The sequence below is a fragment of the Vanessa cardui genome, chromosome Z (genome assembly GCF_905220365.1).
Source record: "Vanessa cardui chromosome Z, ilVanCard2.1, whole genome shotgun sequence".
NCBI lineage: Eukaryota > Metazoa > Arthropoda > Insecta > Lepidoptera > Nymphalidae > Vanessa > Vanessa cardui.
In genome coordinates, this window is record NC_061154.1 from 4,227,679 (window position 1) to 4,299,767 (window position 72,089).

Genomic DNA, 72,089 nt, shown 5'->3' on the forward strand with positions numbered 1-72,089 from the left:
TTGAAGTCGGTTAAAAAAAGATCGGGCGTATGACCGACGGCATAAGTGCTTTCCGAGGCATGGTACTTTACAAACCTTCAAGATTAGCCAGAAGTATTTAGGAGAGATAATGATTAGGTATCTTTTACAAATGTCGTCTGGTAACATTGTAGTCCAAAACTGATAATGGATAAGTTCAAACGACGCCAACAACCAAAACACTTTGACGCCTCAATCAAGAGGCACATTGAGAAATGGGATATTAAAGTTGTTATTAGTAAAACAGTTTAATTCACCACAATACTATTATATTTCAAATTGACAAGTGAATTAACCCTCGGTTACAGTTACCTTAAATTATAACAACATTCACTACATCAACTGTGGGGTTTTACATTTGGAAACTGGTAACAACCATCAGTAATTAGTAGATCATCAAGAATACGTTTTGTCAGTTCCGTGGTACACTTACTGCGCGCGCTGAGTGAGGGAGCATCGCGCACGTAATTACTCCAATTGTTTGAACTGAGTCTAGTGCGTGCACGCTCGCACTCAGGATGTGTTCAAGCGTACTGAGTATTTCTTACGTTCGGGGCGGATTCAACGTGCGTGGTGCTCCGTTACTCAGAACACACTGAGTCACGCTTAAAAATGATCCCATATACATTCAATGAAACCGAACTTAAACCGTAACGATATTTAACAACAAATCCATTTATTAAAAATAATTAACCTTAATCAAGAATATTATGCACTTAAATTTTTAATATAATGAAAATTTCTGGTTACATTTAATATATAGTTCTTATATAATATATAGTCTAAATTATAGCTCAATCTGTGCGTTAATGTGACGAATATGTTTAAAAACCTTTTCTTAAATTACGAAAGTAATATGTCATATAAACGTTTTTGTATACATAAAATACGCTATAAAAACTAAACTAAAATCTACCCGAGTTCGATTGAGTTCAAACAATTATATACAAATATCAACGTCTCCAAAAATCGACATAATAAATCACTAATGTTCTATTATTTCAGATTGAAAAAAAATTATATAGTTGTTTTTTTTTTCAAATATTATTAATGCTTATGCACAAAAGGATGCACGTCAATATCTAACGGGGTTTTTTTTGGTAAATTGCTATTAAAATTTTGTAGGCGTAATAAAAAATCATCTAATATACCGAAATTGGTAATTTGATTTAGGTCATTATCTATTGTTTTGTATTTCAGTCATTGTTATAAATATAGCAACACTGGTGAGTGCCTCAAAAACAATCACTAATTCTATTAGTGAAACCACATAACTAGTGTACTTATCTGTAGTTTCCAAATAAATGATTTTTTTGGAATTAGTGAAATTTGCGGTTTGACCTCGAAGTTTAACAAAAGGCAACAACAAAAAGAAACAAGAATATAATCTTACTTAAATCAGTTCTGACATTTCATAAATGTTACATATTAAAAATTTACAATATTATATAACTTATCAGATAAGTTAGATACATACATATATAATTATTATATATTAACGTATAAATACATTAAATATATTTAAATATTTGAGCACCAAATTTTAATAATTAATGCTATTATTATGAATATTATATTTGAATTAATTTAAAAAATTAATATAAACTAACTTAAAATAAAGTTCTAACATAAATTGTTATAACATTAAAACATATTTTTAAATAACATTTAATTATTATTATACTTAATTAAAAATTATACATCAATATTACATATTGATAAAATAGTAGTTAAATTGTAAGATACGCTTTGGAATAAAAATAAGTATTGCCATTGGTAAAAAAAACAATCATTATTAAATTGAGTTTTTTTTGTATGGGAACATTTCTAGTAAAATTGTTTTTTTTTTTATCTTTTAAAATGTAGACGGAACCAAATTCTTATTCCTAAATTACCATTTATATTCGGGTCTTGTTCACCTTGACACACGGACAGCGTATACTTATTAGTAGTACTTGTTTTAGACTGTGCGCGTAAATGACTTATATTTTAATAAGATCGAGAAAAATTTACATTAAACAGGACTATCAAAGGCAATGTTAGACAGACGGACATGAAATACTAAAAATTTTCTTATCATAATTAATAATGTATACGTTAAATTTAAAGGTGTAAAGATATACTCTATACCTAAAATTTCTCTTGAACAGAGACAAGTTCCAATAAATTTGAGTATATATCTATTATTATTATATATTGAAGGATTGAAAAACAGTGTCCTCCGTTTTTATTAGTTAAAGTTATATTTGGCCGATTTAAACATATATATTTTCGGCATGAGGAGGCTTCGCCTTTGTAGTTTCGATCGAGACAAATCAGTTAGTGCCTTTTTAAGATAGCTAACGACAAGGGTCGTATCATTTTTGCTAGTGAATATAAAATCCCTCTCGAGATAGCTGTTGGCTAAGGATACGGTTATCAGGTTATACGCCGACTCGAGTTGACTACTCGAAGGCTTCACTACAGTATAATTACCTAAAACAAAAAAAAAATATTACCTTGAGTCATTGTCTTAGTCCCAGCTTCACCAAATGGAGTATTCCATCAGAATCGTTACGGAACATATTCATAGTACACCATCGGTTTAATAAAACATAATTAGATTTTTTTAGTTTTAGAGGTAACCCGAGTTACCTGTAGAATTAAGATATTGTCAATGCAAATACCATGCAAACATAAATCCTTAATTATACCCCCTTAGGTAATTAATTTTCAAAATAGTGTTACATCTGTTTTTATTCGTAAGTAAACAAAATACCAAATGCCAATTTTATAAAATCAAATATCTCTAAGCTGTCTCTAATTTTACCCCTTCAGGGGACGAATTTACAAAAACGACGTCACAAACATCTTAGGCTATTAAGAAGAAGCAAATACCGACTTCTATATTTCTAAAATCTAAACAAATTAGCCTCTAAACAAACTATCTTCTTAAAATTACCCCCTATGGTGATGAAGTTGGAAAAAAATATTTGATATTCTTTTTATTAAATCCTTTGCACGTAGTCTGTATGTTCCGGCTAATCTATGGAACGATTGATCTGACTTTTATAATACTTTCACTAGCACATAGATAATGTAAAGTAATATCGGGGACACAGGCAGTCCGTACTAATATGATAAATGCACAAGTAACTCTGTCAAACCACTGAACCGAGATTCATTACATTTAGTTTAAGCGAGCTTAAAGGTGGACGACCATTTATTCTTCGATACGAGTATGACATACATATCATATTTACCTATAAACGCAATGACTAGACCATAGAGCTCAGGATACAGAGGCGACGGCTGTTCCCATCCGAGACATTCGTATATAAATCCATCCGTTGAAATCGCAAAGTTATACGGGAGCGTTTTGTTATCGTCCATGTTCGCCTGAAAATAAAAATAGCATTACAGTATCATATCACGCAACAACATATGAATTAACGCAATGAAACATATGACATTTAATAATAATAATTAGTTTTTTAATGTTAATTCGCACCCTATATACATTCGCTATGACATTTGCAGAGTATAACTAACTTTCTTAAAAAAACAAAACCGACTTAAATAACACAAAAAAAAACTAATAATCGTTCAAATTAGTTTATAATCGGCGGAGATATTGCGTATAAAAAAGTTCATCCCCAATTTTCCACACTTGGGGGTTGTTTTTTTATTATTAAATTTAAATGACCACCCTTGAGGTATTATGTATAGCATATACGCCGAAAAAAGATTTGCTCAAATCGGTTCACAATTGGCGGAGTTATCGCGTAACAAACATACGGGTCGAATTGAGAACATCCTCCTTTTTTGAAGTTGATTGAAAATAACAGACAATGAATGACCCACAGGATGGGTTTATCAATCCTCTACTTTTCAAAACAACATTTACTAATTTCCTCACGATGTTTTCTTACATCACCGAGCATAAGATGAACAAACATAAAATACGCACGCAATTCCCTTGTATATCCTCAAACTATGGTTAAGATTCTATTGTTTTAGCAATTGGTCGAGCTCGACTCGGTTGCTTTGATTACGATTAATAAAGCCGATTGTATTTTGCATAGACACACAGACAATACTCTCTAAATGAAGCTCAGTTTAAAATTAAATAAGATCATAAGTAACACTAAAGTTTGATATGTTTAGCAATTTTAAGACATTTTATAATTGGCTCTTTAAATCGCTACAGATTGTATGACAAATATATTTTAAAAAGTCGCTTTTTTTTCGCAAAAAAATTAGTGTATTTTTTATTTTAAGTTCGCAATGCTTTTCAAAATATCCTTTACTGTCATTAAAAATTAAATAATATTTTGTCACTTGTGCATGTAGTTACACTGGCTCAATCGTCGTACATCGAGTATTATTTATCTCGGTAGAATACGTGGCTGGAAGTGCTTGCATAAAGTCCTACCACCGAAATCGTTCTTCAGATTGTAAATATCACATTAGCATATAAATAAAACGTGTCAATAATTCGCATAAACTAAGTACTTTCATTTTTCAGTTCGCAAAATTTCAGCTATCTCGAATAACTTATATGAAAATTTTTACTATGCAACAAATGAAACTATTTTCAATAGATATGTAGTGTTATCTCTTGCTTCATTAAAAGTGACAACCGTAAACATAATCAGCCAATGGGATTGATCAAATCAATCACTACTTAAAACACTGTTCAGTTCATTTCATTTGAAGAAATTCGGTATTTTAGGACAATCACTCAAATATTAAAGAAAATTGCATTGCGTAACATTCGACTATTTATATAAATATATAAAGGCTGATCTCTAATCCAACTCTATCAAGATAAGCCATTTGTATAATTTCTTTTTTAAGAATTAACAATAACACTATATAAAAATTAAGAGGAACAAAGGAGATTCGTCACAGACGTGGTAACGCATGGAGTTGACTACCCCACAATTATTAATGGCGGCGTTCAACATTACCGCCAATTTCACCAGATCAACTAGCTGTCAAATCTTGTTCCCTCGTAATTTGAAAGATGGCGCTAGCATGCGTCGTCATTTATACATACATATAATAAAATTGGAGTGTCTGTTTGTAATATTAAAATAGCCCATTTTTACAATTTTTGTCGGTCTCTCTGTCTGTCTGTTTGTTCCAGCTAATCTCTGGAACGGCTGGGCCGATTTTGACAGGACTTTCACTGGTAGATAACTGATATAGTGAGGAATAACTTAGGCTACAATAATATTTTTTTTTTGTTTAATTCAAACAAGTACAAGGTCGCGGGCACAGCTAGTACACAATAAACAATTAAAATGAATTAATGAATGGATTTAAATGTTTTATTTATATACCTGCATTGATTTCATGAGTTGTATGCAAGCATTCTTCCCCTGACACTGGCCAGTGTCCGTCTGTTCGATCACAACGGATTTCGCTTTGAATGTTATTGGTTCCTCAGATGGCGTGGGACTTGATTCGTCCCATTGGGATCGAGCCACGAATAGTGGCATCTCGATCGGCGGCAACATATTATCTGAAAATAAAATATAGACTTGTATATGTATTCTGAAATAGGTATGTGACTTTTATCTGCAAAACTTTCAAATTATTTCAATAATACGGTATTTTGCATCAACTATTAAAGAACCCTTGAAATAAAAATAAAATAATGGAATCGTTTATATCACTACATAGTATAAAACATCTGTCCCTACATCCCCGTGTATGCTCAAATCTTTAAAACTACGCAACAGATTTTTATGCGGTTCTTTTAATAGATACAGTGATTCGAGAGCAAGGTTTTTGTATATTATACATAGACAATATCGTAAAAAATACACTGATAATTTTATAAGTTTCTAATGTGATGTCGTTAATAAACTAATTGTGTAGTATATTTAGTATCAGCTTTGCACCCTAGCGAAGCCGGGGCGGGTCGCTAGTATAGAATAATTTCGTAATAATTTAATATAGTCTATATTAATATTAACAATGTGAAAGTAAATTTGTCTGTCTGTCACTTTTTCACGACTAAACCATTGAACCGAATTTGATGAAATTTGGTATGAAGCAAACTTGAATTCCATGAAAGGACATAGGCTACTTTTTTTGTCTAACACATGACAACCAACGCCCTTAAAGGCGAGCGAAGCCGCGGGCAACTGCTAGTTTAAAAATAAGTATATGAATAGAATTATTTACCTGCATCGCTTTGCAAGACGAGGAGGTAAACGCCAATCGCAAATCCACTTAGCAACACCAGAATCATCATGCTGACGATCAGCGCCGTGATCACGTTAGTAGTGTCGTTCACACGCGGGAAACGACGCAGGAGCGGGGTGTCCTCCGACGGGTTCTGGAGTTCATCGTCAGCGTGGTATGAACTGTGTCGAGATTCATGATCTGTGCAGACAATGTAGAGATTATTGTACATCAATACCTCAAAGTGTATTAAAATGAATTCCCACTGCTAGGCTATGGCCTCCTCTCCCCTTGAGGAGAAGGTTTGGAACATATTCCACTACGCTGTTCCAATGCGGCTTGGTGAACTACTCATGTGACAGATTATCTATGAAATTAGACACATGCACGATGTTTTCCTTCACCGCCGAGCAGGAGATGAATTTTATCACAAATATGCACATGAATGTTCAGCTGTGCTTGCCGGGATTTGTACCCTCAATCATCGGTTAAGATGCGCGCGTTCTAACTACTGGGATATCTCGGCTCTTATTTAATTTCATCGTAACTGTTAATTAATTATTATAACAACTTCAATGGTATCGTTAGTGGAAAGTGTAATTTTGGCTATAACAAAATATCTTGTCTCATTGTCCAGAAGTGTAATTTTGGCTATAACAAAATGTAGTAACAGTCTGTAGATTTCCAAATGTCTAAAGCGCTTTAAGTTAGATAAGATATTTTCGAACTTATTTTCTATACCATAGTGTTCTAGATAGATTTGATAGATGATTTCAATTAAGACATTTTTATACTTTGAAAAGAAATACATTCGGTATTTCTTATGTGTTCAATATTTCTGCAAAAAGAAAAAATCTAATCAGTATTTAATGTAACTCTGCCTGGGGATCACTACAGAACCGAATTATAACAGGTTTGAAGCATGTGTGAATCTCTATAATAATGTCTCTTATGCGAAAAAGAAAAAAATTAACTCTTCAATTAATTTGTTACTATAAGCGTTTATTTAAATTTTAATGTCACCTGTCCGTTCAGTTCACCGATTAACTCCTTGATGTTTAATTAACATAGACAAGAAATTTAGTATAGGTAAGCTTGTTTTTATTTTTTATTACTTAATAATAAATATATACATATCTGATATTATTATTGAAAAAAACTATGACGTCTAGCACGTGGTTGCATTTTGTAAATTAATATTTCTATCGAGTTTCATTAATTAATTTGAGAAACAACAATAGCTGTTTAGATAAATGGAAGAAAAGTAATTTATTACTTTTGTATGTATCGTTTTAGTTTCAAAATTTAAAGAGTCAGTGCAATTATAGGCACAAGGGGCATAATGTCTTACGTACCATAGCTAACGGTGGTTTAAGGGCGAAAGAACAGTTTGTAGGTGACACCATCAATTACGCTTACTATATTAACTACTCATAATAGGCCTAAATACAACTATTAATTACGAAATAAGCATCCTAATATATTTCATTATATAAATAAAGATATATGTAATAAATGTACCCAAAGTCTAAACGGAAATTTAAATAAGATATAATCAATTTAAAAATTAAATTTGATACGTAACTGTTTAAGTGATAAAGTGTAAACTCGATCATATTTCATTTTATATTATACAAAATTACATATCACACAAATTCACACATAACACAGGGCTTGTTAACGTTCGGACTAATAAACGATGTGATAAACGCATGCCTACAGAATTGTATCGTTTGACATAACGTAAGCATCATTCATATTATTATCTAGGGACTTTACATAAATAATTAAAAAAATAATAATATGAATCACACGATTAAGTATAACCCTTAAATAAAACCTTATTCCTCCTTAACTTTTTGGAACTGTATTTACGTTATTTTTTTATACGAAATTTATCTTTATATAGATAGAGATAGATAGACAAGGCCAGATTATAAAAATATATCAAGATATATAACTTAATACGATCGTAATTCATTTTATTTACCTATAATGTACACTGTTGAAATATCCAACAATGTTATTATTAACCAAAACTTAATCTCTTGTAAAAAGTATTTTATATATTATTTTATCATAAAAGAGTCGCCTACTGGCCAGTAATACTAACTTCAGTGGATTGTCAATTCATTATTTTTGCGACAGTCTCAAAATATATTCCTTCAGTAAAATAAATTCAAATCGAACCGAGCCTCTCCTTTATTTTTACCCAAACCTCCAATGTATACTAAGGCCCTTCAATCTAAGTTATACTAAATCATTATTCTACACAGAAGCACGTAGCTAGAGGTTAGTCAAACATAGGATTCCTTATTTTCAACCGACTTCCAAAAGGAGGAGGTTATCGATTCGTCTGTATTTTTTTTTTTTTATGTTCGTTACCTCATAACTTTTCACTGGGTGGACCGATTTTGATAATTTTTTTTTTGTTTGAAAGGTAGTACTTCCCGTGGGGTCCCATTTTTTTTTTATCTATCATTGTCTTGACTTCCGAAAGAACACAATGCACAGTTCAACTTGTCACTATTTAAATAATATGTAGAGCTGTCAAATATTACATCGGAACTTATCGTTTACGCGATAATATTTATAAATACCTGACATTGATGACAGGGCTTGTGTTAAACAAATTTTTGCACGATTTTTACTTTTACTATTTATATATAATAATAACTCTTACTATTTTTAACACTACTTCTTTATAGAATATAACGAAATGATACTAAGCTTCCCCTCGTTAAGTAAGACAATTTAATGTGTTGTTATTTAAATATATAATTATTCTATACAAACAAAGATATAACGATCGTAATAAATAAACATGCTAGACAATACTTATCTGTATATAATGACGACAATGTCAACAGTATATGCAAATTGGTAATAGTAGAGTTTAGAATTGAGAACTAAAACTAAAGTGGCTAACTAATCATTTTAAATATAGTGAATAGATTGAATTTTAAAGTTGATGTGATATTGCTTCATTCAATATAATTGAGAAACGTCAAACATTTGATATATTCAATGATTATTGCCAAGTGTAGTGAGGAAACTGATATATATAACAGTGTGTAATATTCTGTGTATTTATATATAATTTTTATACCCTTCCATATTTTATCGTTTTAGAGTCAATTTAATAGTTCGTAATTTAGAATCAAGTGTGCATACAGTTTTGATGAAGTTAAATGTTCTTTATTTGATTAAATTTTGAGTATATTTTTATTAAATATTTTTATATAATATTATCAATCAAATTAATGATATCATCATATTCTAGAATTCAAGATGGCAAGACTTAAGATTTATTGGACTTTATTAGAACAATCCTCTTATCATAAGTGCAAAAGTTATAAGGTCACAAAAAGATAACTTGATGCAAATGTTATAATCATAAAAATTAAAGGTAAATATAACGGTAAAATCAACTATTACCAGATAATAATTGTTTGGGGTTTCATTACGACCACGGTAATTGTTATCAAGAGTTTCCAAGAAGTATATACGATGAAATTGTTATTAAACTGTAGAAATCTAACTCATAAGCATTTTATGGCATCGGCAAGCTGACATGCAAATTTACCTGTTGGTAAGTGGCTACCACTGCCAATGAATTAACATTGGGAACTATGGGGAAAATATGGATGACGTCTTTCATAATTTCCTCAATTTCATAAAACAGTATAAGAATCAGAAAATGTATGAGGAGTATGAGACGATTTGCATGCTAACAGAAGCATGGGTAAGTAGTGCACACAATCACACTCAAAACTATGGGTTGCTAAAGATAACATATCAAAAGAAAATTCCAATAGAGGTCGACCAAGGCCCATCAAGATGATAGAACTTATCACATTTTAGCCCAAGATCAGCTATACATGCTTATTTAGCAAGGGAAAGCTCAATGGTACTTGTCTAGCTCAATATTTCCTTAATACATAATATATCCTGATGATAATATTGTCCTGGGCTTATTTTGTTACTCATTTAATATTGATCTTACTGCTTTAGAACAATGAATGACAAACTTAAATCTTGTGTAGTATATTATGTTAAAAAAATAAACATAGACAATAAAATATTTTAATAATATGATGTTCAATTATGATGTTTAATAATATGAAGTGCACACACTTAGCTCATTATTCTTGTATTGATATAATTATTTAAAAAAAAAAACGAACGAAAGAATGAGAATGTCAATTTTCATTCGGACCATGAATTTGCTAATTTTGAAAATAATATTTGCTATAGTCATTATCACTAATTGACATTGCATTGTTTGTAAATCTCGTAACTCGTATGTAATTTTATTAAATTGTATCGAAGCAATAGCTTACCGACGGGTGATATAAGTGGCTGCATTTTAAAATATTACTGATATCATCCTTAAATTCACTTTTACTTAATATTCTATTGAATAATTATTGTAATAACTCAAATACTTATTTTAAAGTTTTATAAACTACATTTTTATGTCAGTTTTGACATGTTGCCAAGACTCGAGACAGAAGACAATGTAAATTGAAGAATGATGACAGTATTGCCAGCTCTTTTTTTGTTAAATGACAATCAGTGTTTACATTTCTCTAACTTGAAACTCCTCCATTTAAATCAGCGGTCGGCAACACGCGGCCCGCGAACTTGTTTGTTGCGACCCGTGACTGTTTTGTAAAACAGTTGACAAATATGACAGATAGCACACAAGAAATAGCGTCTCAAATGCAACCTCAGACATCACACTAAAAGTTGTAAATAATCTCTTTCCTATTTAGGTCGTTTGTAGTTTTTATTTCTTATTTTTCTAGCTATAAAGACCAAACATATAAACATACGAGGTGTGTTCAAAATATTCCGATTTTGTGTTTTTTTCAAAAAAAAATTATTTATTCATGAATACTTATTTTGTCCCCTTCAAATTAATCCCCATGAGATACTATACACTTGTGCCAACGGATTTTCCAATCTTCGAAGCACTTCAAAAAATCTTTTTTTTTTTAATCTTTTTCATCTCCTCCTTCGATGCCGTCTTTATCACGTCAAGCGTAGCGTAACATCGTCCTTCTATGGGCTTCTTCAGTTTAGGAAACAAGAAAAAGTCAAAGGGGGGACAGTTCTGGGGAATATGGTGGCTGCGGCATCTTTAGTGTGTTGTTTTTGGCCAAAAAGTGTCGCACAAGCAACGATGTGTGAGTAGGGGCGTTATCGTGGTGCAAAAGTCAATTTTTGTTCTTCTACAAATCCGGGCTTTTCTGGCGGTAACTTGCAGGTAATACTCTTTATTGACCGTTCTACCTTATGGCAAGAACTCATGATGTACCACGCCCCTGCAATCGAAGAAAACTGACAGCAAAACTTTCACATTCGACCGAACTTGGAGCGCTTTCAGTTTTGGTTCGTGCGGCAGCTTCCATTGAGATGATTGAGCTTTAGTTTCACGTCAAAACCATAAAACCACGATTTATCACCAGTTATGACCCTCTGGAGCAAATTTGGGTCGTCACGGACAGAGTCCATCATCTCATTAGCAATGTTCATGTGATGCTGTTTTTGGTAGCAATTGAGCAATTTTGGGACGAATTTCGCGGCGACCCGTCTCATGCCCAAATAATTGATAAAAATCGAATGGCACGAGCCAATCGATATGTTTAGATCCTCAGTAACTTCTCTAGGGTGATTTAACGATTGGCCAATATTACTTTCTCCACTGCATTAATTTTTTCGTCTGTTGTTGAAGTGCTCGGGCGTCCAGCACTCTCTTCGTCGTTGACATCTTCTCTACCTTCTGAGAATATTTTGTACCACCGATAAACGTTGCTTCGGTCCAAGGTAGCTTCTCCGTATGCCATAGTCAACATTCGGAATGCATCCGCGCTATTAATTTCGTTTTTCACACAAAACTTGAACCAGGTTCTTTGATTATTTTTTTTAATAGGTAAAAATGGAAGACGATCCAAAACACGTGCAAGCAAAGTCAACAATTAAGTGAACATTCAAAATGGCCGACCTTGTCGGCATAAGTGAGAGGCATGAGTACCAATATAAAGCCACAAAAAGATCAAAATTCAAATATACGTAACCCGCGAAAATTCAAAATTCGCGATTCTCTTTGAACACACCTCGTAATGTAAGTATTACGTGTATGAAGTAAAATCTGTATCTTTTTAAAAAAAATTTATAACAGAGTTAGAAATTTACGGGTTTCGGTTGGAAGCTAGGATGGGCGGCGATCGTCCGAAGTCAGTAGAGATGGGGATAGACAGGACTGTAACAGTGATTTGCAGGTAATAAGAGGACCTGGGGTCCTCAAAAAAGACGGCTTCGTAACGTTAAGGCAGACAAGTCCTGAACGGTCATGAATGCCTTGGATGTGCTGATGCAATGTACTAATTGGGGGACCTAGAGCTTTACCATAATGGCAATTATCGGCACCCAAACTGCTGGTTTTTTAATGGTATACATAATGGGAGTACATAGTTACCATCAATCCGTCCCAGGTATATATTCTCCACAGGATGGTAAGAAATTTGTAAATACATTATTCCAGCAAAAACAATTGTACTCTATCTTCTAGTTGCGTATCAATATTTCTAGGAAGCGTACAAAGTGCATACTGCACATGCGTAAAATGTATCGATTAACAGATTTGTTTTTAATATTCATTTCAATAAGCTAATTAATTTTATCGCGTTTATGATATATCTACGGACATATACTGTATAATTGAAGTATGATGATAATAAGATTTTTGAAAACAAAATCTGATTACATTTGTTCGTTATTGGTTTGTTAGAGGTTTGAAATACAATGAAGGTAACCAAAATTTAAGACAAGCGAAATTTGTTTCAATATAATTAAGTTTCAAGAAAAATATCTAAAAGGACGTAAATCTAAATCATAAATTTAAAAATCTCCTACAATGAGAAATATGCGCACGTACAGGATGTATTGATATTTTTGGGACGACATTTGAGAAATATCTTTCTACGTAATTGCATATAGGTATTTTACTAAGTCTAACTAATCATGTATGACCTACACCTACCAACAAACAATAATTCTTCAAATTATTGTTTTCTGATTTGTACAATGACCTATGTGATTAAAAACTCGACGGACTTTAAGTCTTAAATCTCCGCATCGATAGTGTTACTATTTAAAATTATAAACCTAGACCTCATTATTTTTTTCTGTTTTTCTGTTATAGGTAAACAGCATACCATGTTAAAATAGTACTATATCTATTGTAATAAGAAATTATGCAAATCTTTGTCTACATATACTGCTATGTATATAACAAAATATATCTTAATTAAAAAAAAAAATATCTTACTTGCTTAAAAATATGTAACTTACCAATACGCGTCAGTAATTGATGCATTGCAGCGCTGTATTATTATCGAGCTGCACTGTTTTTGTTTTGAAATTAAATAAACAAGCAATAATTTTTAAATAATCACCAAGAACCTGTTAGTACTTGAATACAATTTCTGCCAAAGAGAACGAAGCATGCGCCGATTTATTGATTATTATATTGAAAATTGTATTGCCATCATAAATAATCGTTCATTTACGTTACTTGGGATGAAGGTTTTCATCTGCTACAAAACAGTGTTACTGCACGAAACGAATACCAATTGAACAAATTTTTTTCTGTACCGGTACACTGTGTAAGCGGCAATTAATTATCTAATATTTATATATTAGTAGTCGTATTCCTCATGTGTTATTAAAAAAAAAACCTGTGTGTCATTTTTATTACTCGTCCAAATATCTAGTGCATTGCTATGTTGAGTTCAAGTTAAGTTGACTGCTCCAGGTATAAATTAAATACTATTACTATACTTATTCCGTGTTGAAATCTTCGTCCACACTAATTTTTGTGATAATCTACGTCACATAATATACGAAAGCCATACCATAAAATATGAGACTAAGCTAATATCACACTATACTAAACTTATCAAATGTTTTATTTTTATATTTTCTACCTACCTGGTGTAATAAATTACATATGACTTCAGCCGTATTTAAGAAGTTATGTCGTAAGTACCCGCACATCACTGCATATGCTTTATATGCTTACTTACTACATTTCATAAAATGTTGTGCGTCAGTTTTTTGGATAGGAATTTAAAATAATAAATATAGTATTACTTATCTGTGGCAACGGTTATCATAGCATGACAGTTGACAAGATGTCGACTTGACATAATTATAATTAATTCCAATTTTTACCACATGCCAAATATCCTCGTCCGATTGTAGTATAATTTTAGTATTATTTTTTTTATAGGTTTGGTTATATCAATGAGTTTATATTAATTTATTAAGTTATGTTGAGTTATAATAATGCAATTGAAATATAAAAAATACTGCCATCTATGTTTTTCGTAACGGACTATTATTTAGGTAATGAAAATAGTTTATTAGATGAAAAAATAGATGGTGCTACTATAAAATTGTTATAAATGTTGTATTATATTATACATATTAATATAAACCGATGATTTTATAATTATATCATGGAGTTTAAAATATTTTATACAACTGCAATAAATAAGGTTCAAAAATATTTTGTTATTTTTGAATTTGAATGAAGGGTGTTAAAACGCATCCATATAAAACATTTTATTTAACTTTATTTTCGATGCAGATACATATATATTGTGTTCTATGATTATAATTATTTTTATAAATCCTTTTATAAAATAGGATGCTTGTCCCAATAATCGTAATTAAATATTTAGGTGTTTTACTTTTTCGTAGGACCGACATAATTTTATTTTTTCATGATTAAGTAAGAGTGATTATCATTCTATCATGATATCATTATCTGTTCTAATTTTATTTTGATATTTCATCTTCGTATTTCAATTTATGGGTAACTTAGACCTTTGTGTGTTAATAGGTGGCGCTGAATGCTGTAATTGTACTAGAGTAGTTCGGAAGCTTATTCAGTCATGCCTTAGATTTTGTTGATGGGTAAGCAAACACACACGTTTTTTCCCCGTTACACGCGACTGGAGATGACTTTTGTATATAAAATAACACGAACACTTAATGTTTACATTTAATCGTTGTAAAGAATTACGTGTGTTGGACAGAATCTCAAGTTCTTGACTATTTTTTAGTATGATTCGTCTTGTATATATTACCGGCATTCTGTATAAAATATCTGAAACGTGTAGTTATTGTACGAAATATTATTTTTAATACTTTGTTTGTGTCATCAGTAGCCCATACTCGTCCACTGCTGGACATAGTCATCTCTAATTGGATGTCACTGTGATCTCTCTTCGGCTACTCGTATCCAGCTCCTGCCAGCCATTTTTCGCAAATCATCACTCCACCTTATCTGAGGAAGTCCTACACTACGTTTGCCGATATGCGGTTTCCACTCTAAAACACGTTTTGCCCGACGGTTATTGGTTCAACGACAAATATGGCCGGCCCACTGCCACTTCAGCTTAGTAATTTGATTGTGTACTTTGTATGATACCAAATACGCAGCGTAATTCGTGTAAATGCCGAGAGCTGGAAGGGTGTCATGCGGGCAGGCATGCAAATTGCGTTTAGTTGGATTGTTTACCATCAATGTCGAAACTTAGAGGCCTTTGGTGCAATGGAATGTACAGCTTTAGCAAACATTTTGCGCACTCTGTTTCTTAAAATGACAGATGATATAGTCAGAGTAGGTATTAACTACTAAAGTCATATTGACAAATACTGGGTTAAATTTATTTATTTTATACACGTTACTGGTGGACTAGCAGGTACTCTATAGAAAGCATTACAGTTAGTATAATCTCTAGGAATTAGATTAAGTATTTCATAGACAATACTATACATGATTTTTAATACATTATCTATGTTTGGTATGTACAGTTTTCGTATTCTAAACGGTACCGGTAACTTGTATACATGAATTTTATAGATTGCAGACATCTGTAATCTGGCTTACAAAGCCACATTTTTAAGGACGATTTAAGACTCACTATTACGTTACTCGTACTTTGTTTTGATACATCAAAACCTAAGGTTTAGCTTGCATTAGCCATTTAAGCCTCCAATTAATTTGTTTTCTGACAAAACACCATCGTAGTTCCGTCATTTTGTGCAAAATATTTACGTAATATTTATATTTCTACAAATATTCATTGTTTATTGCTTTCTATTAACAAAATCCGTTTAGGAACTGTTGACGAAAAAAAGGAAGTTTCAACCAAAATAGCAAGCGACATATTTTTATATAATTTAATATAGGTATAGTATAAGAATATCTTAAAGTATTATTTAGAGAATAGCTTTCTGTATTTTGTAAAAGACCAGATTCACTAGATCATGTATTGTTTTTAAGGTCTTTATTACAAGGCTCCTGGTACGAAGCTTCACATAGTGCTTTACGATTTAATAAATAATTTCAATTATTTTCGCCTTATTAGGTACGTCATTCGCTTTTTATTAAAGATATACTTGTGATTTTATAAATATTGAAAATAGATTGAATACTGGTGTGATGATAATGGAAATCAATATTGTACCTTTCAACGTGATAGAAACGTAAAAAAATAAATATAAATCATAACCAATAACTATTCTCGCCAATCAACCGTGAAACGCGAAAACAGAAACTTAAATGAAATACTAATTGAGTATAGAGTAGTTGAGTAACTTTTTTTACTAAATTATTTTTAGTACTTTTGGAATATACTTAATTCTTACTCAGTTTCATTAATTAAGATAATTCGTTAAAATAGTAGTAGTTTTAAGATATGGCAACTTTTTTTTTCCTATAATATGTTCCAAACCTTCTCCTCAAAGGGAGAGGAGGCCTTTAGCCCAGCCGTGGGGATTTACAGGCTGTTACTACTTACGACTACTTTTTTTCCTATAATCTATTCAATTATCAATGAGTAATGTAATTTTTATTTTCCAATATTTTTTTTATTCAGGGGAGATAATGTGATCAATTGAATTAAAGTGGGACAACAATGTACACAACTGGAAAAACAAATTACCATCTCGATATTTAAGATTTCAAGTCATGTAGATCGGTATCCATTTGTAATGATAAATTCGCACACAGGTGCGATTTACACACGCTTTTTTCTCGTTTCGCACCCTTAAAGCGTAATTTTTTCTGGAATCCATAAAGAATATTATAGTTTACTGACATTTAGAGCAATTGTGTCGCGTGAAATCAATGTCAAAGTTGTCCCAATTTGCCGTACTTCCCGTTACTGGAATAAACTACATCGATGATATAATAGCATCTAGCGGATTTGATGACGATGGAAATGAAATAGCGGCTACTGGAAAAGTTTTATTTTATCTCAGTATTCAGTTCTGTTAATAATAATTGGTTTACATTAATAACTTAAATGAATCTATCAAAATCAAATCTTAAAAACGCTTTTTTTAATTTTTATAAATTACAATTGCGTGAATCCTTTGTTGTATATGATTTTTCTATAATTTGTAATCAGAGACGTATACTTATGACATTGGCTTGTTTTAGCGTTATCAAAATATTTTTTATCCTTAGTTGGTTACCTATTGAAAAATATCTTGAAAAATGGGCCACTACTGTGTGTTTAAAAATAACCGATTTTCACAGCCAATAGGTCCCTATTGACAAAAGAAAACGCGTGTTAAAAGTGTTCCAATATTTTTAGATTGAATCAAACACAACTTGTGATTTGACTGTTTATTTGATAAAGCTAAAAGAGCCGAACTTTATACCTCAAAGTCACAAAAATTTCAGTTTACATAAACATTTTTCGTCTCTCAAGTCATATTTTTCGTTTGGTAACTTCCTTAGCGATATATCGTTTTCCCGGACACTTAACCTTCCAGTTTTTACATCCTTGAATCGATTTTGAATTTGAGTTAACATTTGTGAATAAAAGCCTATAATGTACAGACGCGTGAGAGGCCGGAAAGGCAACACTCGAAATTTCCCTTACGCACACTCTGCCCTATCGAATGAATATTGTGAATTTTCTGTACAGAATATTTTAAAGTGTCATCGAAATTTCATGTAAGGAAACTGATTTTTACGAAGCTGAAATTTAGCTAAATATTTCTCTATAAACTTGAGGTCATAATACAAAAAAGATAAAAGATTCCCAGTATTTTTGTAAATCATTTCTTAATTTTTGGTACTGTTTTGGTACCATTTGATACCTACCACATGTGTATAAGAGCTATTTTGGTAATTACATAATAGTAACTTAAACAACCCAAAAAATATCTTGACGTAGAAATCATGTAAGCGCATTCCTCTCATTTGTTTCCACTAATTTTTAATTGAATCAAATGTAAAAGGCTTTTTGCATTAGCAGACACATTAGGGATTGATAGCGGTTGTATTCAACCAAAATTAGGATATTTCCTATCATGACGAGTAGAATGTCAACAACATTTCATTTGACAACGATTACAATGAATTTTTAATCCTATTAGGCTTCTAAATGGAAGCCCATTAGCATATCGGGGATTATTACGGCGTTTTCGTAGCACTAGTGCAATATGACGGCATATCGACTAGCTCTGCTTGGCACCTCACGGGCGGTAATATTATTTCTGCAAAAAGCATTAACAGTGGAAATAAAGTTTGAATTAATTTTACTTCATCCTAAATTTTCAACCTTCAATAATGAATAGAACGAAAAATCTTTTATGGTAATAAAATTGTTGTTATGTTTAATTCATCGTGTCTGAATTCATTTTTTTTATTGTTTATCTTATTAATGTGTGTTTATGAAAGAAGTTTATTTAACTTCTAATCATTTTTCTTTACTTTAAACTTAATACACATTAAGACCAAGACATGTGGTCCGGAGCATTCTTCTTTTCTAGTGAAAAGAAGGTAAGACCAAACATTTACGCTAAAATATATCTATCAACGAATTCCCATCTTTATCGAATACCAAATGCATTTAGCTTTGAAACTGAACGCTAAATACTCGAGGAATAGGAATTTCGAGTGTAATCAGGATACTTGTTCTGAATAAAAGCTGCTAAATTTCAGCGCTAAGTCGCGCGGTTAAAAGTATCAGCTTTGGTAAGAATACCAGCCAATCTTTAAATATAAATATAAATTTGGTCCTTTAACATTTACTAACAGTTTTTATTTTTTTTGTGGCTTTTATTTGTGCCAAAAATGCACAGACTATTTCGCCAATGTCACGTGCGAAGATTTTATTTAAGTATGACTTTATTAATCACGTTTCATAGAAATGTTGCAAGTGTCACAATCTATTATATAAAAATAAGTCGGGTTTTCCTTCCTGACGCTATAACTCCAGAACGCACGAACCGATTTCGACGGTTTTGCATTCGTTGGAAAGGTCTCAGCCTCCGTGAGGTTTATAGCAAAGAAAAATCATTAAAAATTTCAAAGAAAAGCAGGAAAACAGGGAAAATCATTTTATTATCGCCATCTCTTATACATAGCATGTACTACATCGGCGACAGTTTAGGTGGTGTGTGATTATTCTCACGAAAATAAGTATGTTTCATTTTAAGTAGATGTCGCCGGTGCGTGATAAATTGTTTGACAGCTTTTCATGTGACATTTATTTTGCGAACGTTCTTTCAAACGCTGACTTTAAACTGATATATTGTTCACTGAGGTTAAAGTTATTCGTTTCTTAATTTGAGGTTACAAGTCTATCCATAATCCAAAATGCCGAGAGTACGACGTGCGAACATCGGCCGTCGCACAAGACATGCAAGCCAGCAACAAGTGTATTCACAGAATTTGAGCGAAGAAAGACAAAATATAATAAGGGAAAACGCCCGATTGAGACAACGCGTGAGCACACGAAGATCATTGGCATCATACAATCGCTTGGCATTCCAATATGATCCTACTGCGAACTACAGTGATGATGAAAATTTAGATATTGGACCAATGACGACTGTATGCCGATATTGCAATGCGTTAAAGTTCAAAAGAGAAACGGTTGGATTGTGCTGCGCAAGTGGAAAAGTCAAACTGGATCCATTGCTTACACCACCACAGCCACTGAAACCATTGTTCGATGGAACTGATCCCGATTCTAACCATTTTCTTCAACGCATCCTTGAATACAATAACTGCTTTCGCATGACTTCCTTTGGAGCTAATATCATTCGAGAAGGTGGCTTCATGCCGACTTGCAAGGTAAAAGATACAACAACACACACAACCAATCACTCACACCAAAGCAATCAATTGCAATACATAACAACTACATATACACCACACGCTGCACCATCACACGATCAGAAGAATAATTAATTAATTTTACTTATTGTTGCCATCACAGATACAAGGACAAATATATCATTTGCACGGTTCAATGGCACCAACACCGGGTGAACCTCATCAATTTCTGCAAATATATTTCATTTCGTCGATGGTGGATCAGCTGAATGTGCGGTGCAATATACAGGGAACGCAAAAGTTAAAGAGACGAATTATTGAACAGCTGCAAGCATTTTTTCACGCTAATAACGCTGTGGTTAATATGTTTAAAACAGCATTGGAACGAATGCCATCGGACACGCACAAATTTATCATAAGAGCGGATCGTACCCCAGCAGGTGAACATGTGCGAAGATTCAATGCACCCATCGTTGATGATGTTGCTGCAATTATTGTTGGCGATCCAACTACATCACGAGATATTATCGTTCAGCGAAGAAGCAATATCATGCACCGTGTAAACGAGACACACCGTTTGTACGATGCATTACAATATCCAATAATTTATTGGCAAGGGCAAGACGGATACGACATCACGTTGAAGATGGTCGATCCAATTACAGGTACAATATTCACACACTAATTATTACTATTATTGGTTTAACAATCAATTTAATTTTCTATTTTCAGGCGCATCAACGAACAAAAAACTAAGCGCAATGAATTACTATGCGTATCGTATGATGATTCGTACACATGAGGAGAATGTTATTCTGAAGTGCCGTCGGCTATTCCAGCAATTCGCTGTCGACATGTATGTCAAAGTCGAGACTGAACGTTTAGCATTCATGCGATTCAATCAGGAAAAGCTTCGATCTGAGGATTATATACACTTGCGTGATGCTATTCATTCAGATGGTAATGTTCAGAATATTGGACGCCTGACGATTCTCCCATCATCTTATATCGGAAGCCCACGCCACATGCACGAATACGCTCAAGATGCTATGACGTACGTGCGAAATTATGGAACTCCGGATTTATTTATTACGTTCACATGCAATCCGAAGTGGACGGAAATTCAACGTGAGTTGGACCCGGACCAAAAACCGCTAGATCGTCATGATATAATCGCCAGAGTGTTTCAGCAAAAACTCAAGGTTATGATGGATGTGCTTACGAAGTATCGAGTTTTTGGTGACACACGTTGTTATTTGTACTCGGTGGAATGGCAGAAGCGTGGACTACCGCATGCTCATATCCTAATTTGGCTACTGAACAAATTACATGCAAATGAATTGGATGACATCATATCCGCTGAAATTCCTGATCCAGTCACTGATCCCCATCTGCACGACATTGTGACGACACAGATGGTTCATGGACCGTGCGGTGCAATAAATCCATTATCGCCTTGCATGGCTGACGGAAAATGCATGAAACGATATCCGCGCCTGTTAGTTGCTGAAACAGTCACAGGGAACGATGGATATCCAGTTTATCGTCGACGTGCAAAAGAAGATAACGGTCGAACTATCAAAGTTAAAGTTCAAAATCAAGAGACTGAGATCGGGAATGAATTCATTGTACCATATTGCCCGCTGTTATCACGAATTTTCAAAACACATGTAAACGTTGAGAGTTGTCATTCGGCCAAATCTGTTAAATATTTGTGCAAGTACGTCACAAAAGGCAGCGACATGGCTGTGTTTGGTATTGAGTCGGAAAATGCGGATGACGAAATCAGCACCTTTCAAATGGGCAGATACGTCAGTACTAATGAAGCACTGTGGCGATTATTTTCATTCCAAATTCATGAAAGATATCCCACAGTTGTACATTTAGCAGTGCATTTGGAAAATGGACAAAGAGTTCACTTCACTGAGGCTAATGCGGCACAACGAGCTGAGAGACCACCATCGACAACATTGACTAGCTTCTTTGCAATGTGTGAAGCAGATCCATTCGCAGCGACGCTGATGTACGTTGAAATGCCCAAGTATTACACTTGGAATCAATCAACAAAGACATTTCAACGTCGCAAACAAGGAGACCCAGTTCCAGATTGGCCACAGGTGTTTTCCACGGATGCGCTAGGTCGCATGTATACTGTTCATCCTAGAAATGATGAATGTTTTTATTTGCGACTACTGTTGGTAAATGTACGTGGGCCAAAATCATTTGCACATTTGAAAACTGTGAATGGCCACCATTGCGAAACATATCGAGAAGCATGTCAACTATTGGGTTTGCTGGAGAACGATTCTCATTGGGATTTAACACTTGCTGATTCAGTTGTTTCATCAAATGCGTACCAAATACGAACGCTGTTCGCAATTATCGTCACCACATGTTTCCCTTCACAACCAATGCAGTTATGGAACAAATATAAAGACGATATGTGTGAAGATATCTTAAATCGCTTGCGCATTAGAACGAATAATCTCGACATGCAAGTAACTGATGAAGTCTACAATGAAGGATTGATTCTGATTGAGGATCAATGCTTGACTATTGCAAACAAGCTACTGATTGAAGTAGGAATGGTTGCGCCAAATCGATCGATGCACGATGTATTCAACCAAGAATTAAATCGAGAGCTGCAATACAATGTTGATACATTGCAGGAATTCGTTCGAAATAATGTGCCATTGCTGAATGAACAGCAAAAACAAGTATACGAAACATTAATGCAAGCGGTGGACAGTAATACTGGTAGTATATTCTTCCTGGACGCACCTGGAGGAACAGGGAAAACATTTGTCATTTCATTAATTTTGGCTAATATTCGATCAAGATGTGACATAGCTTTGGCGTTAGCATCATCTGGAATTGCGGCGACTCTTCTTGATGGCGGTCGTACTGCACATTCTGCGCTTAAGTTGCCACTCAATTTAAACACAATTGATACTCCAACATGCAATATTTCCCGATCCAGTGCAATGGGAAAATTGTTGATGCAATGCAAGCTCATTGTTTGGGATGAGTGCACAATGGCACATAAGAAATCACTTGAAGCACTTAACTTTACATTGAAGGATCTTCGGCGAAATAACAACATCTTTGGCGGCTTGATGATATTGTTGGCAGGCGATTTCAGGCAAACGTTACCAGTAATTCCCCGTGGAACGCCTGCAGATGAATTGAATGCTTGCCTGAAGGCATCACCTTTGTGGAATAATGTAAAAACATTATCGCTAACCACTAATATGAGAGTTCAACTTCAAAATGATCAAAGTGCTACACAATTTTCGAAACAATTGTTAGCTATTGGAAATGGAAAAGTTCCTGTTGATGCGACAACTGGATTAATTACTCTTACCAACGACTTTTGCCGATTTGTAGACTCTCCATTAGCTCTTATTGAAAATGTTTTCCCAAACATTAATGACAATTATCAGAATTATAGTTGGTTAAGTCAACGAGCAATTCTCGCCGCAAAGAATAATGATGTACACGCACTGAATTTCACCATTCAATCAAAAATCGATGGCGATTTGGTGACATATAAATCCGTTGATTCCATAACAAATCCCGATGATGTAGTAAATTATCCGACAGAGTTTTTGAACTCCCTGGAGTTACCAGGATTTCCACCACATAACTTGCAACTCAAAGTTGGTTCAGTTATTATGATATTGCGTAATTTGAATCCACCGCGGCTTTGCAACGGTACTCGACTTGCGGTGAAAAGACTTATGCCGAATTTGATTGAGGCAACCATTATTAACGGAAAGTACGCAGGCGAGAATGTATGTATTCCGCGAATACCAATGATTCCAAATGATCTTCCGTTTGACTTCAAACGATTGCAATTTCCAGTTCGCCTTGCGTTCGCAATGACAATTAATAAGTCGCAAGGCCAATCGCTTAGTGTTTGCGGGATAAATTTAGAAAATCATTGTTTTTCACATGGGCAGCTATACGTTGCGTGTTCACGAGTTGGGAAACCATCTGCTTTGTTTTTGTTAACGACAGACCAAAAAACAAAAAATGTGGTCTACCAAAGAGCGCTTCAATGAAACGGATAATTTGCGGACACGTATAACACTTCGATTCAATATTTACTTCGTTTACTTAGAGAAGTTCTACTAAAATAAACTTTAATTTTTATAATCGAAATGAATTCTACTATTTACGAATTATACTATTGAGAAATAAAATATTTTTTTTCCTTTTCAAACAAATAAAAAATTTTCTTCATCTTTTAATCCCCAAACGAAATGTTATAAAAAACTAAGCCATCTGGTGGCGAAACGGAGTTCGCCGGGTTTGCTAGTGTCCATATAAAATCGTCATTAGAAATTCAACATGGTGGTTGGTAGATGTCAAAATCTGTGTTACGTAAATTATGTGTATGCACTATTCTGCAGTCGACTAGTTTTAAACTATTAATGCCATTAAATATTCCGGGGAAACTATGTCCGTTACAATTCAAAATGCTTTTACGCATATATAAGTTATGTATATGCATATGTAAGTTATGATGTCCCCTTGAACATACATACACAGATTGTGTAACATATTTTAATATTCCTTTAATGTAATATTTATTTTAATTAATTAATAATAATAAAGCTTCGACTTATTTTTATTTTTCACAACATCACAGTGTATTTGTTGTGTTCTGTTCATATATAATTTGTCTTTAAAAGCATGCAGTACTACACAAATCAAGGTGAAGTTCAACAGACGCCTAAAATATACTGTTTTTAATTTTAATCATTTTTAACAAGTAAATCGTATTAAAGTTAACGCTTATTTTTATTCAAATAAAACATGTCTTTAAAAGCTATTTTAGAGATTATATTAAACAAAATAAATGATTGTTCTTTTAGAAGGTATTAAATTAATCTGATAAATTGTAGAATAATCGATTGCGTTCTTACTTATATAAATCACGCTTTCGAGTTTTTGTCGGGAATTTGAAAAGCTACAAGTTGATATAATTATTTATTTAGATCAATAAAATTTACAGGATGAAGTTCTTTTCTGCAGGACGAGGCTGTACTTTTTAAATGAGATCACGTGTAAAATGTAGGACTAGCAATATAATTTAATGCTAGGCAGATTCACTTTCCTTATTACATAAAGTGCACGTGTGTTCCTTATAGCATAATCGTTACGTATGACAGACGTACCATATCCTGACAACAATGTGTGAAAATTACACTACATATTTAAAATATTAACATCCAATAATAGTTGTTATTGCTTTTGTGTGAAAGCACATATTAGATTGTTCGAATTAATGCAGTATTCAACTCGGAACATTATATTTTATTATGGATAGCATTGGTTTGCGATGCTCGTAATGAATCTAAATTTATTTCCATTGACTGTCAAATGATAGGTCGCATTGGTAACTTTTATTATACGAATACTAACAAAAGTTCGGTCTTGATGTTTTTTGTAGTGTACTAGATTTAGTATTAATTTAAAACTAACGTAATAGAATAATAAATAATGTTTATATATAGATTATTTTAGTAATTATACTATTCGTGTTAATTATTTTAGTATTCGTGTAAAACTTGTTAGTCCTTAGACGGACTAGCTGGATGAAGTCCATTTAAGTTTTTCATTCTAACTAAAAGGAAATTGTTATAATAGGATTTAAGGAAGAATGACGTTGGAAATGAATTCGATCAGAAGCGAACAATCTTTTCAATTTGTTCCCGAGCTCTGTTTGTTTGTGATTGCGGGCAGATTCAACTGGGAGCTGCATCTGATGCGAATGCAGGTGAAAAGTAACGAGACCAACGCCGAAGGGGGAAAATGGTATTCGATTTTTTTCGCATATTATTGAAGTGGACGGCAAAATCTTGTTTTCGCTTTTTCAAATTTTTTTTAAGAGTTATTTAATGGTTTTTAAATTCTATGGCAATAATTTAGAACCTCTAATCACTTTTCTGGTTTCAATGCTACATTAAATATTTAACCATAATGTTTTTAAACAAATATAAAAATTATAAACGATAATGCATAGGATACAGTTGCATAATTAAGGAACACCTTCGTTTGAAAACAATAAAAAAAGTGGTTTTGAATCAACAAAATTCACAGTAACGTTTATTACTCTGAAAGTATAAATTACACTGCAGAATTGCACAGTATTGAGAGCCGTATCACAAACTTGGAATACCGTATTGTTCGCTTATTACTTTCAGTGCAAACTCTCAAAACTCCACGTGAATACTAAGCATAGGAAATAAAATTGAACACCCCTGGCCGAATGCCAAATCAAATATACCTATAAAAGGCATTAATGGTCCAATATATCATCAGTGATAACTTGAGGATTGGTGTAGTAATAGCTAAATAATTTGATTGAATTTTAAAGTTCATTTTTGCTCAAAACTAATTTAAAATGAGTGCACGATCACTGGTTAGTTCCTTTGAATTTTATGTTCATAAACTAGTTAAAGGTGGATGCGAATTTCACTTCAGCGGTTTGTTCATTTGCGAAAGTGTACCGTAATGTTATTTTAATAAACCTAGCCTTTGTAGTACAGTGAATTGTAAATAAGCATTTTACCTCTGCACATGCAAAAGTAAATTCGTTCCGTGGTGTAAAAATCTTTCGTAAATATTTACATATTATATTTGTAATTTGAATGTTATTGATCAACCGATATCTTGGTCGTGTCGGAATACTGATCAATTGGATTGGATTGAATCTGTGATTGAGAATATATTTCTGCACTATAATAATATAATTTGCACGTGGCTAGTCATTGTGACCAAAATTCAGTCAACAACAACAATAACAGCCTGTAAATTCCCCACTGCTGGGCTAATGCCTCTTCTCCCTTTGAGGAGAAGTTTTGGAACATATTCCACTAAGCAGTTCCAATGCGGTTTGGTGGAATATGCATGTGACTGAATTTCGTTGAAATTAGACACGTGCAGGTTTCCTCACGGTGTTTTCCTTCACCGCCGAGCACAAGAATTATAACACTAATTAAGCACCACTGCTCTATCGACGGTTAAGATGCACGCGTTCTAACCACGGGCATATATTTACTCGGAAATTCGGTCGCTTATTGTTATTTAAGGCACGTTTCTTTGTAAATTAAAAATTAGGGACAATATTTTGAAATTTGACCGCGAGAGTGACATCGTGGAAGGACCCAACGGGCAAGAAAAGCCGAAGTAGATCACTAACTAGATGGGAAGTTGATCTCAAACGGACAGCCGGCGCAAACGGCTTGGTTGGCTAAGCCAGTCCAGTTTGGGCCATGGAACATGTTTTCTTTTCGTAAAAGCTAGATTCAAAATTAAAAAACTTAACTTTTAAGTACTTACAACAATTAGAACTACTAATCAAGTACATACATTATACATTTTCTTATATAGATAAAGACAAAATGCATTTAAACTTGTAATATTTTATATGAAAAAGCAAGAAATATATGGCTTATATTATTATTATTTTGAAATGTCATATTTTTTTACAGGTATTATTAGGATCACTTCTCCTGGCTCAGATGTGTATTATGAGATGCGAAGACAGCGTCCCGAAGTCAACTGAGTCGCCTGCCAGTCCGCAGTGAGTAGCAATCTTTACCCTATTGTTTGACTCTGAAAGGGAATAAATGTCGTGTTTGCGAACCCTTTCCTTTTGTTCATACAGACGGGTGTTTATTAGTAGATTATTGTGTAGGTTTCCTCTGAAATTAAGACAAGTGGGATGATTATTGAACTTTTACATACATATTTTTTTCAAAAAAGGTTATTGATATAAACGGAAGGATATAAAAAATACTGTATTAAAAAAAGGTACTATATAGGTTAATAAAAAATAAAAAATGAAATATATCAAAATTATAATCATTTCGTACAAAAAAATTCTTTAACAAAAAAAAACTTATGAAAATACTTTTTGCATGAAGTTATACGATCATTGAATATTTATATAATATTTTGTTTGAAGGTTTGATTTATTCTTCCATCTTATATTCTTAAATTCGTAAATGTTCAATATTATGATGCATGCAATTCAATATCAAAATAGCTGTAGCAGCAATACGGTTCTGAGGACAGGTCAGGATGCACTAGTATTTGTCCAATCGTCAGGCAAATAGCCTTCATGCCTCGCTTTTCTCCGAAGTCGAATACTTTCGTCTTAGAATATTTCTATTCGATCACTTTTCAGTCAATAAATCTCAATAAAAGCACTTCATATGTATATTTGTCATATTTTGTAGATCATTTGTTATACGACGTAATATTTATCGTTACATAGCATAAAACAAAGTAGCATACCGCTGCCTGTCACTATGTACGCTTAGATCTATAAAATTTCGCAATGGATTTTGATGCGGTTTTTTTGATAGATAAGCGTGATACGAGAGGAAGGTTTTTGTATATAAATGTTCACCACATTGTAGTAAAGAAACACTGATATTTTTAGAAGTTTCTGTTTTGTGTGATGTCGTAAATAAACAAATTCTGTAGTATAATTTGTATCAGTACTGCACCCGTGCAAAGCCGGGGCGGGTCGGGGCGGTATATATATATATATATATACCGCCCCGGTATATATATATATATATATATATATATCTATATAAATGAGACTTAGTATCACAATCGTTAAATTAAAAATATTTTCGATAAATTTTAATGAATAAAAAATTATGTTGCCAGTTTTTTTTTGTTACTGTAAAAAAATCGCCAACCAGGAAACATTATGAGAATAATTGTGAATTATTTATTGCAAATTATTGCCATGATTAATAAATTGAGACGTTTTACATCATCTATTCCTTAGTGACGGAATTACATCGTAAGTTCAGTCTATAAACGTAAACCCTATTTGTCTGTGTTACACAATGGTGTTACTTGTAATTGCTTTGGGACAGAATGATCCTAACAGGATAGATTCCAGTAGTGCTATTCTATTCATATTTGAATCGTGAAATTCTGAAAACCGATTAAAGATCATACCTTATTTAATGTACATCTTCCAAATATTAAAATTAGTAGTCAATATGATATTTATCAATAAGTTATTGCGGTAAATTTCGAGTTTTAGTTATATGACAGTTGTGAAGAAAATACTGAGCTTATAAATTAATACTAGTGGGTTATTCGCGAAACTTTGCATTTTTTCAAAATATTTTAGGTATTTCAAAGCCTATGAAAGGTTTGCTTCATCAGGGTTGGATTTCATTTTTCATTTCATTGTAAGCTGCTGGAACTCATGTCAACATTAGTTCTCTGTAACCTGCTCGTAACTTTTTTATACACTCTAAAATTAATTATTTATTCAATTATAAAATTTTAATAAATAACAATCAAGAATCCTATTTTTGGTGCTTGTCAAAATGTTGCCATAACCGATTTTTTTATTTGCAGCTATCGTTTCATAACCACTGGGATAAAAATCGGCTTACACTATTTTTAAACTAATCTTTATTATTAAATATTGAAATTGCAAGCAATTTAATATTGAGATTGCAAGAAGCAATGTTTATCAGTGGGATTAACTTCGCAAGTCATTTATATTATAATGAACGCAGTATTTAATAAATTGATGCAAAACGTGCTTTTTTTTAATAATTTATAATTCTAAAATCACATTTATGGTTTAAATTGCGTCTTCTACATTATTTTGATTTTTATGAAAATATTTCAGAGAGAGATCGTCACACCATCACTACGAATCGCCTGTTTTTCAAGGATTTTGGAAGAAGAAGTTTATTTGGAGACCACGTTGGGTTAAAACGTGGCAAGAGAAAAAAGTTTACGTTGCCGTTTGGAAAAGGATGTGGGGACCTGCTGAGGTCAAGGAATGGGTGCCAGTACCCAAACCACCCCCGGGTTGGGTTAAAAATGTTCCAGGATCACACTTTGTTAAAGTTGGTCTACCCCATTAACCTCTACATAATACCTCGTATGATTAATTACTATAAATATAATTTATTGTATATTTAAGCTATAACAATAAGCTTGTGTTATCATGGATATTTTTTGGACTATTACGTTCGTTTTAGAATTGTTTTTTAAATGATGATTATTGTCCGTGTATGTAAATAGTAAGTTTATTTGTAATATAAAGTGTAGGTAATTTTTCTCAGCAAATTCATAATGTGTATTTGAACTTTTTTTCTTAATACAAAGATACAAATGGAATCCATCCGAACAAGCGATTTGCTTTGGGTTCGAAATATTCATTTAAATTAATTTCCATCACTCAACTTCGTGAATTTGTTTCCTATTTCTGTAATAGTTTTAACGAACTATTTTAAATCAACAAATTAAAGTATATGCAACAGTTGCAGTCAAGGGCTCTGTGAATTTTTCTCAGCTTAATGGTATCAAATATGTAAATGAATTTCCTTAATTGTCGATTTGTCGAAACTAGAGCTTAAATCAAGTCTGTATAGCTCTTGGATATAGACGAATTGATTATCTGAATAGGAAACTTCAGAGTAATTAGTGACACGCACGCTTAACACACTATGTTACTACCCATTAGTCGAATCTAGACCTATCTATCCTAGTTTAAATGGATATCTCTTAGTTTGTATCTATGGTCGATTCCAATAGCAGGAGCAGTTAGGACAAATAAACAAAATAATATTCATATTTGATATTTATTTTTGAATTATAGTTTTACTTTAATATATATAAAATTAAACAGGATATAATCATTTAAGTATGTATATAATTAGAGAATAATGGTCTAACCACATTTTATTATATTTTTCTGGAAAAATTCGTCATGCGTTTACCACATGGAAATGAGGGTTGTTTGGGACTCACCGGCAATGACACCGAGTGTGCCACGGCACACCGGACTACCCACTAAAGAATCGGAAGAGTTTGAGCCTTGCCTTTGCGGGCTACCAACTCTTATGGGGATTGGATTCTTCTTGTATGGTCTAGGATATGCAGGCTCCGGCATCTTATTTATTCTCTTTATATTTTTTTGTGAGAGTGTCTGTGAGGAAAGTAGCGTCCTTGCCTCATGGAATATATACTACATCTAAGATTTGTTTAAGTGGCCCTTCCTTCCATTGGAACAGTACATATTTATAAATAATGTACAGTTAATGAATACAGTAATGATGGGTGATTGAATGAATTTTTTTAAAGTTTAATTTGCTTACATATAATTTGATTATTTCAGTTATTTTTTGTATTGTGGCTTATATTATTGTCTCTTAGTTTCATTTCACACTTGACGTATATATTTTTAACGGTGCTGTTCCGAAAAGTCTCTAGATTGCGAAAAGGCTAATTTAAATATTACGCTTCGTCAAACTTATAAATACTAACTAACTTATAAAAATGTTAGTTATTATTAATGTTTGTATTATCTCATATTTCTAACTGCTAATCCTATTAGTCAATTTAAAAATATTATATACCGTACGCGAATTGATTTTAAATTTTGTGATGGAGAGACGTCAACCGCATAGCGAATGAAACCATTGTCATTGTTCTGTTTGTATGCAACGTGAATGTAAATTGATTTGTAATACGAAATTAATGTCACAAATTACTTGAGCTTCATTAAAACTATTATGTACTGCAATTAGCATATTCATTTTGTATTATATCCTTTGGCCAAATTATAATGCTTTTGTTAAAATATTAAACTTTATTCTAGATGAGTTGAATGGGTTACCATGTGAACTCGGTATGGCGGATTAAAACTATTGCAATCATGTGATTGATTTGTGTCTATAACTCATCACGTGACCGGAGATCCACCATAATGGATAAAAGCAGTGTTGCATTGTTGAAAGGGAAAGTCTTTTCCTAAGGCGGGAGGCGTTTATGCAGCGAAATTTACAGGATCTTGCTTTTATTTTTTATTGCTACAAAACATACTCATTATGTTCGTAGTTCAAAATACTAATAATATAGATATATCGATAGTACGAAGACCTATCTACACCATAATGCGCACTTTAATTTTCAAAGTAAGCAATTCAGTATAAAGATTGATACCCTTTAGAGGCTTTTGAGATTCAATTAGAAAGAAAGAAAAGAAAATGCTTCCCCAGCATTACATTATAAAAGTGAAAAAATTTGACAACGACAAAAAATAACCTAAAAAAGGTACAAAGTAAAGTGTGCAAAAGTATTCTAATTAATTTAAAATTAATTTTCTCGAAAAGTTCTATATTGTCACGATGATATCCTTTTTAATGGTATTCGTTACTAGTGAATGAACGACGATAATATTTTTAAACATTACAATGTAACATCGTACCGATAACAGACTTGTCAGGAAGGCATTCTCTCAGCGGCCGGACATTGAACGAAATTCTAAAAAAACCTCTATTCAAATTGCACAGTCAGTGTCAACAGACAAAAGAGTAATTCATCAAACTACTGTTCGCAATCCAAGTAGCTTTAATACAATGGGAATAAAAATATATTTTAAAGTACAATAGCAATAGTCCATTTTATTAAAACGTCAAATTAAGCCTACATCTTGTGCTAGGATTGGTAACATTAGCTCAATTACCCAGGATAGAACATGACATATAGACGCCCCGGAAACCATTGTGCTATTGACGCTTATTCAATTATTAAGTCAATTGAATGACAGCGTTTTTAAATATATTTTTAATAACAAAAAAATATCCGTTTTTTAAATACATATAATTTGTACTAATTAATATAATCGGAATAAATCTGAAAAGACTGTAGTGTTTTTTTATCGCTAATTTTCAGACGATCAGTCGGTTTTTTTTAAATAATATTGCATCCTAATTTCGACGTATGGAAATGCAAGGAACAACTAGTTGACAAAGGGAAATAAGTAATATAATGGGCAAAGTATATTTGTGACATTTTAGTTATTGATAAACATCATTATTATTATTATTTATAATTATTTTCGTTTACCACGTGCTGAGATTTCGTAATCGTGTTGTTTCGGAGTTGTTTGTTCTAATAGAGCTTTACAGATGATCGATATCACAGCAGAGACGATAAACTGTAGGATTGTAGAGCGCGAATTGATTAACGGTTGAACACTGATTGTGAGTTGATGTTCGAATTTCAAAATGAATACTTTGAGGGGGTATGGATGCAGGGAGTGGATAGTAGAAGATGTTCATAGATAATGCCGTTAGAACCACAAAATAGTTTTTTTTTTTAGGATTAGTTAGATAGTTTTAATTAGGATTTTGTCGCAAGTGAGATTAAGCTAAGCGAAGATACCAGAATTGCAGTCATCAAAATATTTTTTTTATTTTTTATTTTACATTAAAAAAGTATATATTCACGAAACGTAAATTATAAATTATCTTTCGGTAAGTTAGTGTGCTCGTGTAAAATATTACGAACTACACAGGTAGAATGAATCATAATTATTTTACTACATTTAATTAAATGTTCATAGATTTCTTTACCTGTTTCAATGAAAGTTAAGTTTCATAAATAAAAATTTAAGTAAAAATCCTACTTCATAAAGCCGCTGCTGAGAAAGCTAGAACCTTAATTTAGGACTTCACTTTAGTGCGGTTCCGTAGACATGAATTGGGGAGAATGTCATTCGAAGCATTACTTATAAATCCCCGTTATGAAATGAACAGGAAAACCTGCATATGTATGATCAATTCTGTCACATGAATATCTCCTAATCCGTAGTAGAGCAGCGGTGTGGTATAAGCTCCAAGCCTCCTCATTCACAAGAGATATCGTGTCAGCTAGTGTACCTCAATAATACGAGCAACCTTTCCGCAAGTGTCAACAACTGTACAGCTGGGTAAATAGTGCGGATACGCAGACTATACAAACATAAACACATTTTTTGAGAATTGAGACAGTAAAAACATCCTCTATTGTCTACGACCTTATATAGTTTGTTAAAAAATTGTGATATCGATCACAATTACAGAAAGTTAAAATGGTTTTTTCAATTTTTCTGTTGTTATATCTGTCATGATTTTTTTAATTATACTTATATAATTTTAATTGAAATAGTAATATTTAATTCGGCCTTGATTTTTAAATACGCTTTTAATTGAAATAACATTTATAAGTATAATTATTGATTCGGTTATCGACACCACATTGTGGGACTCCCGTCACTTAATCTCGTGGCGTGGTGCGGCGAGCTGGTACTGCCTGGCACGAGAAAAACAAAAGGCGGTGGATTTTGAACGGGCAGGGAGAAGAAAGCATTCGTGGCTGGGCGGTAAAAGGATATAATTATATACAATAAGCGGATAAATAATATACATATGTATCGATTGGTAAATTATTATAGTGACATAAATTAATGTTGTGTTAGTAGTTTTATTACATATCTGTGTTTTCACAGACATTTTAGTTGGTGTATATTTTAATTTTATTCTTTAGTGGTATTTTTTTTAATCAACCATTATCATAATTTAAATTTAAAGGAGATATATTTTAAATATGGTAAAAAAAAAACGAAACGCTGAGCTAAAACTAATTAAAAAAAGATTTACTCCGAAATGTAGTTTCCCATATAAATGTGGAGGTTACAATGTGTCAATCATTTTGTATTTTTCGCGACAATTCGTAATAAAACAGGTTGTATACAAAAAATATATTTATATAACACATCACATGAATCTTAGTGAATTATTTCGTTGACAAATGACCTTTGGGTTATGATTAATTGTCTACACAGAAGGAAAACCTCGTGAACTAACTTATTTTGGCTGAACTTACTCTTGTACTTCACCGATGAATATTACAAAGAACTGAGGGCCGATTCAGAATCCTCCTTTGTTGAGATGTATTTTTCCAGCATGACACTTAGATACTTCAACAATATTACATGATACTTAAGCTGAGTATTTTAAATCTCATGTTGAAATTTATATTAATGAACAAAGATCTCTTTTTTGGAATGTTCCACTGAAAGAAAAAAATAAACTTGAATACATTTGTAACAGAAGATGCAGCGCATTTCGAAGGAGGTTTTAGTATATAATATTTTTGTAAATACACAACCGGCACAGTTTCATACCAATAAGATTAGCCAATTTGAAATCAATCGTCTACTATAAAAGCGTTAAGATCATATCTTTTTACGTTTATTTCTATTATTTTTAAGGAATCATTTTTAATTATTACGCAATGTGTAAATAATAAACTATTATAAACTTAAATTCTAAGTTCTGAATAATTATAATATACTGTGTCATACAAGCGATAACTAAAAGTATTGCTAAAACTTCAAATTATTAAAATTTAAATTAATTAAAATTAAAATTTTGCTCAAATCTCTAAAATATATGGTATGTTGATCCCAGATTTATCCCTTATGGGATATATGTATTGTATATCCATAAATATGGCACTTTGATGATGGACAGTTTTAATCTGAACTTAATAAATATAAATTTATCGATGTATGTTATAAATGGTTTATGAAATTTATAGATCACAGAAGTGCATGGGAAAAATTAAATAATCCAAATCGGTTAAAATGTTTTCGAATAATCGGCGAACAAGCAAAAGCAAAATACAAATATTATTTTATTAAATTAATGGTTGTTCTCAGCGAATTTTATCAAGCCGTGTTATAGTAAGTACTATGTTAGCGTAAGCATGGTCTATTGATATTATTGTTTTATTTGTAATCAACAACGTAATAGAAGTTTATTGTGTAATTTAAATTAAATTGTAAGGCCAAACAGGATTAAAATAATATTGTTTCATAGAGAAATAGAACAATAATATTACTTTACAATCACTATCACTACATATTATAAAACAAAGTCCCCCGGCCGCGCTTGATTGTCTGTAAGTTCGCTGTAATCTCCTAAACTACTGAAGGGATTTTCATGCAGTTTTCACCGATGTACAAAGGTTTGATAGAGGGTTTATTAAGGTTTTAGTGTAAGTAAGTTGAAATAGAATGATAAAGTATGTCGAAAAGAATCCAGCCGCCTGGGATTTTTCATTTCAATGATAATAAACATATCTATATATATTTAATAAAACAACCACAATATATGAAAAAAAATATATATATAAAAAAGTCTTATTATCCCCCGCGCGAAGCCGGGTCGGGCCACTAGTAACTTTATAAAAAACGCATGAGTATTTCTATATAAAAAGCCGTTATAAAATATTACCGAGAAATCAATAATTTCATTTATCATCATATTTTGAATCTATTTTAATTGGACCGTCGGTGCGTATATATTTTAATTGGTTTAAAGTTTTTCGTTCGTTACGTTAAATACAATGTCGAAGTTCATACTTCACACTTGCTATTAGCAAACACACAAACACTGTCACTGATTGGCAGATTTGTCACTCAGACCCATCATACGATGCGACCGTTAATGCTCAAAATGTGTAAATCAAGCTCAAACCTCGGAACTATACCCAATATTGGGTTATGTTTGAACCAAACAATCCAAGCTTATACTGATTTATCGTTAAATAATTTATGATATTAGAACGTACCTACTAGGCATTTGAGTTCCTCAACAAAAACAACAGCCTGTAAATTCCCACTGCTGGGCTAAAGGCCTCCTCTCCCTTTGAGGAGAAGGTTTGTAACATATTCCACCACGCTGTTCCAATGCGGGTTGGTGGAATACACATGTGGCAGAACTTCTATGAAATTTGTCACATGCAGGTTTCCTCACGATGTTTTCCTTCACCGCCGAGCACGAGATGAATTATAAAGACAAATTAAGCACACGAATCAGCGGTGCTTGCCTGGGTTTGAACCCTCAATTATCGTTTAAGATGCACGCGTTCTAACCACTGGGCCATCTCCACTTAACTTCGAGTTCCTCAGTCACTATATAAATAGTTTAATACTATTCGAGTTTACTTGTAATACTATTCGAGTTCCTCAGTCACTATATAATAGCACGAAGAAAAATTATTGAGATGAACTCGTTAAATGAAAAAATGCGTCAAAGTTGTTAGTTTGTGTTTCAAATCAAATCAATTTTATTCAAGTAAACTTCACAATGAAGCGTTTTTGAATCGTCAGTAATTAAATACTAACACCGTTTTGGAAAGCAGCTCCTAGCGAGAAGAAACGGCAAGAAACTCGCATAGCTGATCTTTTCAAATAAACAGATTTACAAAGCTGTTATTTACAGTAATTAGTGTCCTATGGTGGAACCCGAGCCTAACTCCAGGCGTTTCTTTCGAAAAGTAGTCTTTTAATGAATGATATGATTTATTTATTAATCTAGTCTTAATCTTTTAGATAAGTTCATGTCACGCTTCAGATATATTAAAAAAGTATACCGACTTGCCATTTAAAAATAAAAATTGGTAGCGTGAGGTTTTGATAATAATAATTGAAATAAACTTCAAGTTTCTTCAACTGCAAACACCAACCCCAAGAGTTCTTCTTTGTTATTTAAATGCCTAACACTTGACGAGTAACCCTAACTTCTACAACTAGTACTATTTAATTCAATTTCTTACTATATATCTAATTGTTAGTTTAAAGTAAAGTAACAGCCTGTAAAATACCCACTGCTGGGCTAAACCCTCCTCTTCCATAAATGAGAGGGTTTGCAACATATTCCACCACGCTATTCCAATGCGGGTTGGTGGAATGCACATGTGGCAAAATTCCGATGAAATTAGACATGTGCAGGTTTTCTCACGATGTTTTCCTTCACCGCCGAGCACGACATGAATTATAAACACAAATTAAGTACATATACATAGTGGTGCTTGCCTGGGCTTGAACCCGAAATCATCGGTCATCGCTTTCTAACCAATGGGTCATCTCAGCTTTTGTTAGTTTAGAATTTAATTTGTTCTATGGTAAGTTACTGAATCAAATATATAAAGTATATGTTTAAACGACTTATGTATAAAGGTCGTGCGTCCTACGTTGGGCCCGAGCCCATAGCCGAAGCCCCTAATCTGGCCTTGATCTGTAGTTTAATTATGTACCCGGAGATGCAGTAATATCTAATGCTCGCATTTCCAGTAATGTTATATTCGAATAAATTACCACATATATTGCCTATAAGACAATTTGACGTCAATTGTGCGAAGTGTTAATTACTGTTACACTTACTACTTAATTAATTATCTCTTTGATTTTTTAAGTCTTTGTCTAATATTTATGAAAAATCTTTTCATATAATAAAATTGGAATCTGTGTTAGTCACCGTTTTTTTACTACACGTGTGTATATATACACGGTACACATACCAAAATAACGTTTTTTTTTTACAATTTTTGTCTGTCTGTCTGTCTAACACAATAAATTTTGTTAAGTTCAAATACAGACGAAACCGGATGTATAGCTATTATTTTATAAGAAAATAAGAAATCTGGAAAACTAATCACATTATATATATATATATTTTATTTTTTCGCAACTTTGTCTAATTTTATTTAGATAAAAAAAATTTATTTCAGTTAATAAATAAAAAAATAACGCGTTATATTTACATAAGTTTTGTTAAAGTTTTACATATTACGATTGTGAAATGGACGTATGCAGAAAATTCCTGGCAAGTCCGAAAAAACAAAAGGGAAGAGTATGGTAATACTGTATTTTATTATCATTGAGAAATGAATCATAAAATGAAACACAATAATGATACACGCAAATAGAACAGCCATAGAGAAAAATCTTTTTGATCAGTGTGTGCTGTGTGTTCACAAAGGTTTCCAAGAAGTATTTTTATCAAAGAGCATTGGTCACAAAGCGATCTAAGATATACGAGTATACGTCAACGTTTCAAAACTTGTTACAAACCCATACAAACCAACTTTGTCGAAACCACAGAACGTCTTGATTTTTATTATAACTTTTTATTTTAAATTAAATTTTTCATACACTCAAATAAGTTAAATTTTAATATATATTTCATTGAATATATTGTAGGCATATTTATTGAACTCTGACTCTGGAACTAAAAGTTACTTTTAGTTTTATTTATTTGCTTTTTATATTATATAAATGTAAAATTTAAAAGGACGATTGCGGGTTTGATCCCGTAATGTGTTTAATTTGTGTTTATAATTCATCTCGTGCTCGGCGGTGAAGGAAAACATCGTGAGGAAACCTAATTTCAATGAAATTCTGCCACATGTACATTTCACCAACCCGCATTGGAACAGCGTGGTGGAATATGCTCCAAACCCTCTCCTTAATGGAAGAGGAGGCCTTAGCCCAGCAGTGGGAAATTTACAGGCTGTTACTTTACTACTTTACTTTTTAACACGGTCGGTCACCAATAAAGTCAACAGTGGAGTCTATTAATGACATACTGACACATCCACAACCATTTATTTATATAAGTAATTGTACCAATAAATTATATACATACTTTATTTATAATAAATGTTTTAGATCGGATACAATGTGGATTTACCCTGGTAAAGAGGTTTTGCGTGGGACGAGGAAACTTGGAGCAACTAATTTTAGAATTATTATATAAAATAAATATTATGTAATATAAGGCAAGATCTAAGGACGACGAAGTGTAGGTCGAAGAAGAACATCTTGGGTATGAAACCTACGCCAATTCTATGGAAGAAGCACCCGTTCATTATAACGAGCATTGTCTTAATGATCACTTACCTTTGAAAGCAAATGGCAATATAGATTATTAAGAAGAATTATTCTGGCGCATGGACGTGAAATATAAAGATTTAATAAATATTTACAATAACTAAAGATATGCATTTTGCTTTTACAAAAATACTATTAAGTAAGTTCTATAAGCGTCTTATCAGATATACCTTTGTGTTGGTCTCGTGAGTTCTGTTAGTAAAGGTAACTTTTCCTCATCTCCCGTTTATAATTATTTTCGAACCGATTATCTTGCGTTGTACGATTCTTCGAATGACTTTACTCTGAAAGGAACGAATAAATTAATGTTTTCAACAACATACAATCATGGGGGCGATTGTATTATTAAGTTTATTTGCACGTGCTTTATATTTAGACGTGTGAGTTGTTTAATAAAATTTAATGTATTATTTATTTCTCTTTGCTCTAGTAGATAGCTTATAAGGCAAATCTTGACGTCTTGGATTCACCGAATCGGGTTATGCCTACGTGAAAGTTATACTCTCTGTTGTTTTAGTATTTCATAAAATGAAGTGTATTATTTTACACTAGCTGCGCATGCGACTTCGTGCGCGTTTGAGTTTAACAAAAAATATATTTTTGTATAAGTTACTCGTTATTACATAATTTTTTTGCCAGTGAAAGTCCCGTCATATTAGGCCCAGATGGAACAGCGTAATAACGTAAATCGATAAACAAATAAAAAAAAAAAATAGTTGGTATATAAACTGTGTATACCTACATATGCATTATATAATTAATAGCAGTCATATTAATATTACAAACAGACACTCCAACTTTATTGTATACACAGACAACCCGAGGTCGAAGTACCAACAACTATTGTTCTTCGCTAAGAAAACTCAAATCAAGTAGATGTCAAAAACTGCTCGCAAGAATCACGTCACTGCTGAAAGAGACGCCGACTTAATTATTTCCTTGCTCACTTTGTAATAACGCAAATATAATTAATACGGCGAAGAGCAAGAACACGGCGGGACGCCCGCAGCTATTTCAAGGTAAATTACAATTTCGCTTAGTGAATTTGCAAGCCATTCATAGAATATTACAATTTTCTTTTAACATTTTAAAAAAATATAAAGAAAGTCTATGTAATTTATGCTTTTCAAAATATATTATTATTGACATTTTTTAAAATTAATTTTAAACTCATCATCATAAGGCTAAGGGCTCCTCTCCTTTAAGGAGAAGAATTGGTGCATATTCCACCACGCTGCTCCAATGGGTTGGCAGATTTTCTATGAAATTAGAAAAATGCAGGTTTTCTCACGGTGTTTTCCTTCACTACCGAGCACTAGATGAATTATAAACGCAAATGAATTAATGAATATTTAGTGGTGCTTGCCTGGGATTGAACCAGCAATCATCGGTAAGATGCATGCATTCTAAAATCTCTTTTAAATAATAACAAACACTCATAGCATACCTTGGGAATGAAACGATCGCTTCCTGGTGACTTCTATTCATATAAAATTGTGCATATAATAAAATAGACAAAAAAGACCCGCTGAGTTTCATCAGCTAGTTCGGAAAGCGGTGGTACTGTTTGTTTTGACCATCGATAAATAAGTAAAAGTAATGCTTATTTTGAATAAAGGAATTTGAATTTGAGTATAACTCCTAAACTAAAACATGTATATTAAAAAAAAAAGTTTTATTTTAGACTCATTTAATATCGCCACAAGTGAGCGAGATCCTTTATATACTATGTTTAATATTTGTTACGTAATATTTTAAATACAATATCGATAAATAAATGTTATTATTTTACTGGAACACTTTCCTGATCAAAATTATTAATCATATAAGTCGAGGTACTTCTGAGAGTTGATCAGATTACTCTCGGGTATCGCTAGTTGAAATAATATTTATTGTTTTAATCATATAGAGATATCTGTATCGTAAATTTTAGTGATATACTTGCTGTTTCTCGAATCATATAGACATACTTTTGCTTTAATCTATTTTGTTTTAATTTAAATCAAAAATGGTTTTTACTTGTAATTATAAAAAAATATATATTACTTACTATAAAGTTAAATGGTGAAATACTATCATGTAGGTAATATCTGTATATAATACTAGCATAGCTTTATATACGACTACTTAAAAATACGTCAATTTATGACCCTTTTGTAAAGAACATTTGTGATTCAACTTTCGTGGGCTAGATCCACCAGACTGTTCGTAAAGCTCATTCTCGACCAGGCTATTCAGAAATTTGATCTTGTGCTTTATTAATTGACTTTAGGCGTAAACTGTACTCTTTCAAACTTAAAAGGTATTCTGAAGGTATCAAAAATATTCGTTGTATTTACACTGTTTCTCATCTATCCATCTATTATCCAGTGATAACTGTAGCCCCTATGACTTTACGATGGAGTGCAGTAACTAATATTCCGGTATCGTTGCATAATTTTAGAGGTCTTAAATCTTACAACTTAAAAGACTAACCTATGAACGAAATATCAACGTCTATTTCAACCCTTAGGGGCAGAATATCCTACAATGATTACATACTAGGTATATGAACTCATTCCTAATCAGTACCCCAAAAATAAAGTTTCATGTTTCTACCATATAAAAATACAGACTTCCATATTAACTTTCACCTCTTGTTGGACCCTCTTAAGTGTAGAATGTCCAGAAATGCTTATATAAGTCCGGGCTCATTTTTCAATCAGCATCCCAAAAGTAAAGTTTCATATTTCAACGCAACAAAAATGTAAAGAAAACTATTGATACAATTACTAAATGTTGATTTCTAACTACATAATAATTTGAATAGGACCTGGCTATTATGAGATCTCAAAACCTTTTACGATTGAAAGACTGTAGCGAGAGGCTTGGCATATTTTTACATTTAATGTTTTTGGTGGAATGTTTTTACTGATTTCTGTAATAATATTCAACTATTATTTCACGCCATTAGGGTAGAATATTCAATAATGCTGAAATAGGTATCGACATATTTTTAATCAGTTTCCCAAAACTAAAATTTCGTATCCCTAGCTTAAAAAAATTACGGACTACCATACAAACTTCCAACACTTATTTCACCCATTTACTCACGAAATTTCAAGGACCTAACTTAAATAATAATTTACGCTCGGCGACGATTAATCAGTCAATCAGGACTTATTATTTTATATATAGATAATAAAACCAACTTAAACTACCATTAATTTGTCGCTAACTAAAAAAAAATTAAAGAAATTTTCAATTATTTTAAACGTTACCTATATTATATTCTACTTACAAATAAATAAATATATGTATTTTTTGCTTGTTACCTCTCAACTCTGTCATGAACTAATTTTTAACTGTAAAAATACTTAACGTGATATACATATATGGATTGGTTAGCGAATGATTAGATCACATTGCTTAACAACATCCTTGGATAATTCCTAAGATCTGAAATTGCAAATAGCACATATATCTTAATTGAGGGTGAGCCGTTTCCAGTGTTTTTGTTGCTGTTGTGTTCGTTGCGTTCTTAATATAATCTACCAATATTTCGTATTTCAATTTGGAAGGTAAGTAACTCAGCGTAACATACAATAAATAAATAAATAAGCCGGTTCACAATTGAGCTGGTTTAGTAAACTGCCCTTTCGTATTAACATTTAATTCGTTAAACGTAAAGTGTGTCCTGCTGACTGACAGCGCAACGCGCGCTTCCATCGCCCGCTTAACAATACGTCACATGTTGATTTGAGATACACATTAAAAGAGCAAAACTATTGCTAAAAGATCTTACAATTGACAAATACTATATATTACAAGAAAAATAAAATCTTAATAGTTACATTTGATGAAGAATCAACCTGTACATTGTCAAGTTTGACCTATCAAAGGGATGTAATCCTTCGTGTTTGCGAACAGTGCTTTGTGACAGGTTCAATTAATTAGCTGCGGCGCTTTAAAGCGCTGTTTTGTTCTGTCAATACTAAGCATTCTACCCCCGAGCTCTTGCTTTGTAACAAACGTAATAGCCAATGTCGATTTCCCATTTTAGAATAGACAGAGCTATTATGTAAAATTTAATTCAATAGTCTTGGGTGAGTTCTGATGAAATCATACTAATGAGTTCCTTTGAAATGACATAGTACGTACTAATTAGGTTGATTTTGTATTTTCACAACTGAATGGCTAATTATGTACGAAGCGTTAATAAATGTAAATTTATGAGATCGAAAAGCCACATAGTTTTATATTTAGAAGGGTTTACCTAATTCGTTCCAGTTTAAATTGAGATCGAAATGGTTTCGCACTTTTTTGTGTGAGGTCTTGGACAAAAATCAAGAAAAAGTGTTAATTGTATTTTAAATAAACTACTATTCAGATATAAAAATCATAAAATAAACTTTTCTTTTTTGAATGTGTCTTCTTCTTTCGAATGTCAAATCCCTGATGTTAGAATGAGAGAAAATAGTGTTCAACTAATCAGTACAAACTGAAACATCTTTCATCTTTTAGTAAGGTTATTAGTATATCTTCTATAAGAAGAAATTCAAAGCTCACCGCAAACCAAAAGCACGAAATGTAAATGTGCGATATGCACACACAATTTACATAATAATTATAATATTTATATACTATCAAAATGACGTAACACCATACCTAATTCGATTTTAACTGTGAATTAATGTAGACATTTCACGAATTTTGCGAAGTAAATTCGTATAGAATCGCAATACTGTTATGTAATTATTATTATTGAATTCCTCCTAAATTTGAGTAGATCTCTGGATAGCGATGGAAAAGTACAACAAAAACACATTATTCTTATTCTCTGCATCTGTCACTATAAGTAAAAAAGGCTGGTTTTGAAGTGTCACTTCATTGAGATATGAAAATAAAATTCGATGTCGAATAAGGCAACGAAACTTTTGTGTGGAACTATTCCGCCGCAAAAAATATTTTCGTCTCTCTTTTATCTTACGTGGAGTCGTATTTAAAAGAATTAGAAAAATGCAGCATTTAAAATGTTCGTTTGAACAAGAACTTTGGACTAAATTGAACTTAATTTTCTAAAGTAGGCATTTCAGGCGTCGCCGACTTTTCTAAAAGTAGCCCCATAACTTTCATAAAACTGATTCAGAGTAAAGTACCGTGCTGAGAAAACTCTTTTAAAGAAAAATATTTAAGACAGTTTGCTGCGATAAGCAAAATTTCTTTATTTCGTACCTATATTTTGCTTTTCATTCGTTCGAGCACCATAATACAGCTTTTCTACTCAATACATACATTTAAAAACTAACAAGAAATTTCTATATTAATGAAATAATATAACATAATAAAGAAACGTATAAAATATTCAAAAAGTATTTATTTAACTTCCTATGTTTATTTGTGTGTGCAATTTTTTAACGCCGAATTTCAACTGCCCAATTTTTTTTTAATCTGTGTTGCCAACATAAATAAAATAATAATTAAGTTGTAGTTAATTTATAATTCTCAAATCTAGCTTGGCACTGTTCTCGATTGCTAATTGTTTGTAATACGTTTCATAACGTGAAAATCATTTCATATTCATTGACGTAACGTGAGGTTGTCTGCACGCATTGAAAGTAAATAAACACATTTTAAAACAAGAGTTTTTTAAAACTATCATAAAAAATTTTTTCGATATTTTTAATTACTTGCTTCTACTATTAGTACTTCATTATTTTTGATTATTATTAACATTGAATACTCAACACATATGGAATCAAATATTCGGATTCAAAATAGCTTTATTGTTCAAATTATGATGGCATGGAATTGCGGCAAGAATGCGAGCAGCATTTCCCCGTTGAATCGGAATTCCGATTCTCTGGGCGTAAAATAAGCGAACCTTCCGATTTCAGTACAGGCAATAAGACGGTGAAAATCCGGTCTTATTGGCTTTACAGGAGAATGAAACTAAAAGAATATAACAAAAAAACCAGCAGTCGTAAATTTTTAATAATAAGCAATATTAACTTTGTATGTAATCGAAAATTGGGCGGCTAATTCTAGCCAAGTAGACGCTCATTGGTCAAATCAAATAGCGCGCGCTTTCCCGTTCCGTTTCATACATCCGTCCCATTTCACGAACTCACTCACATGTCTGCAAAAAAAGCGAGAGGATATATCTCTATATTAATCTTCCAATCGATACATATATTATTTATCCGCTTATTGTATGTAATTATATCATTTTACCGCCCATCCACCAAGCTAGCTTTCTTCTGCACTGCCCGTTCAAACTCCACCGCCTTTTGTTTTTCTCAAATTCTTCTGAATTATAAATATGTATATTTAATCATATGATTTCACATGCAATTATTTTTGGGAAAATATGCCTAAGCTTCGGTATCCTCTCAAATCTTGTCGACATAACTATATGGAATAACAGATTATGTCGAGGTAGCTGTCATATAGAGGCTCTTTGTCATGTAAACTCGATAAGTCTTGTTTATATTAAAGACTAACTATATAACCTTCGCTCCAATACGTCACACGAACTAGCCGGATAAACGTTTGATAAATATTTTGTTCTAAAGTAGTATTATAAAATATTATATTACAACTATACGTGACTTAGTAGTGCAGACCTATATTAAATAAATAAGCAAACTGTTTTAATAACTTTGAGATTTAATTAACAATTTATATATTATGTTAATTAACAAAAAACTAATGTTATTGTAACCTAAGTTACTCCTTATAATATCAGTTATCTGCCAGTGAAAGTCCCGTCCCGTCAAAATCGGTCTAGCCGTTCCAGAGATTATCCGATACAAACAGACAGAAAGACAGACGAAAATTGTAGAAAATATTGTTTCGGTATATGTACCGTGTATACATACATGCGCATTGAGTAAAAAAGGGCTATTTATATATTACAAACAGACACTCTATTTTTATTATATTTACAGACTAACGGTGGGCGTCACTTGGTGCGTTTTTCAATTTAACAATTGTAACCTAAAATAGTCCAAAACGAAAAACCGAGTACATGCCGAGGTTCACTCGGGTATCTTTAAAACCTTTGAAATGACAATTACAAATTAAAATAAAAAAGTTACTTTTAAAAATAAACATTAAATTAAACCAAACGTGTTTTAATTTTCTCCATTAGATTCTTAGGTAACAAATATTAAACAAGGGGGATAGCGTCGGTCTATTCTTATATTTTCTTATAATAAAAAGGGAACGGGTCAAAAAGTAGTGAAAATTGTCTTATGTAATAAATGGTCCCTTATCTATAAAATATACTGTCAATAACCAGCTAACACAGGATTTGTTATAGTGAAGTGTGTGTACATAACTGTATACCAATACCATATAATAACATTTATACCATAAATGTTATTTTCGTATGTACCGTGCATACATGCATATGCATTCAGTAAAAAGCGGTAAAACACAGGCGCACTCTATTTCCTCACTCACTTAATCCGATAGCAAGGCGATCTGACACGACCGGAGCAAGTTCACCCAGCGGATCAATGGCTTTACAAGTTTAATGTATAAGATAAGAAAAATTGTGTTGTTTTAATTTTCATTAAAAAATTTCAAATGAAATAAATCCATTTATAGACCAAGTTTTTTTATGTATTCGATTATTTTAAAAAACAGTTTGCATGACATTTATATTGACATTGAGGGCTTCCGTTAATTAAATAATAAACGCGAATTTTTATATAAAGAATAGTTATTTAATTTAGAACAGCTGAATGGATCTCGGGTTTAAATTAAACTAGCGATCCGCCCCGGCTTCGCACGCTTATAATGCTGATAAATATACTGCAGAATGTCTTACAATGTTCACAGTTTTTCAGTAATTCTCTACTATATTGGGCATGTATATTTCTATTAAAAGTAATCGCTTGAAAGTCCGTTATATAACTTTAAAAATCGAAGCATAGGGACAAACAGTGGTAAGCGACTTTGTTTAATAAGATGTAATGATTTTTCACTGAGAAAGATTGTAGTTTGTAAAAGCACACAGATATATATATTATTTTATACTTGCAACAACCAAAATTGCGGGCGGCAACCAGTAGGAAATGAATATAGAAATATTAGGCGTATAAATCGTACACATACCCAACATTCTGTTTTCATTTCAGCAAAAACGTCGCATTAATCTTGAGTTTACTTGCTATGCATCATTTTGTTACTGGCAAGTTTACCAGAGGTAAGCGATTGTAAACATATGCAGTATTTTAAACACGCTGTGCAGGTTAATCAGTAAACAGCTTAAGTTTCAATAAATTTTCAATTCGAGTGCATTAGATGAGACTTCGTTGAGCGAGGTTGTATCACAAGAGTTTAAAGCATTCTTTACTTTAGCTTTCAACAGCACTTCAGCCTAGATCCTTGCAAACAGATACACCTGCTGAACACTCGCCTTATAAGAAAAACCAAATAATTGACCTAGTGCTGACAAACTAGATATAGTACGACACAACGTAGATTTCGCATCGGCAAAATTCGTAAAACCGATCACATCCAAATCAAGTGCGCTATCCCAAATTATCAATATTTATTTTCCACCGGAATATGATCTTTGCACGAACGTAATAACTTGTAATATCATATGACCTAATATATTTGTCAATTTGACGCGTCTATGTACATGCACTTGTTTTCTCTGACGCGTGAATCTGAAGCGACGAATAGCGTCGAATGGCGCGATAGGGAGCTATTTCAATTGATTGTGTAAATCGGCAGTAATCGGTTTTATTTTCATTCCATTGCATTTTCCGATGCTACATCTAATTTGTGTCTTACTATACGTAGATAATAAATGTTGTATTTTTTCAAATAGGTTCGATGTCAAATCTATCTTACAGTTATAGCCTGTAAATTTACCACAGCTGGGCTTAGGCCTCCACTTCCATTAAGGAGAGAGTTTGCAACATATAACATTCCAATACGGGTTAAATTAGACATATGCAATTTCCTTCAACGCAGAGCACGAGATGAATTATAAACACAAATTAAGTACATATATAGAGTGGAGCTTGCCTGGGTTTGAACCCGAGATCATCGGTTAAGATGCACGCGTTCTGACCATCTCAGCTAATTTATCTTATAAAATGTTTTTGTAACCCATTTTAAATATGCATCTGTTATGTTGTCTAACATTATATTTGGTCGTGTAGCTCAGTCACGGATTGCCAGTCGATTAAAATGCAAGAGTTGAATCAGTTCGGTTGCTGTCTGCGGAATTAAATTTATATTTTGTTTATTGTATTGATCAATAATCACTTTATAAGCGGTTAATTATGTATCGATGTTTCTTGTATGTTAATTAAAAATAAATCATTTTTAATACGTCGTGAAGTACAAGGGCCTGTTGCTTTTGAAATGTTCCAAATTATAAAACCTTTTTGCTATATTATTTTGAAAACAAACTATATGATAACAGTAAAAAAAGGATACATTAATAAAATAAAGTATTCAAAGTTCAGAGAGTATATGTAAAATATAAATTAATTTATCGAACTATCCAATTAAATAAAACAGAAATTGTGAAGTATAATATTACGCTAAACTCATAAAATAAATATTTATGAAATATAAAGGGTCGTCTCGTATCAATAAAGTAAAACAAAAACTTTTCAATATTTTAAAGTTAAGCGAGGACTTCTTTGAAAGTTTTTCCATCTCGATGGGTTTTGATCTACATTCTCTAAGCCAAGTATTACATGTATTGAGTTGAATATTATAATATTAAAGGTCAAGAAAAATTGCATTGAAAATATAAAATTGCATACTACGTAGTCCAATGCGACCTTTTTATAAAATGATAATAATACTATTTTGTACAAACCATACGATCTTTAAGTACTTTTTATGCCTGACTGACGTCGTTTTTTGACGACCGTATTCCTGTATTCAGTTTTTTCTAGGTATGCATGCATAGATTTAAAGATTTAAGCGTACGAATGTCAGGAAGCGACTTTATTTTTTACTACGTGCAGAACAAAATTTACAATCTGTAAATATATCACTATTGGATAAAAGCCTCTTTTTCTGTTGAACTGAAAGGTTTGAGCGGGCTTCAAGAGATTTAGAGAACCAAATCTCTATGGGTCTGATGGACTTAAAATTTTACATCGTTGCTATTTTCAAATAGAAATAGGTAACTTATATAGGTAACTGGTCGTTGCCCGCAGCTTCCCCTCCCTTTTAGGGGATGGATATTATGTGTTAGACCTACAAGTAGCTTCTCTTCTCTCTCGAAGTTCAAGCTTACTTTGCACCAAGTTTCATTAAAATTGGGTCAGTTGTTCAACCGTGAAAAGGTAGAGACACCTAGAGATACTTTCGCATTACATAAAATTAGTAGATTAGTAGATCAAATTATGACAAAGTAGATGTAACAATTCTCTTACTATAAAAGTAAATACCATAATTAAAAAAACATCTTGGTGGAAAATGTCGCCCAAAATGTAAAATAGCTTTACTTGACGTTCAAGATAAATGTAGTTTTGAAATTCGAACCGGTAGATTTAGGAATATCACGAGGTGTATTTAAATTTTTGTTTAACTAACTGTTTATTTAGCATTGATAAATAAACAACACAGCGCACAGACTATATAATTTGTAGACGGTAAATAACATTAACGTTCTTATTTTGAAAGTTTTCATGTTATAATAGTAACTTATTTATATTTTTGACATTACTGCATTATTAAAATATGTTGCATTATTTTTTTTTAAATAAGGTATAACTTCTTACGAGTTATGTAATGGTCTGCGTCCATCGTTTTTATAGAAACGAAAAGATCAAATAAGTGTACAAACAAAAGTAATGACTTTTATATATTTATAAACTCTTTAGCGATATTTTCCAGGAAACCTTCTTTGTTTTATCACATGATAGGATAGATGAGTTTTATACGTATATTCATTTATATATATATATATATATATATACGAGTATACATGACCATGGGCCACCTAATGGTAAGTGGTCAATATTAACTATTCCTTATATCGTTAATGCGCCATCAACCTTGGAAACTAAGATGTTTTGTGCCTTGTGCCTATAGTTACACTGGCTCACTCACCCTCCAAACCAAAGGAACACAACAATACTGTTGTGTGCCGGTCGAATTACTGATAAGTGGGTACCTACCCAGCTTGCACAAAGCCCTACCACCAAGTTAATATTTATATAGAATAACATATCATACTTTATTTTCTTTTTGTTTATTTTTCGTATATTTTTATATCCCATTTTATTCTGCAAGCTTTCTAAATGGTGGGTTCAATTTCAAGATAGCAATACAAGCAATACACGGATGCCTGGCGGTAAAATGGTATACGAACTACCGATAGTTATAATTATGCGGAGAACGTATAGCAATATGCGGACGTAGGACGCAAATGTACGAATGCCTGATGAAAATATACGGATTGCTGCTATAACTACATCGCTATGGCGAACGCATTGTGTTCCTATACGAAGCCTTGTGATTCGATGTCAATATCTTGATGTAATTTCAGTATACAGTAATTTGTATTTCTTATGTAAACATAAACCCTAAATATATGGGTTTGTGGGTTAAAAGTGTAAGGACTTATTGGTAGTACAGTCCTACCATGAAGTTTAGGCTGTACCAGTATGCCCTAGAAGTAGAATTAAATATAAATTTGTTTATGAAACACATTCATAACAGACTCGTAAAACAACATATAATGATGAAAAAGGTTTTATTGCGTATTTTTCTGAAAATATTCAAATTACAGAGATATTTTTAATATATAGTATATGAGGTATTGTAATGCTACGCCAATTATTTTTAAAAGAGTGATTATTTAATTTTTTTTAGTATTTCATTTAAACTGTGTAAGAGGTGAGCTAAAGCCTATATGTAATGGTTATTAGTAGGCGATCAAAAAAAAAATCTAAAAAGCTCTACTCTATGATAAATAAATAAAGTTATCATTTGTTTTTTTTTAAAGTGGTTCTTGCGTTCGTTATTAAACAAAAATTATGTGGGGTGCGGTGCGGTCTTTTCTGGAGACGGAAAAAATATAGACGGCTATTTATATTTGCATACTAGCACTGCACTGTTCTACTAATTCTTGGAACCAGTTATTATGTATAATGGCTTTAATTAAACCGACCTAGTCGCCCTTCACGGCACAAAGAATTGTGGTTTGGTGGCAAATAACTGCACCCTACTGTGCTTTGCATTCATTTTTAGTCTGTGTAAGATCCTTTAACCGAGAGGTCTGCATTGATCAGCTTGTTGCCTACATTTCTATAGAATAATGAAGTGGTCTGTTTTGAATAGAGCGAGACGAATTAATTAATTAGCGAAATAGAGTTTACTGTGTTAAAATAATTATTTACGTAATTGATGTTTTGTGAAAGATCAATGGCTGAGTGGTTGGGATATTTAAATCTAAAGAGAAGATAGCAAGTTCTGTATAAGCATGGATAAGTTCTTGTGTATGTTTTCTTAACAATGGCTCAGTACAACAACGTTAGGACGTACAACGGAATATTTGAAGACTGTTAATACTGATAAATAAAGTTTATACTACTAAAAATTCTGTATGATTTTCTATATTTTTTGGTAAGTGCATAACGATTCATAAGAAGTCACTCTTGATTAGGTGTTGTTTAAAATGCATAACGTAAATATGATTTGGTTAAATCGTAGAGCTCGCAGTCAGCTGAAAATATAATGTGTACATAATACAATATGGAGTGATTTTTATGAAGAATGACGGAATGAATGAAAGCGGAGACAGCTGACATTTCACGAACCGATTAGCGATCCCGATACCATTAAACATGATTGTTATAATTTTTCGGTACGCGAAATACATATAGAAATCTATTCACTTTATTGATTATTATAAAATGTATTCTATGTGACTGCACCCCGTACAAGATAGCTTGATTTTAACGGACATGCTAATGATGAGAAGCAGAAAATATAATTTAACGTGCGTAATGAAAAATAAGAATTCAATTTTTTATAACTTATTTTTCTAAAAAGAGTTATACCAGCTAAAGAGACACCAACCAAAGGAAGCGTAAACTCGATAATAAATAAACTTCTTTACACGCAATTGTGTTATTTTGGAAAATTGCTAATTTAGAATATATAGGCGCTATTTTTTATATAAAATCCATGTGTTTTTTAGGACACGACTTAACAATAGCGGGGATACTAATGGCTGTTCTACCTACAGTAGAGAACACAAGAGTTATCTGGAAAATATGAGGAACACAAGAGTTACCTAGAAAATATGAGGGCATAAGAGTTACCGGGGGTTTGTGATCGCTATCCCGAAAAAAGGTAATCTTAGTCTGACCTGGAGTTATTATCGGTTGTCGTTGCTCTCGTTTCAATAAAAATTGCACTGCGTTTATACTAGAACTTACGAGCAATCAGCGCAACAAAGATTAACCCTACATATTGTCGATTTCGGAAGAAAATCGTATTAGGTCGAACTGCGACTTCGACTATTAATCACATACAATCAAACTTACCAGCATAGTTATGAAAGACTTAATCCCGTCGCCCCACCCGCCTTCGTTCGGTTTCTCTATATGTAGTGTTATATTATGACCAAATAACATAAAATAATTATAAATTGTAGCCTATTTGTTATACTGATGTTTAACCTACATTACTGTAAAATTTCCTCACAATCCGACCAGTAGTGTTTTCGTGAAAGAGTAACAAACATACATACATTTTCACAAACTATCGCATTTATAATATTAGTAGGATCAGTAGGATATTCTGATTAAATTATTGAACAGGGATAAACAATGAAAATAATGCAACAATATATTGTAATTCATGATTTTATGAAAAGAGACCATATACGTATGTATCTCGAAAGTTTAATAATATCCTCTTGGTGGTAGGGCTTTGTGCAAGCCCGTCTGGGTAGGCACCACCTACTTATCAGTTATTCTACCGCCAAATAACAGTACTCAGTATTGTTGTGTTCCGGTTTGAAGGGTGAGTAAGCTACTGTAACTACAGGCACAAGGGAATTAACATCTTAATTCCCAATGTTGGTGGCACATTGACGATGTAAGGAATAGATAATATTTCTTACATCGTTACCTCTCACCATTAGGTTGTCCATATGCTCGTCCGCCAATATATACCATAAAAAAAACTAGCCAAAGGTACAAAGACACTAATAAAAATTGTAGAAATCATTATAGAAGTCATACAACTGTACCATATGACAGTTGACGTTTAAGCAGACGAGCGATCGCTGATTTTTCAACCTATTCTTACACGAATAGATTTTTAACGACCAGCTTATTCAATGATACACCCATATGACTACAGAAAATACTTCAATAATGATACCAGATAGGTGACATCTTTCTAAGAGATCAGTACCATTTATTGAATGTAATAATTTCAGAAACATAATTTTGTTTTATTTGTAATAATTCTCCGTCTTGTTTTCGTTTTATTTTATTATTATTTTTGACTTATTAATTGATTTAAGTTTTATATGTTGTAGTATTATTGTATACATGTTCACTTATCACTACATGTTACAAAACAAAGTCGCTTTTTTATCCCTATATCCCTTTGTATGCTTTAATCTTTAAAACTACGCAACGGATTTTGATTCAGTTTTTTTAATAGATAAAATGATCGGAGAGTAAGATTTTTGTATATAATGCATGGTTAATATAGTAAAGAAACACTGATAATTTCAGAAGTTTCTAATGTGATGTTGAAAATAAACAATTCCTGTAGTACATTTAGTATCAGCTTTGACCCCGAACGAAGATGGGGCTTGCTAGTGAATATTAAATATACGAGTATACTACGTGCATACTACACTAAGTATTTCAGGGGATCGTGATGGAGAAACCCATTTTTGACACTCAATGATCCAAAGTGAAATAGGTCATGTTAAGGCTATTTACATGTAATTATTGTTATGTATATTATTTCACATTGTTGGTGCCGAGTTCACGAATGCCGTTATATTTTTATTTTTCGTGTCCGAACGTGAATATGAAAACCGATGCAATTAAAAACTCGCTTTCGATCGGAAACTATGTTGGTCGGCCAACGTATAGTTACGATCGTAGAAAAGTTTGAATATTTATGTAAATATTATCATAAATTTTATAAAATATATACAAATGAATAATAAATACAAATGCTTCATAGTATTTACAAACTCTATAACGTTTTTTTAAACATCATGATACTATAAGTATCATGTTGTTATACATTTATGTGTAAAGCTTCTCCTGAAAGACGAAAATTGTAAGTCAATAATTACCTACTCTTTTATAACAATAATCAACTAACAAATGTATTAATAAAAATAAAATTGTTATAAAAAAATCATCAACTATATATATATAAACTTCAGCTTATCTCGGCAAAGAGGGAGTTTCGAAAAATAAATAAAAGTATAGGACAGATCTTTTATGTAAAATAAACACAGTTGGCTAATTCTACTAACTTTTAACAGATATGAGCGTTTCCGAATCTATTTCTCAAAAATAAATCTCAGCTGAATCGTAATTGGCATAATAATGTTGATTAATTATAGTTATGATATTATGTTCCAATTCGATCCAACTTCAAACGCAACTGGATCGTTGTGTTAGCAGAATTGGAAAACGGTTAAACTGCGACCATTCGAAGTGATAATTTGTTAGAATTGCCCTAACTAACTAACTTTTCGAACCAGGTAAATTATTCAATCGTTAAAACGGTAAATAAAAGATTCAAACCTAAATGTTTTTATAAGCGAGTTATAATATAGGAAAAACAAAAGAAAAACATTCTATATGCAAAATCAATTAGAAAAGAGATGTCATTGAATTGATAAAGCACAAGCATTGAATCGTTATGTTTTAGAATTGAATTTAAAAATATAACTAAAAAAAATTATACCTATTTACCGAGCAAAAACAACATTCATAAATTTGGTTTCTGTCATAATTAGTTTTGTAGTTAGTTTTCGGTCTCGTCTCGTAATATAAAATTTTAAATACAATATTATTCATTTCATTGTATGTCGTGTCGATTTTCCACTGGAATAATCTTTATATTTTGACGCTATTGTAGAGACAGTATTCTAAAATAAATATAAAACATATGCGTAGAGTGCTTAAACGTTTTACAATCCTTTTCTATTCGATGTTTGTTGTAGAAAAAGAAAAGAATGTCAGGTCAGGTAGTGAGTCAAAAAAGGCAGTGTGTGTTAGTAACGTTGATGTATTTGTAAGTAATAACTATTGAATTATAATTCATTAGTGTGCTTCTGCGAAACTTCGTGTTTATTCAAAAAAAAATTAAGTTAGGTATGGTATGTTAAACTAGCGGTCCATCCCGGCTTTGCACGGGTGGACAGAAGTTTATTTTGTATACCTTTTATTTATATATTTTTGTTGCTTTTTTCCGACATCTATAAAAATTGTCATTCTATTTCAATATATTTACACAATAACCTTTATAAATTATATACCCAAACCTTCCTTATGAGTTCCTCTTCCTATTAGTGAAAACCGCATGAAAATCCGTTCAGTAGTTATAGAGTTTATAGGGAACATACAGACATACTGACGCGATAAGGAGACTTTGTTTTATTATATGTAGTGATTTTAACAGTTTAGTAAATATCAATCAAGAATCCTCTTTAAAATTCTAAACACTGTTGGAGCTCTTCAAATTGAGACCATAACCTGGTCATAATCATTGGGACAAAAATGGCCTTACGCAATTAGTATATAAGATTTACGTTCACTGTTTAAATTATTCTTTTGAACGTCACAATATAAGCTAAAAAAACTGCATGTGCTATTAATCACTTTGAAACTGTAATTAAATAGTACGAAACGGCTTTTGATCCGCGGTCGCATCGAACCCTGATGACGTTTACATCACCTGTAACCACTAATGACGATGTCGAGAAGGATAATGGTGTTTATCTTTCGAGTGACGTCATCGCATTTAATCAAACGACCTTTAACAAGAGTAAATATAAAGCTAATAAAATGATCTAAAAAGAAAATAGACTAATAATGTAAAACTAAAATTTTCGAACAAAGTAACGCGCATGGAAATTTAAACTAAAGTAAAAGATCTTCCTCTTTGACTTCACCTAGCATTACTAAAAAAATTGTGAATGAATAGCTTGGACAATTTAGCAAAATTTGACCTATTTTGGGCGTAAGTTATTAACTGCCTATTATTTATAAAACAATATCATACGTGTTGTTATAGGATGTCGTGAATTAATGAAAAAAAAAATGTTCTGTGACTGAATTTATGAATGATATTAAAAACGCCGTATGTAATAAATAGGTGTATCATTTATTGACTTCACAGGTATTATATGTATGTACAAACATTTTAAATAAAAAAAAAAATTTTCAATATCAATGTTTTCATACAGCAACTCTCACATAATCAATCCATACTAATAATATTATAAATGCGAAAGTAACTCTGTCTGTCTGTCTGTTGCTTGTTCATGATAAAACCGCTGAAGCAAATTTGAACTTATGAGCTGAGATGACCCAGTCGTTAGAACGCGTGCACCTTAACCGATGATTGCGGGTTCAAGCCCAGGCAAGCACCACTATATATACGTGCTTAATTTGTGTTTGTAATTCATCTCGTGCTCGGCGGATGAAAACATTGTGAGGACCTGCATGTGTCTTATTTCATCGAAATTCTGCCAAATGTGCATTCCACCAAACCGCATTGGAACAGCGTAGTAGAATATGTTCCAAACCCTCTCCGTAATGGAAGAGAAGGCCTTTGCATTACTTTTTGAATTTGAACTCCAAGGAGTCCTTCCTTGGAGTTCAAATTCAAAAGGCTACTTTTTTGCCTAAATTCAAAAGGCTACTTTTTTGCCTAAATTCAAAAGGCTACTTTTTTGCCTAAATTCAATAGGCTACTTTTTTGCCTAACGAAACCTCGGGCGACAACGAGTCAAAAATAAATTCCAAATAAGTGAACGTTAAAGTTGATTTTGTTTAGTTAACACAGTTTATTCTCATCATTGAAAAGGGAAAACAAAAGGATACCGCGCTGAATTGTTGGAATGCATTGCCTTTGTCGACGACTGCTGTGGAGGTTCGCATTGTGTGAATTACGTTTGTGAAATTCGTCAACGGATTTAAATATTTCGAGCAAATTGTTTACGGCGGTTTTTTTTTTTATATCACAACCGCTGTGCGTTACGTTATTTAAGTATGCAGTTAAGCGCAATTATTTTATTTCGTTAATATTGAAAATACATTTATATTGGAAACGTATTTTTTTATATATCCTGTTGAATTCTGGAGGTATAGCGTAAAGCCTCAATCTCTAAACAATACGTTTAACAATATACAGTCTGCCAAGCTGGCCGGGCACTTCAGCTTTACAACTAATCGGTTAAATTATACTACTGTTAGATACAGTGGCGGATTTACCAATAGGCTAAGTAGGCTTGAGCCTAGGGCGGCAGATTTAAAGGGGCGGCAAATTTAGTCCAAATTTTTTATTATCTTACAGAATTTAAAAAAATAAACTTATAATTATGTGTTATGTCCGTAATCCGTATACTCGTCACTACAAAGCGGGTTGGAAAAATAATCTAGTAACTGACAGAAATATCACCTAGTTTATATTCATACTAATGACGGGAAAAAAACATATGTAATGAGGACGATAAAACACAAATCATAAATGTTTCAAAAAAAAGTAGGGGCGGCAAAAATTGAATAGTCTACAACAGATTTGTAAATCCGCCACTGGTTAGATATGAGCGATTTTAGCAGTTTCATTTTTACATTTTTAATAATTTTTTTTAGTAAATATAAATAGTACCTTCACACTATCTCTTTATATTATGACTAACAGTCGGTAAATATCCTACTACTTGAGTTATGGTGTCCTCTGTCTTCAAGGTATTCCTTTTAAGGAATGTAATAGAGCTTCTTCAACCACGATGCTCCTATACAAGTCGGTTTTTACAAATGTGCGCATTGAAAATTCAGTATTGCGCCTGGATTTGAACCCGCAAACATCGCCTAAGATCTACGCGTTATTACCACTGGGCTATCTCAGCCGTTGTTAATATGTATATAATTATCTTCTACCTATGTCTGTCATATGGAGAGCAGTATGTCCATAACCAAATTAAACGCACGTATATACACATTAGCGTACAACAACGCTTTACTTTTGTAAATCATATTAATAAACTTTAAATTTGATTAAAGATTATTATTATTTATTAAACCTTTTTTAAATTTATATCTATTTTTTTAAAGTAAAAATATAAATCGTTTCTCAGGATTAAAATGTGTAAATAATAATAAAGGTTGGAACACATGTAGATAACAATGTCTACCAGGAATACTTTGAGTTCGAAAAAGCCAGTATAAAGCACTAAGCGGTTGATACATAAAAGTATCGCCATAGTTTCATATAAAGTTTTTATTGTTCCCGCAAGCGATGCAGTGGAGCGCATTGTGGTCACATTCAACGGATACATACATACCGATCCAACGACAACAGTACGTGCAGTGTATTACCGGCTTTATATTTTGTGACATCGATTGTTTTTCGTATCTATCGAAATAGAATCGACACATATGAAATAATAAATACACAAAATTTTCCGAAGTATATGAGCTCCTCTGCAAGAATTTCGTATATCACTCGTATTAAAACTGACATATGGTGACAAGATGTATGTATTTACGTGTTATATAATAATAATATTCATATTATTAATATAATATTTAATGCTTTGTTACGATGTTATAATTAAATTTTGAAAAGTCAAAATTCGTTAATTATTTAGTTACATAATATTTGATATGTTGTAGGTTGATCAATTGTTTATACGTAAATTATTAATGCATTATCATAATAACATTTTCAGTTATAGTAAATTAAACAAAAATATAGTAATTAAAACTATTCGTAAAAAAAATATATACATGTATTGTGAGTGATAAATGTTGATGTTAGTATAATTATGTGTATTTTTATACTGGCTTAGACACTGGAGTCCGAACTCAAATAATCCGAACTCGATGAAACAAAAAATTGCTTTAAAACTAGTTTATATTAATAATTCTTGCAATCTAATGATACATTGTTACGTTGTCATTAGTAGTTAGTAAATGAATAAAATAAACAAAAGAAGATCACAGAACATTCGATTTTACAAATTAGTTTTTCTTTTTGTATGTTGTAAAAAAAGGTTTTATATGTGACAAAATAATGTTAAATAAAATGAAATAAATTTAGATGTATGTGATATATAATAATATGCAATGTGAGCTGTTTATGTATGAATTATTTTTTCATTCATTCTTTAAAAATTATAATTAATGTTTTGTTTTCGATCTCGTACTGTTAATAGGCCGTAATCACCTATATTTTTGCTATTCTCAGGTGAAGACCAAATGCATGTGTTGTTAAATAACAAAAATTATAAGATTGAAATGTAAAATTGAATGAAATAATACATGATAACTCTATGTATGAGTTATCATGTGTCAAATCAAATGAGACATCGAAATTCCATTTTCAAATTAAATTTTAAGCTTACAGCAGCTAATCATGAATGACATCGAACCTAACTTTCAAATGCGTTAAAACTGTTAGAGTTAATAGGATGATCTCCATTATAAAATTTAGATATATCAACAGATCGAGATTGCCATGACTAATTAATTTGAAAACGTGTTAATATGACATTTTATAATGTAACTAGCCGAACCCGCGTGGGTATTGTTGTAACTCATTACAACGTCTATTTGTCATGGAAGTCTCTTCAAAATCGCTCCAGCCGTTTCAGTGATTAGCCAGAACAAACAGACGGACAGACATGTAGACGGAAAAAAAAACAATTTTGGTCTAAGTACCCATACATACATACATGTGCATTCCGTAAAATGCGTTTATTTTTTTATTCCAAACAGACACTAAAATGTTTGCTTTTTAATTATATATAGATGAATATTTCTTATTATGCCTTGTGCAAGTTTGTCAAGAACATTTCTTCCACCAATAATAACATCACAGAAGCAGCTGATAACTGTCCACATGTTCGCGCTCTGGACTGTTCTTCTGATTAGCAGACCTAGAGTACCGTATTACATTGTATAATGTATTGGTTACTGGTCGTATATACGAAAAAAATAGAATTTTGGTCTAATTACTGTTTAAAAAAAAAAAAAAAACTAAAACAACCTTTAAATGATTACGTCTATGATCCAACAGACACAATATATAACTATAAAAGTTGCACAAAATGTTATTCTTTACTAAATTAAAATATGCTTTATTCAAATATGCATGTGTTTTAGGTTATTTTATAATATTACGTTTACCATAGGATGCTTAAAATGTCAATGATATGTAACCTACTTTCTAATGATAATGTTATTGTCATTTATAAATATTAATGTTAATATATTTGTTGTAAAATTAGTTTTTTATTTATGGTGTAGGTTGGCGGTCGAGCATATAGGCCACCTGATGGTAAGTGGTCACCATCACCCATAGACAATGAAGCCGTAAGAAATATTAACTATTCCTTACATCGTCAATGTGCCTCCAACCTTGGGAACTAAGATGTTATGTCCCTTGTGCCTGTAGTTACACTGGCTCACTCGCCCTTCAAACCGGAACACAACAATACTGAGAACTGTTATTTGGCGGTAGAATAACTTATGAGTGGGTGGTACCTACCCAGACGGGCTTGCACAAAATAATAATTGATTTGAAGAGAGTTTTATCATTAGTCATAGTCAAATCCAGCTATGATCAATCATAGGCTATAATTGTTTGTCTGTGTGTTGTTAGTTTATTGATTTGTTATTAATAATTTATGCACACAAATACTCTTTATACATTGCTTGTCATGCGTGTGCATGTTATTGAGGTAATGTTATGCACAATAACGGTAAATCGTATTACATTTTGTGGACTATCAAGCTAAATTAATGCAAGTTTCACGCTTAATCAAGTGGGATGAGAGCTTCATGCTTAAATAAGAGTATTAATATTTATCTTAAAGCAAATACTTCTAATAAATTTTTAAAAGAAATTTATAAACAAATGGATTATCGTGATACGTTTTCTTAATATATAACAAGCAAGAGTATTTATATATTTTACAATATTATATTAGAAACGATTCGAACAGTTTGAGAAAATGTTAGTTAAATATTTAGACATATTTTTAATAGTGTAGGTATTAAAAAAATAGTCGTTTCTAAAACAAAACCTTATTCTTTATTTCATTGGTTCCGCTATATCAGCTAACAACTTAAACTAATAATAAACTTAACAATACACATAAATCAACATACACAGCATCAGTGGGTACAAATATCTCAACAACGAGAATTTTAATAACATACTCAGTCGATGTAATCTATCAATCAATTTCATTCTATTTTTGGCAGCGCCTTATTCATGATTAGCATCGTCGGAGAACACGAACATTCGATTTTTAATAAAATGATTTCATTTATGAATTCGGTCCAAACTGTTCACCAATATTGAAACTTCAATTATTCACGAATCCCATATTTACACAAAATACGGTCACCGAAATTTTATGGTATTAAATTTGAAAAACAAAAATCATAAATGAACTCATTTGTTCATCGTCGTAACTGCAATCAATAACAACGTTTACGACTCAATGGAGAATGAAATCAGATATTCGGAATTATAAACTGTAAACAGCCTGAATGAACTTTTATTGCAACTCGGTAGTTGAAATTCTATAATTGCAGAATTCATTCATCCGATAAAAGAGACACGAAAATAACGGAGGCGAGATATTTTTTCGATAAACGACTGAGACCTAGTATTGAAAAGGACCTATTAAAGCTTTCCACTTAAAACTTTACAACTACAGAACATGTTTCTAAACTGGGATTGACAATCGCATCGCACCTGTATTTTTGTTCGCAACGCAAATAGATAATATTAAAACAGTCATTACCTATTTGCGGAGTGCGATGCGATTATTCCTCGTATCTGTAGCCAGCTTCGTGTTCTGACATCATCAGCCATTTATTTCTGAAGTCAGAACTTAAAAGGTAATCTTTGACTCATATTTACACATGTACGACTATATCTTAAGCATTTAATAAATTATTTTGGAAACTGCCAGATTGATTGTTGTTGTGGTTGCTGTTGTGCTTGTTGTTGTTGTTGCTGTTTTGGTTGTTGTGGCGCAACTTTTTGTGGAGCTGGTTGCACTGCAACTGATTTTTGACTGGCAGCTAAGCTATTGTCGTTTCTATCCCAACTGTGTACATGCTCGTGGTGATCGGGTGAAGGGAACCACTCAGATATCCATACAGGTCTCCATATCTTCTTTACTCCTGGTACCCAAATTTCTTTCCAGTCTGGAACCCAAATCTGTTTCCATGCTTCCTTCCATTCAAGCTTTTTGTCAGGTACCCAAATTAGTTTTTTCGACGGCTTCCAAATCTGCTGCCAAGCTTCTTTCCATACGAGTTTCTTGTCATCAATCCAAATTTGTTGTTTTTCTGTCTTCCAAATTTGCTTCCACTGGTCTTTCCAGACTAATTTTTTATCAGGAATCCAAATTTGTTTTTTAGCTGGCTTCCAGTATTTTTTCCATATAGGTTTCCATATCAACTTCTTTTTCCATAAATCGTGAGAGGTGTATTCCCAACCTTCATGATCTTTACCTAAGTATTTTTCGCCTGGTATTCCAACCTTTACCCACTCTGGTTTCCATAGCTTTTTCCACGCAGGTACTTGAATATCTTTCCATCCAGGAACAACAATATCTTTCCAAACAGGTATGGTTATTTTCTTCCAATCCGGAACCTTAACTTCTTTCCATGCGGGTACTTTGATAGGTTTCCATTCGGGTTTGTAAATCTTTTTCCAGTCTGGTACTTTAATTTCTTTCCAAACAGGTATTTTTGTTGGTACCCAGATCGGCTTCCAAATCTTTTTCCAAGATGGCTTCCAAATTTGTTTTTTGGCTGGTTTCCAAATTTTCTTCCATCCCGGTTTCCATATAAGCTTTTTCTTCCAATAACCAGGGTCGTGATGGTCGTGGTGATCATGATGTTCGTGGTGGTCGTGCAGATCGTGGTGTTCCTCATGTTCATGATGCTCGTCGATATGATGTTCTTCTAGATGATGACTGTGATCATCATGCCCGTGATATTCGTCAACGTGTTCTTCAACGACTTCATGATGACCATCGTGTGGATGTAAGTTGTCATGATCTTGGAATGGATTAACTAAATCATTTGACGGTGCTGGGTAGTCGTAACCGACTCGTTTCTGAGCAGAATTTATTTGTCCTTTCTGTTCTAACTGTTGCTGAGCTTGTTGATCTTGTGGTATTAACGCCTTTCCCGATACTAGAGCGATTTGTAGAATTACCGCTAGGGTAATCTGAAACAAATAAAACACCTTTTTTTAATTAAAATCAAAGTGTTATAGTATCGCATCGCTGGAAGACGCATAGCAGTATCTAGGATGAAATCGCAAAGCTTTTACACAATATTTATATACCTGATAAGAAACATAAAAAAAAAGTACAACACGTGATATTAAAAATATCTGCTATTCTATTCGAGACATCGAATTTAAAAATAGTACACAAAACGGAATTATCTATAAGTACAGAATATATGTAATAAATGTATACGCTCAACATAAATGTTATTATGTAAACATTTCAAGCAATCTCAAAATCGATTACTTATAATCCAGACGTCCTCCTATCCTACATAATTGACTTCGAAGTAAAACAATAAACATATATAACAAACAAGATATAAATTACAAACAGTTGACTTTTATTGTTATACGCCATAACAAACAATGTACCTGACATTTGAGAGTTACATAAATAACATAACTTATTATGTAATGGCATTGAACGAATAATAAAAGGAAAGTTGGCCTAGACAGTTATCTATGACCGGTCCCGCCTGAGACAAAACAGGAAGTAATGACTTAGTACTCCACGGCTGTTATGGCGAACCCAGTGAAAGTTGAAACAGTAAAAATCTCATTACCCTGTGTAAAATAATTAATGCGTCGTATGTTACATAAACCAAAAAAACATTATCAAATTTAAAATTCAGCTATTTAAACGATTTGCTGTATCCATACACGTCCGGCAATGAAATTTCTGAAATTTTACATAAACGAAGATCATTACCACATACAAGTGTACATAAGATTAATATTCACTCCCATAAATGCTTATAACATTTATAGAATGTATACAAATCGTTGAAAGATTTACCCAGTTTCTTTCGCGTCATCGGCTAATTAAGAATCCGGAACATTGAAGGACCAAAACCAGACTACTTTCACATTTGAAATATTAGTAAGAAAGAATCGGATTCTGATATATCTTAAAATAATTTTAAATTATTAACATAAAAAAAGAAAACTTAGTATCTGAATTTTTATGTAAAACCTATTATCACGTCTTATGTAAATATAGTGAAAACCCGTGAAAGTACATTTGTTATAGTACTTCGCACATGGGTAGTAACATACAGCACGGATGGCGTTATGCAAGAGTTATACAACATTTTCAATTACATTTTATATTCCCGGTTAGATCTTATCACTGAATTGTACATCACGTCACGCAGGACATAAATAACTCGTCACTTTATATTTCGTCTTGACATTAATAACTACTTAAATTGTCATAGATTATAAAAATGATTTTTTTTTATACAGTGTAAAAGCAAGACGTCATACAGCCAAAAATAAATATTCATTTTAAGTGTTAAGTAAAAGACTTCGTGCGAATCCATACATAATCGTTAATCGTTATCGTATTCGTATGGTGGAATGTGAAGGCTCTTGTTTGCTCACGTCCTCCCCAGCGTTACGTATAATTGGTCGTTACCAAAATAAAGTCGTTCGTGCTCGTGACCCGACAGAACGGAACCGAAAGAAATCCGCTCCTTATATAACAAATACAACCCACGAGAAACACGCCTTCACGATTAAAACGTTATTTATCTGTAAATGATACAGACAATTTTGTGATCAAAACTTAAGCAATTAGAACGAAAATCGCATATGGTTTTGATGTAAAATATACCGTTTGAGACAATGATGAGAATCGTCGACGGGAAACGTAACAAAGATGGATCCGATAAGGTTTTTATAAATCACATCTTTAATACTAATAAGGAAGTCACTTTGTTTACGCTCTCAATTGTTATGTAATTAATTAGAAACATGACTTTTCCCATCAATACACAAAAGTATTGTCTTATTTTATTATACGTATGTATTATTAAGCATATGTAAATTAAAAAGAAAAAAAAAACATAAATGTTATGTTTTTTTGTCTATATGCAATTGCGTATAATGTAAACTAATAAAAATTTGATTAGGTATTAAGAAAATTAGGATAACAAGCTAAACGTTTTCGGATTCACAGTTCAAAATAAGTGTCGCCATAAAACTTATACAAGCAGACCTAAACGTAAAGCAAAGTAAATATGTTGTTTTTTGCGCCAGAAACGTACAAGTCATACAAACATTTTTTTTGTACAGCTGTATAGATATGTAGATTTTCACTATGAATTGGTCTGTTTATATTGATGAGCTCTAATAGTCTCAATTTCATAACAGTCATAATTATACTTTTTTCCGTATTATATTGCAAACATTTATAATTAAACAAATGATAGCATAACGTGTCGCGGCGTTTAATTATAATTTTAAATTAATATCATCGAATTATATTATAATCGGGTGTGATTTAATAATTACAGTTTTGTTTGAATATTGTAATAGTTTGATATTTGCGTTTCTTTCTTTGGTCTAAATTCCAATTAAAATATATAAATAGACTGTGACAAGTCTATTTAATAAATAAAAAAAAAACAATGTTATTATACTTTGAAAGGAATTTGTTCGGTTTTTTGCTATCGTGAGATTTCAAGATAACCTCCAAAACGTATATACTCTATTAGTATTCTAAGAAACAGAACCGATCCTTTGGGATCTCATAAACTGAATATCTGTCAACATTTTCAAAAAAGGAACTCATTGCAACGACATCAAATGATAAAATAAAAGCACAATTTGAACTGAAAATCTATTTACAGATAGACTCCAAACAGCTGCGTTCAAAAGTGGAAGTTTGTCCGGTACAAATATTTGACAGTTATTATCACTAGAACGCGTAAAAACGTGTAAGCAAATCACTGCATCGGTGGTTTTATTTAATTTATCAAGTCAATATTTGACTGCGCTACTAGATTAAAAACCACAAAACGAATATATTGCAAACGGTATTTAACGTTGATTAGCTATTTAAGTACCTTAAACTACTGCCGATTATGAAAAAAAAAACATTTTATTAATCGATCGCGAATTGAAACAATGACTTTGATATATAAATCAATACAGATTATGATCGCGATGTTTAAAAAAAATACGAACGATATATTTACTACTCGATAAGCCGCTAAAAAAATCAAAACCCGAAATCGATTTTAATACTAAGATCAATACATTAAGCACAACCGTATTTTATTTTAAATATGTAAATAAAATCGATCAGTAGCACATCGGAAAAATCCGAGAAGATAATCCGAATTTACATTTAAACCGACCGATCACACCAAAAAAAAAAACCCGCGACGGTATTCCGATTTTAAAAAACTTCACTGACCACTAGGCTCCATATCCCTCGCATGGTGGGGCGGGGAACGGCCGTTGATAGCTTCGACGGTAAAACTGTTTACTCTATTAGTTTAAGTTGAATTTCAGTTTATATATACGCGAGCCCACCCCATGGCACAAGACTTCGAAGGGGGGGAGGTCACTTTCGCCGGTCCTCAGCAGGCCCTCAGGAAGCGTGGGAAGTTCAAAGGATATTTCTAGACCTCGTACGAAAGTGAAATTCGAAAAATATTTAAATATAATAATCGTTTACCGTTCCGTCATATTAAACAATGAACAATTATTATATTTAAACTTCTTTATAGAATATCTAGGACATTAGTGATTATAAAATTTGCAATATCACAATTACGAGAATGCATTTTAATCGTCTCGTGTTCTCGTTTTGAAAAGTAAAGTTTGTAGGTGACCAAACTGTACTTTGGCACATTAAAAGATGTCGATATATCTTAAAAATTAGGACCAATTAGAATCTAAAAATACAATTCACGCATGTGCTTTCCCCGACATGCAATACTCGGCTATTATCACAATTTTAGCTGTATATTTTAGAAAATATCTGCAAATTTGCAAATATGGTGACATATATTGCGATTTTTTTTTATGTTAAATATCCGCTCTTATTTTTGGGATATAAAGAATAAATAATTGATTTCAACAATGATTTAAATGTGTCGAAAAATATTTTATCTCAATTAGAAGCAAATATAAATAAATTAAAATGCTTTATTATCGGTCATTCTTAATTTTTATATTTTACAAAATGACATTGCTGCCTGAATACGTTTTGTTAAAAAAAAAAAAAATTTTGGCGAATCTGAACCACTTAAAACGACCGGTTCTTGAACGTATAAAAGAATACATTGAATTTTATTGAATGTGTGCATTAATATTTATGAATTTAGTTTTGGTAACATGTGATTAAAAATATTAAAACAACTATTTTATTAAGACGGCTTACGCAATGAGTTTTATTATCATGCTGGAAAGAAATGTTCGAGTTAAAGTAAGCGAAAACGAAAGTGTTTAAATTAATAACAATCTTATTGCCTACCAGTACCATAATAATTGATGGCATGTTACGCAATACGAATGTAATATGAGTACGTGCTTAGTTTTACTTTCGGTTATGATAAAACAAAGCCGCTCGTCTTTTGGGAATTCAAACGAAAACATGGACTGATAACAAACTGTATCTGACGTTTGAGTGAAAGAGATAGGTATAGATTACCACCCACTGCTCTAACGTTTTATTATTTTTATTTTGGTTTTGACGATTTTGATTTGTGTGGGTATTATAAGTTACACACGATGAAACTACCAATAAAATTAACAGACCATTTGTTAAGAAGAGATACACAATGTTTTTTTTGTTTCTCCCTTTCTGATGCATGTACTCTTAAATATGAATATTGCTTGTTTAAATTTAATATAAAATTACCAATGGTTCACATTTCATTAATTCCACCGAGAAGACCAAGTGACCATCGTACAATCTAGATATGTAGATGTAAAACATAAGGGGATTCCTACTAGGTTTTGGACTGTTGCCTTGCTGTGAATGAACTGGAATAATGTGAATCAATTATAAGAATGTACTAATTTGAATTTTCAATAAACACTTAAACACAAGTCAATCTTTAAAAAAGCTAAAGATTTTATAAAAACTCTTTCATAATATTTTATCTCTACTGTTCGACATTTAAGGACTGAAATATATTCATTTAATATATCACATATAAAACTAATATTAATTTATTTATTTATAATGCAAAACTGTATACATATCATTACAGGGTCGTTTCCCAATTCGATATTACAGCACGTTAAACAAAAATACTAAAAATATCTATGTATGTTAAAATATAATACTATCATAAACACAAGCACATCGCAATGTTAGAGATCAAGATCATTCTTTACAAATTAAATGCACAATGTAATAGATACAACATTGTTTCTAAAAATAAATGATTATATAATACGCCGAATTAAATGTTACGTCGAATTATTTATTATAATAAGAGTTTATTTATAAAATCATAAGAAAACCAGAGTGTTTATTTGAAATTTTTAGAACTTTGTTAAATTGAAAAACATAAATTAATTCATGTATAGATCTTTATGACAACGTTATATTCTAATTAATTTGGGTTACTATTCAATTAACGCTATACAATTATATAGAAAAAAGCATTAATAAAAAGGTTTATTACACCATAAATGTACAGTACAAAAAAATATATATAAATTGATATAAAATGTAATTCAATTGGTGGAAAATTATACCTCACTATTCAGTTTCTTGTCGTAATATTTCAGTTCAGTTTCAGTGAATCTACATTACAAAACTGTTGAAACTTTAAATTTAATTTAATCTTCTCAAATTACGCTTTAGCGGTGCATGAAAGTATCATAAAAATTATTTTTACTTTCATTTGATTCATTGAACTGTAAAGTCATACGAATTGCAATATATTAGTAATAACAAAATCTGTATAGACAGGTATATACAAGCTTAACTTTAGTTTTTTTTTATGTTATAGGTTGGCGGACGAGCACATGGGCCACCTGATGGTAAGTGGTCACCATCACCCATAGACAATGACGCTGTAAGAAATATTAACTATTCCTTACATCGTCAATGTGTCACCAACCTTGGGAACTAAGATGTTATGTCCCTTGTGCCTTTAGTTACACTGGCTCACTCACCCTTCAAACCGGAACACAACAATACTGAGTACTGCTTTTTGGCGGTAGAATGTGAGTGGGTGGTACCTACCCAGACGGGCTTGCACAAAGCCATACCACCAAGTAAAAACTTCAATATTTTGTTTAAATATATCATCATCATCAGTCCACTGCTGTTCACTGCTGAACATAGGCCTCCCCCAAACGCGGTCCTCTGCGTCCCTCATCCAGCTTCTACCAGCGATCCTGCGAATCTCGTCGGACCAGCGGGTCGGAGGTCGTCCTTTAAATATATAATCTGGTCTATTCAGTCAAATAATACTGCTTACCATGTAATCAACGCGTAATGTAATTAATACATAAATGTCGTCAACTTACATAACTTTTATAAGAGCTTGTAAAAAATGGTCTAGTTTTTTTAAAAACATTAATTAAAGCTTTGCATTTCAATTACGACTTGTGACTACTATGTGCTACTATGTGTACTACTTTCAAAAGTCACATACTTAAAACTACTAAACTAAATTTCGAATTCTTAGGTGATGAAATTTTGTAAAAGTTTTATCAATTATACTTAATTTTTATGTATATACATTCATACTTATTTATTATGTAGTGTCTTATTTTTAACACAAAATGTAACACTTATATTATACACTTTCATCCCCCATTTATGAGATAAATTTTGAATAATCTTTTCCTTAGTAATCAGGTGATTAGGGATTTTTTATTTAATGCAGGTGCATTAAATAAAAAATCCTTTGCATAATATCACCCTGTTAATACCATTTGTTTCAGCCTGGCTTCGTATATCAGTTAGTCATTAAAAATAATCTAAAAGGAGTCCAATTCCTGTTCCGACTTCCTCCAGGAGCAATAAGAATATTATTTACTTCCCGCAGCACCATATAAATGCACATAAAAAACAATCATCCAAATTATTTCAACCGTTCAGGAGGAAGACATGCGTGTGAAGATATCTTCTATATCTAGTATCATGACGTCATTCAATTTATATAGTTGTCAATTTGGACTACCGTTAGACCGCAATACTACTGTTGTTATTCAGTTTGAGTGAGTGAGTATGAGAGTAGTAGTAGTGAGCAGTTACAGCGCCAAGGGATATAGCGTCCCAAGGTTGGCGACTCAATAGGCTATTTGACTGGTTTTTAAAATCCATTTTATATTATTTAGTAGAGGTTAAGGAACCCAGTAAAAGATTGATTTTTTTAATTCTAGTACATATTTGTCGAAAAATATCATATTAAAAATTCCATATTTATATAACGCGCGAAAACGCTACTTGGACAATATGGCACTGCAGTGGGGTCGGTGATGTCACTTTGCTGTATTTTAATCTGTGGTACATATAGTAGAAAAGCAAGAAAGTGACTTCATCATAAGGCCGACCAATCAGTGTGACAAACGTTTGAAAAAAGGCATTTTTATTTATTGATTTTTGAATAAATTAAACTCATAATCTACACTGATTACAATAACTCACAATTTATTTTTCGCATTGTCAAATAGCCTATTATCATGGGCTAATGTAACCAGTTACAATGGCATCACAGTATATTTACAACAATATAATTTACATTCACAGTAATATTGAAGATTTAAACCATCAGTGATGAGCACAAAGTAAAGAATAAATAAAATTTTAACAAAAAGAAAAACCGACTTCAAACAGAACAGTATTTTAAAACAAATTAAAATGCACTAAAAGGTAATAAAAATAAT

At 32.2% G+C, this 72,089-nt stretch overlaps 4 protein-coding genes across 6 annotated transcripts; 2 read left to right on the forward strand and 2 right to left on the reverse strand.

Moving 5' to 3' along the window:
* Nucleotides 1-1,127: 1,127 nt before the first annotated feature.
* LOC124543106 (peptidoglycan-recognition protein SA-like) lies at nucleotides 1,128-13,691 on the reverse strand. Of its 3 annotated transcripts, none has more exons than XM_047121157.1 (5): nucleotides 13,555-13,691; nucleotides 6,196-6,396; nucleotides 5,346-5,527; nucleotides 3,261-3,396; nucleotides 1,128-2,493 (listed from the first exon to the last, which is right to left on the reverse strand). In XM_047121157.1, the coding sequence occupies exons 1-5, from the start codon at nucleotides 13,577-13,579 to the stop codon at nucleotides 2,249-2,251; spliced, it is 789 nt and encodes a 262-aa protein (XP_046977113.1). In that variant the 5' UTR covers nucleotides 13,580-13,691; the 3' UTR covers nucleotides 1,128-2,248. The 3 variants fall into 3 exon arrangements, with proteins under 3 accessions (XP_046977113.1, XP_046977112.1, XP_046977111.1); XM_047121156.1 differs by lacking the exon at nucleotides 13,555-13,691 and adding an exon at nucleotides 10,539-10,729; XM_047121155.1 differs by lacking the exon at nucleotides 13,555-13,691 and adding an exon at nucleotides 7,781-7,873.
* A 7,308-nt stretch (nucleotides 13,692-20,999) lies between these two features.
* On the forward strand, nucleotides 21,000-26,149 carry LOC124543389. The gene is made up of 3 exons (XM_047121603.1): nucleotides 21,000-21,018; nucleotides 21,086-24,147; nucleotides 26,105-26,149. Exons 1-3 carry the CDS (start codon nucleotides 21,000-21,002, stop codon nucleotides 26,147-26,149), a joined length of 3,126 nt encoding a protein of 1,041 aa, XP_046977559.1.
* A 540-nt stretch (nucleotides 26,150-26,689) lies between these two features.
* LOC124543200 lies at nucleotides 26,690-31,038 on the forward strand. The gene is made up of 3 exons (XM_047121314.1): nucleotides 26,690-26,783; nucleotides 27,856-27,947; nucleotides 30,039-31,038. Exons 1-3 carry the CDS (start codon nucleotides 26,766-26,768, stop codon nucleotides 30,277-30,279), a joined length of 351 nt encoding a protein of 116 aa, XP_046977270.1. The 5' UTR covers nucleotides 26,690-26,765; the 3' UTR covers nucleotides 30,280-31,038.
* Nucleotides 31,039-62,194: 31,156 nt separating this feature from the next.
* On the reverse strand, nucleotides 62,195-67,731 carry LOC124543304. The gene is made up of 2 exons (XM_047121484.1): nucleotides 67,645-67,731; nucleotides 62,195-64,376 (listed from the first exon to the last, which is right to left on the reverse strand). The coding sequence occupies exons 1-2, from the start codon at nucleotides 67,666-67,668 to the stop codon at nucleotides 63,087-63,089; spliced, it is 1,314 nt and encodes a 437-aa protein (XP_046977440.1). The 5' UTR covers nucleotides 67,669-67,731; the 3' UTR covers nucleotides 62,195-63,086.
* Between the last annotated feature and the right edge of the window lie 4,358 nt (nucleotides 67,732-72,089).

Excerpts from the sequence above, each read along its gene's own strand:
- LOC124543106 (XM_047121155.1), bottom strand. The coding sequence starts at position 7,811 with ATGATCGAGTTTACACTTTATCACTTAAACA. Across the intron at positions 5,528-6,195 it reads CGTCTTGCAAAGCGATGCAG|ATAATATGTTGCCGCCGATC; the intron begins GTAAATAATTCT and ends TTTTATTTTCAG. Across the intron at positions 3,397-5,345 it reads AACTCATGAAATCAATGCAG|GCGAACATGGACGATAACAA; the intron begins GTATATAAATAA and ends TTTTATTTTCAG.
- LOC124543389 (XM_047121603.1), top strand. Across the intron at positions 24,148-26,104 it reads GAAAGTACGCAGGCGAGAAT|ATTCAACTGGGAGCTGCATC; the intron begins GTATGTATTCCG and ends GATTGCGGGCAG.
- LOC124543200 (XM_047121314.1), top strand. Across the intron at positions 27,948-30,038 it reads GAGTCGCCTGCCAGTCCGCA|AGAGAGATCGTCACACCATC; the intron begins GTGAGTAGCAAT and ends AAAATATTTCAG.
- LOC124543304 (XM_047121484.1), bottom strand. The coding sequence starts at position 67,668 with ATGCGAGGGATATGGAGCCTAGTG. Across the intron at positions 64,377-67,644 it reads GAGGGATATGGAGCCTAGTG|ATTACCCTAGCGGTAATTCT; the intron begins GTCAGTGAAGTT and ends TATTTGTTTCAG.